This window comes from Ochlerotatus camptorhynchus, unplaced genomic scaffold, assembly GCF_037179485.1.
Source record: "Ochlerotatus camptorhynchus isolate MF236.1 unplaced genomic scaffold, CSIRO-AGI_Acam_v1.1 ptg000326l, whole genome shotgun sequence".
Classification (NCBI taxonomy): Eukaryota; Metazoa; Arthropoda; class Insecta; order Diptera; family Culicidae; genus Ochlerotatus; species Ochlerotatus camptorhynchus.
The window spans coordinates 216,888-288,976 of NW_027040814.1; the positions used below are offsets into that span (position 1 = coordinate 216,888).

At 37.7% G+C, this 72,089-nt stretch overlaps 1 protein-coding gene across 1 annotated transcript; it reads right to left on the reverse strand.

The window, feature by feature from the left end:
* Positions 1-26,261: 26,261 nt before the first annotated feature.
* LOC135708081 (TWiK family of potassium channels protein 7) lies at positions 26,262-35,825 on the reverse strand (the record flags this gene model as incomplete). Its single annotated transcript, XM_065230026.1, has 7 exons — positions 26,262-26,852; positions 26,910-27,025; positions 27,090-27,287; positions 27,392-27,559; positions 27,888-28,011; positions 28,070-28,231; positions 35,710-35,825. Coding segments are annotated over 7 exons (1,154 nt in total), but the record flags the coding sequence as incomplete, so codon positions are not given.
* Between the last annotated feature and the right edge of the window lie 36,264 nt (positions 35,826-72,089).

Below are 72,089 nucleotides of genomic sequence, written 5' to 3' on the forward strand. Positions count from 1 at the left end.
TGATCAATTATGTTGCTGTTCTGCACCTTACGACCATTTTGTCTGCGTCTAATGCTACCTTCGTAAAATTTTATGTTGTCTGGATGCATTGATGACGTTGAATAGAGTTTAGAGGCACCTTTCATGCTGGTAAGGTACAGTCAACTCTCTCAAATTCGATAATGAACTAGAATCAGGCAACCCTAGCATCACAGGAACATATTAAACATAAGCTGACGAATTAACAAAACTATAAAACTATTAAAACTATATCTATTTTATGAATGTCGGTTGCATGTTTCACTTAAAATATAAATTTAGACAGATTTTTTTTGTTTTCTAAAATTATGTGAATTTACTTGCGACTGTAATATTGGAATACAGAACTTTACAGATTTTTAACCATTTTTTGAAACATAATACAAGGATTGCTCTGAACATTAATAAACATTCCTCCATGTATTTTTGACACATGGCTATTCTACACACTAAGATTTTGGTTCCGTGTTCGGTAAATTTTACCGAAATCAGAACAGCTGAATGTTCGGTAAAACTTTGACCTTCATTTTAAAGGCTATTGAATTTGGAAATAATTTTTAAAACATGTTCAACCTTGTTTAAATGATCAAATCTAGTCATTTTAGTGGAGATTTAGTTTCAAAGTAGCTGAAAAGCATTTGAACTGAATTGCATAAATTTTACAGAACAGTTCAGCTGTTCAGATTTCGGTAAAAATAACCGAAGTCGGCGATAATTTCTAAGTGTGTATTTTAGAAATATAGTTACGGTAAATTTGCAACTTAATTTATTTTTCTTTTTTTCCCTTGGCTATTACATTTAAAATGAAGCTTTACCATCTCAACTTTGTTTTCTTTGACCACTTGCACACTTGTTGCTTTCTTTACCAGTGCCATTTTGACATTCATATATTGTACGACAGCGTAATATTCTATATTTTCGGTAAACAAAAAGTTTTACACTCTGAAAAACTAATTGACTAATTAGACATAAAATTTGAAACAGAATTCAACAAACAACAATCACATAGTTGGTTGCAACTAAAACTAGACTGCTCCAAAAATGGAAAAAAGTATGTGCACGTTTACGTCAAATTATTTTGTTATCTTCGGGGAGCTTATTTCTTGCTTCATAAGGAATAAGTGCACCCAAGACAACAAAACGATTTGACGTAAACGTGCGTTTTTATCATAAATTTTAATAAGTGAAAAGACGCTTATTTGTCTAGTTTGGTGAGAAATGCGCAATACCTACATTGTAGATCAGATCAGGTCCTTCCCCCTTTCTCTTTAAGTTCAGTTTCGATCATTTATGGGCAACTTTTTGTGTAAGTATATCAACATCATGAAAACAAACAAGTTTTTCAGTGAGGGACATCCCCAGCTATCAATTTTAGCTGTAGATTAGCTTATACAGCAAATTTTTGGCTGTATTAGCTAGTATGTGTGTGTCCCCCACTGGCCGGCAGTGTTATTATGGAAGAACTATCTCTACAATGTCGCATTTATGGTCATTGTAGACAGCTTTAGTCCGGGAGTTAGAAGGTGATAGCTCTATTGCAGATCCAGCAACCCATTTCAGAGTATCTGGTGAGTCACGCCCAGGCATGGAAAATCATTTGCATTAATTTCGTGCATTCAGTGACATTCATTTGCCTATAACTTTTTTCTTCAACAGCATTCCTCAAAATGATGTATAGAGCTTTTGTAGGTTTTGTTATTAGCTACAACTTTTGTTTGCAAGTCAAATTCGTTTCTCTTATTCATGACGAACCAGAGCAAACAGAAGGCACTACAGTTCTCCAGTGAATGTATTTTACATTCACTGAAAAACAGTAACAAGTTCTGCCCGCTCTAGAGATACAGTTCGGATGCATAAGAGATACAGATTTGAGTTATGAGCAAAAGTTGTAGCTAATAACAAATCCTACAAAAGTTCTGTACATCATTTAGCAGAATGCTGTTGATGAAAAAAGTTATAGGCAAATGAATGTAAATGAATGTATGAAATGAATGCAAATGATTTTCCATGCCTGGTCACGCCCATTCCAAGGTTACTTTCACTCACAATAACCCCGCATGTATGCATCACCGTTATCAAATGGATATTGGTTATATATACACTGGAGTCGCTTTTTACGCGGGTGATAAGTCCCGCGTAAAAAAAAACCGCGTAAATTCCGGAATCCGCGTAAAAAAAAACCGCGTAAATTCTGGAATCCGCGTAAAAAAAACCGCGTAAATTCCGGAATCCGCGTAAAAAAAACCGCGTAAATTCCGAAATCCGCGTAAAAAAAACCGCGTAAAAAAAACCGTGTAAAAAAAAACCGCGTAAAAAGCGACTCCAGTGTACACACTTCCAGGTTCGAACATATCATTTTCAAACCTGGCATGTATTTATTTTAATTTTGATATTTAATTTGGACAGCTCTTACCATATTCTGTTCTTCCACCGCCGTTAATTGCTTCTTTTGGAATCCCTTGGAGTTTTCTTCTAACGCTTCGTATTTCATTCCGTGCTTCACCGCCAATTTCCTTCCGTAGATCGTTCTTGGTTGGTTCTAACATGATTCCGCCTTTTCCGGGTTTTTCTTATTTTCCGAGGCAGATAAATCCGCACTGATTTCCGTTCCTGATTCGATGTTGACTCCTTTCTCGCTGGTTATGGCTGTATAAGCTAGTCTGTTGCTAAAATTGTTTGTTGGGATTCCATTTTCATGAATAAACAATCATGAAATGTAAAAACTTGCTATCCCATGAAATCATAACAAGATTTCGTGATGGAAATTCATGATTTCATAGTGCAGTGGAATCATGACCGCTACAAGCGTTACCTGGCAAACCGTGTTCACCGCACTACATAGGTATCTCTTATACGCCTTTTGCTTTCCATATTATACAACTACTGATATGTCTAGTGGTCAAAGTATGGTTGTAAGGTTGTTGGTCCAAATCCAGTCTGATGCTTTATTTTATTTATTTTTTTACATATGTTGGTTTAAAAGCTAAAAGTTTAATTCATGAATTTAGTTCATGATTTAAACTTGGATGATTCATGATTTCGGGAATCTTTGGTGCGTTACGCAAACATAGCTCATGATATCATGAATTTTTTCATGGTGTATTTTCATAACATGAAAATACGCTATGTTCATGAAATCATGATTCATTTTCCTCATTTCGGAGATAAAATATGTTCCCGTGCTCAATAAACTTGTACTACACTGAAGTCCAAACCCTCTAAAACTGCTGTTCTGTGCAAAGTTCTACTGAACTTTTTTTTTCTTTATTTAACGTCGGTCTCTGTTCCGCAATCTAGTGTCAATCACCGACGGACATCGATTGCCATCCATTTAAGGGAATCGAATGTGCAGGAAGGCAGCTTCCACACCTACGTAGGATATCGCACCCATTCAATTTAATACACATGGGCCGAGACCAACGGCTTTACTTCCCTTGCGAAGGAAGACGTGGCCAGAGATTTTATGCCTCAGAAAAATCCCACCGACCTTGGCTGGGATTGAACCCAGACCCATTGGGGTGAGAAAGCAGTCACGCGTACCACTCCACCGGCGCCGGCTACCGAACTTTTGTATGGATTTAATGATGAAGCTTCTATTGAAAGCTTGTTAAAGCTTATTTTAAAATGTTGCCCGTTGTAATTGGCATTGCACTGGACCTGAGTAACTTTGCACTGATTGAGTATTTCAACGAAAAAAATGTGCAATTGTTTAGCTGCCATCCATAAATTACGTAAACAGTTTTGTGGGATTTTATACCCCTTAAGAAAATCAGCTGTGTTAATAGTTTCCCATACCAGATTATATTTTTTATATTATATGGACTGTAGACAAGCACAAGGGGGACCTCATGGTTTACGAAAAGTTCATTTTAATAACTTACGACGTGTCCACTATATTGCTGTAAAATTTGACATTTTCGCTCCACAGTGCTTAAACGGTTCCAAATTAGGTCCTAATTAGCCTCTGATAATTTGAACTTTGTCTGAGAGAAATATAAATTTTAAATGGTTTGTGCACATGCTGTTTTTAACTAAACGAGTTCAACTTTCGGAAGGATGATCAGGACCCGGTTTGGAACCATTTCAAAAAGTCTAGTGTCCACCAATAAGGGGCTATACATGAAATACGTAGACAGTTTTTTAATTGATTTTAACATCCTCCCTGCGTAGTGGCGCCGGTGGTGTAGTGGTAAGCGTGATTGCCTCTCACCCTAAAAGGCCTGGGTTCAATCCCAGTCGGCGCCACCGGGATTTTTTGAGGCATAAAATCTCTATGAGTTTGTTAGGTCGATAGGTAGGATTCAGGTGTAGAAGCTAAGCTGCATCCCTGGCGTCGGTAGCATTGGTACTCACTCAGTACGGAAAATGAGATCGACGGAAAACAAATCAAGGAAAAAAAACCCTCCCTGCGTTGACAGTTGAGGCATTCCACGAAGGTTCGCAAATCGCTCCTGACCGATCATTTCCAATTACGCTGAAACATTCCACAGTTGTTCCTTTTTAGTAAAGGCGCCATTTTGTGCTCTCAGTTTTTCATATTGAATCACGACTACTTTTTGAAAAGGGCCTGTGTAAAAATAGTACTAATGAGTTTAAAAATATACATTGCCGAAACGCTTTGTTCGATTGATTTGGTGTCTTCAGCAAAGTTGTAGATATTATTTTGGCAATTATGTAAAAAATATACACTGTAAAAAATTTCGTTTGTATCAATGAAAAAAATTATATTTATTATTAAAAAAAGTTAATTTCTCAAAAAGTGCATTTTTTAAAATTTTCGTTTTGAACCTCATTGAAGCTCATAATATTTGCTACTAACTGGCAAAGTTTGGAGATGGTGAACTCAAAAACAAAAAAGTTATGTTTTTTGAAAATTTCACGATTTTTACATTTTAATTAAAAACACGTGCTTTTTAACCGTGTATATTTTTTCAAGAATCGCATTTTAATTTTGCATAACTTTCTCGAAGTCACCATAGCAATCAAGCAAGCCGTTTTTGCAATGTATTAAAATGTTTATTTTATAAGCGCTTTTCTACACAGGCCCTATTGGAAGTCGGGGTTCGCTATTACAATTTGTAATAGCGAATCCCGACTACTTTTTTATTTTCAAATTTCAACTTAAATCCACAAAATACATTTTTCTGCTCTTTTTTACTTATTTTTTATTCGGAAACCTTATGGACAGATGATACATAATTTATTTTCATTGTAATACACTTACTTTCTATTTTTATTTACATCACTTCTTAAATACATCGAATATGTTGGCATCATTATCATTACAGTTTGAGTAACGTTTGGCTTTAATTTTATTTTCTGGAACAGGAATGAAAGAATGAAACTTTTGAGTTCCTTGAATTATTTTTGCATTATTATATTGCTCGTTGAGGTGTGAAGCCATACTTTCGCATTCCTCTGTTGTGGCAAAACTAAATCAGTGCTAACATTTGAAAACGGCGCAAAAGCCATTTGTAAACAAATGGTTTGTGGGCCCTTTACTCGCTACCCGAAGAACGCCCACGCAAACCAACAGCATCGTCAGGAAGGCGAAAATTTTCCCTACCCGATGTTGCTGTTGTGTCGCGTGGGTGTACTTCAAGTAGTGAGTAAAGGGCTCACAAACCATTTGTTTACAAATGGCTTTTGTGCCGTTTTCAAATGTTAGCACTGAAATGATAATTTTGTTAATTCTTCTTCTTTTCGATTATTTGCCCAATTATAAAGCTCTCTTGCATTTTTTATTGGATGTTCACGTTCTTTGGTTTAGTAGCCATGCGTTTTATTGTACCTCCAATCAAGGTTACTGATTATCGCACTGAAGTGATGGTCGGACTATTTTCCTATCGCGGTAGAAGAACAGCAGCAATGCGTTCGGAGTTCATTTTTCGTGTGCGATCGCTTATGTTGCATAATTTTCTTCAGTTTCCCTGGACAATTCTGGACGGGACCTGTCCGCTTTGCTCGTTCCTATTGTGTAGCTACAGCACTAACGGTGACCCGAAAAGGCTGTCAAACACTTCTTATGGTTGATTTCTATTCCACCGTGGTCTTCGAAACTAGCTAGTCGTATATGGGGCCAAATAGAAAAATACACTTTTCCCATACGGTCTCTAACTCATAATAAGTTATATCACAGACAAACAGACATAACTCTCGCAAATAGTTCATCGAACAAGCATTTAACGGACAATATAAAAGTATCGTAGTTGGTAATACCGCCACCTGTGGCGCGCATAAGCAATTCCCTTGCGTTTGACGTTTAGACACTACCGCCATCTGTTCAGCGCAGTGCCCACCGCAGTGTACTCAACAGATGGCGGTAATGTTTTAGCGACGATGTTTTACAGTGAGAAATATTCAATGCGTTATGTCTGTTTGTCTGTGGTTATATCTTAACTCATGCGTATGATTGAAAATCTGTGTAGTTTGAACACTCACGAATAACATCTCAAAAGGGCAAAAATTGGCAATTTAAGCAGTATGAGCTTTTTTGTTGTAAGTGTAATGTGTTTTAATATTAACACTATTTCAAAGATATTCGATAACTGTAGGTTTTTTTTTTGATAATACTATTTTTTTAAATAATTCATAACTGTTTTGTTCATGAATTGCCCAGCAAATACACATTGTCACAAGGTAGCGCTTTATCTAAACTACAAAAGTATTATATAAAAATAATTTTAGAACAATATGCAGTTTGGGTAGTTTAATTTTGTTTGATAATTTTGATTTTTTTTTTGTAAAATATCAAATAATTTTTTATAGTGTTTATTTTTTCTTGAAAGGCTAAACTTCTCCGAACACACCATCTCGATCAAACAAATCGTTCACGAGATATATATTTTTCTATTGATGCGTATCATTTTTGCATAAGCTCTTTTCAAGTGTTAGCCGTGTACAAAACTAGGGAACCAAATACTTAAACGGCATGTTGGACAATAACAAACAACTGTGTAAAATAACATTTCAAAAAACATCGATCCGAAACGATTTGCGAATCTCTGTGGAACTGCTCAGTATAGAGTGTTGTCTGGACCCTTCCCTTTCAATGAAAAAATATAATTGAAGCAACCCGCATAAACGCGAACCATAACTTGACCTAATCGATAATAATTATAAATTGTTTATAATCCCTCCTAAACTTTAACTGAAATGATTATGGAACTTTACATGAACGTTTGTGTGATAAAGTTTTAACCTTATGTATTATTGTTTTTTGAAAGCGGACCTCACAAATAATGGGTTGTTAAGAACCATTACCATTCAAAATTCTTGTTTTCTCCATACATTTTCCAAAAGAGAACTATATTAGAACGTTTTTACTTATGGTTTGAGAACATTAATGGTTATGGTTATGATAGTCAGTAAGGTCCATTAATGGTTTTGTATTATCGCTCAACTTTACGTGGAATATATCGTGAATTGGTAATCAGTAATTTACAGGCAACCAATTTGCGATATATTCCACATAAAGTTGATCGATGTTACAAAACTATTCATGGACCTTACTGACTACCATAACCATAACCATTAATGTTCTCAAAGCATAAGTTAAAAGGTTCTAATATAGTCCTCCTCCCGAAAATATATGGAGAAAACAAGAATTTTGAATGGTAATGGTTCTTAACAACTCATTATTTGTAAGGTCCGCTTCCAAAAAACCATAATACATAAGGTTAAAACTTTATCATGAAACGTTCTTGTAAAGTTCCATAACCATTTCAGTTGAAGTTTAGCAGGGATTCCCTAATAAAATTGTTATGGTTATTTTGCTTAACGACGTGTTCGGGGTATCATCCAAACCATTTGTTGAATAGTTTTATTATTTGGGTTTTCGTTCATGTATGGTAGTTTTTTATTAGGGTTATAAACAATTTTTAACCATTTTTGGTAAGGTCAATTTATGGTTCGCGTTTATGCGGGTTGCTTCAATTATATTTTTTCATTGAAAGGGAAGGGTCGAAAATATAGTCAAATTATATTTTTTCAAAATTACAATAGCTTGAGAACAATTAGAATTATGGCAAAAGATAAAATTGAGTGCTAAGACAAAACTTCTGTACGTGATTTGGAGGTGCGCATTGTTTAATCAACATAAAAAATAAGCCGTAACTCAATTGAATTGCAATCAGCATGAATAAATAATTTTAAACACTTTTCATGAGGCATGCACTACATTTCTACGAAGATTGTCCTATACTTTTTCAATTCCTTCGTGTAGTCGGATTATCGAGGCGTTGGATTGACTAGGTGCGGATTAAAGGTGGGACAATGTTTTCTTTCCCAATAACCATTTGGAATCGATTTTATGTTTTCTTTTTCAGTTATATACATTAATAATGATTTACTTACCAAGATGGTAAATGTGAACGTCTCCTTCATCGTTGGGTACAGTCACGTTTATCGCGAAAACCGATTTGCCGTGACGCGTTGCAGAGTCCATTTTCAAGCAAATGAGCTTATTATGGAGTAACCCGATAAGTTGTCCCGATAGCTGCCCGACTAACGAGGTGCGGCAGAGTATTCCGTGTTATTTTTAAACTCACTGCATCCCATGTTGGTTCATTCAACAATTTAATTGCCTTCCATTCCGGATAACAAAAAGGCAAATTGTTCTCAGCAACCAACATTAGTGGTCCAAGAAGTACTCTCTTCCTTTCTCGGTTGCCCATCCCCCCTTGCACTAGCACTACGTTCACTTTGCGAAAGCCACAATCGACGAGCCACATCCGGGTGGATTGTGAGGAAATGTCGTTTGAAATTAGAGGGAATAAGCGTTGCTTTTTCATACAGACACCGTTTATCGCTATCGATTTCCACCAGCCACTTGTATTTTATATTTTTATACGCTCCCGCCATTTCTTCCACCTCGTCACTAATTTCTTTCGTGCAATCGATTTTAATTTCTGGATGGTAATATTCAAAATATTCCTCAGCTCTTTCGAGCACTTGACTTCCTCGAACGGCCGAATGCACCTGATAAAACATGCCCGTACACTCATGTTGCTTCCTGTATTAAAAAAATAAAAATAATAATCTTTAAAAATGATTTCATTGAAATACAACTGAAGGTTATGCTTACCTTTTTACCAAATGGTGTTACACTTATTTCCTATGATAACTTTTTAAGATGTATGCGGTAAAAAGCAATCTTTGTGATCAACTGCTTGTTTTCACCATTCAAACTCATTTAAGTATCAGATCCAGTGCTGAGATTTGTCATTGTCATTCAGAGACTTTCGCGCGATATAGACAAAATTGTTCGTCACATAGTCACTGACAGACTTGATCCTCAAAAAAACCTTCGTCAAAATCTCATTCATTGTTTCATCAATGACAAATATTCACCTGGTAACAAAAAGTGTAATTTCGTACATTCTGTGTCACATTATTGTTATCCAAGTAGTTCAGGACGTAGATGCTTGTTCACATTAACGGATCCATGTAATTGTGTTGCTGTATGTAATGATGTAAATGATTTGTAATTTCGTTACAAATTTAGTTAATATAAAAATCTACACATGTTCGTCACTGACAGCATTGTCATTGACAATTGACATGGTTTGCCTTGACTATGACTGTTAGCTCAAATGAGTGACCAAAGCAGAATTGTCAATATCACTGTGTATTGTCGAGATTTTGCAGCACTGATCAGATCGATAGGTACAATTTCTACATTAGGTACATACAGATGTTTTTGGTGTTCACTACTACAGTGTTGAGTATTTGACTAATTACCGTTAAGATCACTTATACAACTATGCAAAATTGAAGACAATGAATAAAAAAGAAAATTAAAAAATCGTCAATTTGAATGGAATTGCTCCTTCAGTAAGGGTCGCTAGTTTGAACATCATATCACTTTTATTTAGTTCTAGCTCAATATTCATCAAATGATTTTTTTAGTTTAGTTAGTAACAATACCTTTTCATGGTATCAGATGTTGGTCAATCTGTAGAGAATTGCTCAGTTGTATCTTGCTGTTGCAATAACTAATACTAAACTAAGTACAATACATTAAATATTTCCCGTTTGACAGAAAACCAATGCGAAATTTTGGCTGGCAACACTTTTCTCTTGCTTTGCAATTGTAACTTAGCATCGCAGCTCACTCGTGACTCCGCATTATTTAATGATGCGAGGGCAATAATTGAGCTATGAATCATTGCTACTTTTATTAAATACTATCCCTCCAATTTAGGTAGGCCACTGTAGCGGGTTAAAAATGATTTTTTTTTTGTTTAGAGTTTAAATTATTGGTTTATACCCGGGAACACTTTCTTTCGCATTATTTTGGTGTGTAGACTAGAAGACTACCTGTGCGCTTCCGGCATGAAATTTATCTTTAATCGCGTTTTTCAAGTCGGCGGAAATGAAAGTCATATTTCTAATTGTTTAATCGACTTGATTTTTTGTAGCTTGTTCTAAATTCTTTTTTATAGTGAAGTTACTGAGTTTTTATCTTTATCTTTAAATGTTTTTTTTGTTGTTGTAATTAACGAATATAGGGTATACGTCCCTAACCTCGGTCTAATATGCAGCCATAGATTACGTTTTTAATCATAACTCATCAATTAATTTACCTGCAAACGATATTCTACTGCTAAATGGTATGCTTAGATATGCTTATCATGTCGTTTGCTATCAGGAACCGCAAAAAGTTGAAAAACTTACTTTTTTTAAGACAAAAACTCACCAGGGAAATGTATGTAATATCGGTCTATTGTCCCCAAATTGGGTCTATTTATGGATGCAACTTCGTCCTATCCTGTTTGATTCTCAAAAAAAACGCTCTTGGTAACGTTTTCTTATGTATTTTTTTTATCACTATCACTGTTAACTTAATACTCTTCATTCCTCAAAACATTTCTTAGAGAAAATTTTACGAAAACTACATTAAATCACTCAAGTTAAAAATTAAAAATTAAAAATTTCGCTTATCGTCTTTCGACCGCAGAATATCTAAATCAAAACATTGTGATGTTCATTATACAGATTTGGCAGAAAAAATCTCCCTTCCTGTTCGTTCCTTATCATCCAAATGCAAACCACATTGTTGACGTTACTCTTATTGCTATATGCTGTCAAATGAATTTCATGGGCCAAAGTTAGGAACATAGAAAAGAAATGTGTCCCTAAAGTTGGGTCCATGATTTACTTGTGAAAACGTTGTTAAACAATTAAAATAAACATAAAATATTCAAACAGTAACTGTGAGTTTTACGTCTAGTGTGTATTATCAGGTAATTCCATTCAATAAATGCCATAATCAGGCCATTTGATGATCGTCAGTGCAACCTTCCCATCTTAACCTTAGAAGTCATGGCGGCTAAAAACTCCGAACAGAGTGATATTCTCAACCAGTTTTATTACTTACGAGAGCTGAAAATGTATTGAAATGTTGTGATATAAATTGATTTGTGTGTGGTACACATTTATCAATCATCAGTGATCAATATTTTCCTTATTTTTTGTGTAATATTCCTTAATTAATTATTTATTTGCGTGATAGGCCGAATGAAAGGACTAGACCCACATTACATACCGTAACCCTATTTGATATTTTTGCCTGAAAATCAGACCACTTTTTTCAAACGCGTGCCATTTTGTCAAAAATCAATATTTTTACAATTGACCAGGTACTTCACATTCTAGCTTATGAAACTTTTATCCGTTTTATTCTATGACTCGTTTCCGCCCGTAAATCGCTTCGCGCCGGGATGCTGGGGATCAGATAACCGCAGCGTCACCTCGCTGCACATTTCAAAAACCAAAATATGGGAAAATGTTATTTAAAATATTTTTCAATAAAATGCTGAAAACCGCATTTTTTTAAAGTGTTGCTGTTTGCCAAAAAAATTGTGAAATTGACCTTTATTTTTGGCTTCTACACTGGCCTAACCAAGGAAATTATCTGATAAAGGTTTTGTACCGTAAAATACGATGAAATTTGCTTGTTTACTACAGGCTGCTGTAAGAACTTCCACTAAATAGCTCGTAAGAAATATCCACAGAGGATGTAAGAAACTCATGCTAACATTTTTAGCATATGCCATTTGTTTCGCGTGTAGCTATATATTTCTTGTAAGACTAATGTTGATCCACATATCTATTATCACCATCGATTTTTTATCGAGAATAAGTACAAACAAATCATTCACGCTCTGCTCCGAAGAGTTAATACGCCGATAAGAGGTCATGCATTAATTATGTTACGCAAAAACGAGCATTTATTTATCATCCTCCACGCCCTTCGTCACGTTTTTCTTGTACCTAATATCTTGCTTGTTACAATCATACACCCCCTCTCTCCCCTTAGAGCGTGAAATAATTAATGTATCATCCCTAACAGGTGGTAAACAATAACCAGAAGACCAGAGCTCACATAAAGTATTTTCTTGTAACTTCTATTTGCCAGTGGGCACAAAAACCTGTACTATATTTCAAATGCGCTGAATCACCCTCAATTCACAATATGTTGTAAGTAGTTATTTTATTGACGACAAAGCTCCAAATAAAATCTGGATTAAGTAACAAGGAACAGTACCTACTGAATGCTGAATCATAGAACGGAAATTCACAGCGTTCAAACGAAAACTGGTCTTTAATTCTGTGATTATTTTCATTGTAAATTTTATGCATTGTCAATTCCGAATCCATCCGTACACGAAACAAGCGTAGCAGAAATTGTTCCCACTATTGGCGTTGACAGCACTGTCGAAAAATTGTCTCTTCTTGAAAAGATTGACAGTTTCTTATAGGATTTTTCGATGGAGTGAAAGGATAGTACGAAGTCCGCCATGTTTCACGCACAGTCTGACGTTTGCTAATGGATTTTACCATAGGAGTAAAGAGCTACAGAGTTGCCGTCAACGCCAATAATCGCTTTGTTAAGCAGCACCGCTGGTGTAGTGGTAATCGTGATTACCTCTCACCCCATGAGGCCTGGGTTCAATCCCAGTCAGCGCCGCCGGGATGTTCTGAGGCATAACATCTCTGATCACGCCTTCCTTAAGGGAAGTAAAGCCGTTGGTCCCCAGTTCATGAGTTGATGGGTCGGTAGGTAGGGTCCAGGTGTGGGAGCTGCCTCCCTGGCGTCGGTAGCATTGGTGCTTAGCACGGAAAACAAGATCGACGGAAAACAAATCAAAGGAAAAAAAAAATAATCGCTTTGGTGACGCTTGTTATGATTGTTATGTAGATGCCAGCATGGTTTGTTTTTAATTATATTCATATTCCGCGTTCTCTTATAGGGAAAGTATTTAAAAAAAACTCTTTTATTCATACAACCCAATATGTAGTGACAATGACGGCTTTGGAACTTATTTACCTATTATCGTTGTTTTGACAAGAATACTTACAATATTTACATTACTTCACCAGCAAGACGTCAGTCAGCAAGACGATTGATCGTAAAAAAGCTCTATAATCTCAATAAATAATGTGAGCGGCGCTGGTGGTGTAGTGGTAAGCGTGATTGCCTCTCACCCCAGCAGGCCTGGGTTCAATCCCAGTCGGCGCCGCTGGGATGTTCTGAGGCATAACATCTCTGATCACGCCTTCCTTCGGACGGGAAATAAAGCCGTTGGTCCCCGGGTTATGAGTTGATGGGTCGATAGGTAGGGTCCAGGTGTGGGAGCTGCCTCCCTGGCGTCGGTAGCATTGGTGCTCAATATTTGCGCACTGGTCATACATACCATACCAATCAGGCTAATACCTTGATGTCCTTTGCTGTATTCGCTCTATTCGATCCATGGCCACACGTTGTCAGCTTCTCAGGTCGTCTTCTTTGGGATGGAATTTTAACATTGTCTTCTCTAGAACCTCTTCCTGTCTTGTATTTTGTCTTTGATGCGTTGATGGCAAGTCCAATCCGCCTGGTTTCAGCCTTCAGTCTGATGTACGTTTCCGTCGTCGGCTCAAAGTTCTGTGCCATGATGTCGATGTCATTGGTGAAGCCAAGAAGCTGGATGGACTTCCTGAAGTTTTTCCGCACGTGCCTAGCCCAGGTCTTCTTATCATACCTTCTAACGCAATGTTAAATAGCAAACACAAAAGCCCATCACTTTGCCGTAACCCCTTTCGAAATTCAAACGGACTCAAGAATGTCCCGGATACTCGAAGAACGCCTTGACCAGTCGCCTCAGTGTATCCGGAAATCCGTACTCGTGCATAACCTGCCATAGCTGATCTCGATGAATTGTGACGTAATTGATTTGAAATCAAATAATCAAATGATGTGTGGAAAATTGGTTCCGTGGATGTCTCGAACTCTCTTGCAAATGGTGACAGACAGGCGGTGGCATAGAATTTGGGAGAGTACCTTATAGGCACCGCTCAGCAGTGTGATCGTGCGGTAGTTGCAGCAATCCAACTTGTCGCCGTTTATGTAGATAGGGCATACAACACCTTCCACCTACTCCTCCGGTAGTAAGTCTTCATCCCAAATAACCCAGTACACCACTCCCAACAGACATTGAAGAGCACTATGAGTTTATTGAGGCAAAAATATGCTTCTTCAGCGTATTCAGGTTTTAATCTGCTCTTTTTTTCTGTCTAGCCAGTCCTTCACCACCGTATTTTAATAGTTCATTTAGTAGTTAATAAACACCAGTTGCTTTGTTGTTTTTCATAGGTAAATTAATAGAACTGGAACAAAACTATTGACTGTCCGCGGATGCTACTCTGATATTGCCAGATCAGCTGTAATTACAAAGAGAACCAACAGATGATGCTTGCGACTAGCAATCATCCTCATTGTGTAAAAACTGGAATTAGGCAGTAGCAGCCCTGGCCGCATCTGAATGGTGGTAAAGAAAGGATATGGTAGGAATCTGATGACGTGATGCTCGCTTTGTTGGAAGCCAAAGAGTCCTCTGCACTTCCACGAGAAATTACTGGGATGAAGGATAAAAGGGTTGGGTACGCAGCAAAGTTCATTTTGGCAAACGATACGCTAAATTACAGTGATGGGTTTGAGCGCAGAAAAAAAAGGCGGCTAACTAATATTGAATGTGAAGGGGCATGAGATTAAACTCATAATGTTCTGCGCAGTAAGCGAAAACGGTCACTCTAAGGCCACAGAGCCCTTCATATCACATTACACCACTTATGATCGAGTTGTTGTAGCCATTGAATCCCGGCCCCGACGAAAACGGCGATAATTTTAACAAAACACGATCATCTTACAATTTTCTTCACAGTAAGCAAAAATGGCTGTCTGAGACAGCCGAGCGTTTCATATCAGAACACACCACTTACGATGGAGTTAATGCTATAACCGTTCAAACCGCGGCAACCGAAAGTGCAATGGTGTGGACTCAAACACAACGAATCAAAATGAAACAATGTCTACTTTTTTTTACCTTGAAATGAACTGTGTGGAACATGCTTTCCGGAATTCCGAATTATGTTTCAAATTGAACAAAAGCTAATCCCACCGAACAATAAATCAGGCGCGATCGAGGCCGTGCTGGGAACAAACGGAAATGATTAAAAGTTTACATAAATGTTTTTCAACTGGAACAAACTCACCATGATCGATGTCCAATGGTGCGGATCCACACATTTGAACCCACACTGCGCCACGACCCGGAACCCGTTCAAAATATCCAAAATTTATACATTCTGCATAAGACAAACCAATATCATTGATAACAGATCCAACACGTTGCATCCCCGAATTCTCCACTGCTCGCATGCAACGGGAATTTACCCTAATAAACAAATGCCATGAACGAACTGTATCCCGGATGGGTAAACTATCCCATAAATTGATGATACCCCGAAAACGTCGTTAAGCTCTCTTTTGTGGTTATTTTTATTAAGGTAACCGTCACAAAAAAGCAACGGGATAATGAAAGAGACGACAACTCGCACCGCTGGACCCATCCTCCACGAATATTATATAACATTAACCAAACTGACATGAATAATAATCAATCCACGCACGTTTTCTTCCATTCGATTCCAGCAGCACGATGATTAACTTTTCTTCCATTTCATTTCACTTTTGCTTGGTCGGCACTTTCATCACCAACGTTCACTCCGATCAGAAAAGGCCAAGCAAGGGCATCCTGAGATGGATTTCAAATTGATAAACAAAACAAATCTATGCGTGACTTTCTCATAGCGAATATATTTGTTGAGTTTGTGTGCACCGGTAAAACGGAACAGAATCATGGGAAATATTTGAAGTGATTTGTGAAAATCAACGCTTGGTCTTTTTACTCAAAATTCAATACCTTTAATTTATCTACGTCTTGCAACAGTAAAATAAATTTGTTCGATTTTAACAGCTCGAAAATCATTACTCTCCAGACCCAGGTTGGAAAGATACACTAGTGAGGTATCTTTTGCATGATTGTTACAACATCATTCAAAAACATAATGTTGAAAACATTATAGGTATGACATTTTAACTGATAGAGGTTTTTATTGTCAGAATTTGCTCTTGAGTTCTTGTTTCAGTTGGCTAAGTTTGATTGTAAATCCGCAATCGATTGCAACCGATCGTAATCAAATTGATAAAATTATAATAACTGGCTTTTACAAAAACTGTTCTAAAAATACTAAATTGATCTATATCTAGATAATTTTTACTATTTTTTTTACATCAGCGTAAATGCCTTTCGAAAGAAAGGAAGCAGAAATATTTTAAGGATCATTGATCAAAACCATAATTCGGGTGGTAGAGGGTTAATAACTGATAACAAATAACATAATTTATTTTCAAGTGCAATGAGATTGCAATCTCGTCAACAAATAAAAATTAGTGACAAGTCGAGCGGGTGCCATTCACGGTCTAGTCATGTAATTAGTCGGGTTGGGATATTTGTTTTTCATGTTGCAAATTTTATATTCAAAGCAGCTATGGAATAACTCAAAATTACAGGGTTAAGGAGTATTGAATTTTTTGAAATAGGAAACATGGTGTTCTATAGATATATCGAAATGAGTACAAACAATGTTTTTATGGGCATTTTAGAGCTCATGTGATTTAAAATATTGTAACCATTACGTGTTGCTTTGAATATATTCTTCATATATTTTGCTATGTTGTTGTAAAACAAAGCATACTTGCCGAAGAAAGCATCAAGTTAAGTAGATGAATAATGGAGTTGTGATTGAAAGTGTGTGTGTGTTTTATAACATGGACTGTTCATTTTATAAAACGGACACACACTATCAGTCACATAATTTATTATTACAAACTGCAGATTTTAAATCAAATCAAATAAAATAACATTACTTTAGAAAGCTTAAAGATAACATATTGAAAACTTAAAAGTTGTATTAAAACATTCGATTGATTTTACGACCTTAGATCACCTGTTCACGTTCATCATTTTCCGCAACGTGCGTCGTATTTATCGACTGTTCCAATGAATTCCTCACGTCAAACATTGTAATAATGTCGCACAAACACGAACCGCACGTTCGGACGTAAACGACGAAACTCTTCGAAAGGATATTATCCAATCTAATTATTCAAATAGCTGACTTTGCCATATCACGACCTCTTGGACGCATGACGTTCGTAAATCGAACTTGTAACTCAAAAAATTCCCTTACCACAGGGAGAGTTTTTTTTTGTGGTTGGAATGCCTCCAGTTCAACATATTTTGCAGGCATATGAACTTAAGCTCCTGGAAATGGTTTGTTTGGCGGTAGCCTTGGGTATTGTGCATAACCAGAAAACTAGACGGAGACAGTCAATGGCAACGACCGGACTGACAGTTGTAGCCGTTAAACATGGTCACAGCCTTACTTAATTCATTTGCCCCAGATGGAAAACTCGTTTCTGCCGTCAGAAAGGGTAAAATTATCTGGCTGATGAAATGCGGGTTCGATATGATTTACCTAACGGTGCATTTGAACTCTGCTTGTTAAAGCTGCATTTGCCGATTGGCTTTAAATGCTTTCAAATTTCTAGATTAATCCGATGTAACTCTGCAATAACACGTGGATGTGGATGCTATAGAGGAAATGTACCAGTTATGGCAGTAGCGCTCTCATAATTGGTAATACGGTTTTGAACCTAAATGTTTTCAAGAAATTCTTAATGTAATCAGTATGTATCAATGCTTATCTGTATCCTTGCGTAAAAAATGGAAACTTATCTTGAACATAATTTAAGCTATATTGCCAATGAGGGGAGCGCCAGTGCCATAATTTGTACACTTACCATAGTTTAAAATTAATGTTGTGGCGGTGTTAAACATTTTACAAATATGGCTACATCAGTTTTAAATGAAACTACGCTCCTGATAGCCAAAAACAAAGGATTCCCGAATCTAATGGTTACCAGTTTATAGAAAATTATAGCATCATGCGTCAGATTATTTGACAAGCACTACGCTTGTCTTCTGCGCTAAAAATAATCCCGATTATTTCGATTGTAAAGCGCTAGTGATTTATGTGTGCATTCGGTTGATTAAAAAGGATAGAAAACTTGTTGGAATTCGAGTGTAATCCGGACTGGGCGCTACCCGCTGATCTGTGGACGGTGGAGGGTGGATTAGTTTATATGATTGGTCGATTGGAAATGAGATATAAAGGAATCCATCGAATAGCGCGGTGGGTGTTGCAGTCCACCCACTGCTATTTCTCCACTGTCCTCTAACCAATTGAACTGATTTTCTGTATGTGATCACAGACCGCACCACCCACCATCCTATTCGGGGAATTCCTGTACATTGAAATGTGAAAGTTGGTGAAGAGGAAGAGACATGCAGATAGCCGTTGGGGTATGGAGAGTACCCGAGCAAAGTCGGTTAACAAAATGAAAGCAAATCGATATTAAAGTTTGCTGTTCCTATCATAATGAAAACTCATTTCAATCGTTGCGAAATAAGTCTGAGATCATATTAAGCTTTCATTATACCGTCAAGAGTTTTTTTTTAATGAAAACAAAAATTTTGAGTTTTGCTGTTCAACGTCTTGTTGAAAATTGTTGCCAAAATAACGATTATTGTTTGTTTATTTTGCGAAACACATTTAAGGACATTCGTTGATATTCCGGGTGAGATTTAAACTCAAATTATCAGCGTGAGAAGCTGGATGCTATCCATCCTTGCCAGACATGTATTCAGTTAAATATTATAAATGCAAAATCAGAAATCAAGATAGGTTTTCCGTTTGATATCGAGTAAAATTATGCTCTGATTTTGTGGTGTTAATCGTTAACCGATTAACATTTTTATTTCAATTTGTTGTCCAGCTTTGCTCGGGTAGGGTGACCCAAAATAACATTTGGTTATGAAATCTGGGGGTTCGCCCTGCTGACAAACTGTAGCCTAGCAAAGTTATGTAAGCACAAAGGCTAAAATGACCCAGCAGAAAACGCAGTATAATAGGCAGGAGAATTGAACGAGTACGGTCCAACAGGGTCCAACTAATGATCCTGAAAAACATCATCTAATATTGGCCGTACTGCTGGTAGACGCATAATTGTCCCATGTGCTATGGCCTTTCATATACACATGGGACAATTATTGCAGTGTAGCTGAGAATAGGAAACTTCAAAATTATTCTATGAAGACCTCTATTTATGAGCTGAAAATATGTTTTTTCCTTCATTTAACGTCGGTCTCTGTTCCGCAATCTAGTGCCAATCACCGACGGACATCGATTGTCATCCATTGATGGCAATCGAATGTATAGGAAGGCAGCTTCCAAACCTGCATAGGATATCGCACCCATTCAAACACACATGTTCCGGGACCAACGGCCTTACCTCCCTTTCGAAGGAAGACGTGACCAGAGATTTTTATGCCTCAGAAAAATCCCACCAAACTCGGCTGGGATTAACCGCGACCTATTGAGCTGAGAAAGCAGTCACTCTTACCACTACATCACCGGCCCCGGCTCAGCTGAAAATAATAATTAGGTTTATTATGTTGATAAACATAACGTTCCACATACATATATAAGGAATTATTTTTTTTGGCAGAAATATGTTTTCCTACCGATTTAGCAAATCTGAGTGAGATTTCAATATAGAATCACACTTCCTGCTTTTTATATAAGCTAAGAAAAGAGACTTTTTTTTTCAAAAAACTCAAATTTTCAACCTCTAAATCACGCCAATGTTCCCGTCATATAAAAGTCTTGTTGTAACACCCTATGATATCATTTGGAGGGTGAGCGCCCAGGTTTCATGACAAAATGTTTTTTAGAGGCACCCTAATGGAAAAGCTTATAGTCGATTGGAAGGGGAGAGCGAAGGAGTGTTTTCTTAAGGAGCAATCGGAATCATTATCAATTGGGAAGTGAGTGAATTTGAAAATCCTGAATTAATCTACCTATGGTGAGATCTCAAGACTGAATTTTCAAATAGCCGCGCGTATCGGCTATTGTAATCAAAGATTCAAACGTCAATAAGTCGAAACTCTTAGCTCGCCCACTCTTTAATTAGCTTTAGTTTGAAAATGGCCACTCCCTCGGGGGTGGATTTGGATGTAATAAATTTTGTCTGGGACACTTGATATGTCCCATTTCGACTAGGATCTTGTTTTCGAACTCTGGTGTAGTCAGGAGCTGGCCATTTCTTCGGGGTACCCGGATCATATACTCTCGATCATAAGTTTGGGGTCACACTTTAAAAACATGTAAAAGTTTTTTGCTCATATCACTACCATTTTAAGACCGATTTGCAATCTTCATAAGTCATTTGAAAGGTAATGAAATTTAGTTTGTAGAACACTGGTTTAATATATTTTACAATTTTTGTACACTGTAACTTCTCTTAAAATCACATCATTTTCCTAAAATTCTCACTGAATATTCATGACTGATTTTTTCAGGGCAAATATTTAAATGAACGTGGAAGTAGAACCCCTATTCTATACCCATCGAGATACGTTTGTGGAAGTTTGGTTTAAAAATTTCGAATATGCTTTAAATGAATCAAATATTTATTCAAATCATCGATCAAAAGTTTGGAGTCCCCAAAGTATGGTATTTCGCAGTTATAAGTTTAATTGGAATTTAAGTATAAATAAAGGATTTAGTAGGAAAATATGATCAGCCACATAGAAACGAAGTAAGAGCAATTCGGCATTGAGCATGCATAAGGGCGAAACCGCGATGATCGATTCTCTTCGTCGATTTTCTCTTTTGATAATAACTCGCTTGGATTAACATTTCTCTGTGTGTTTGTTGTTGCTTTTTATAACCAATACAACCTGTCACAGCACTGAATTGGACAAGTTTCAGAAAATCGATTCCCTTAGCTGTAGCTTTTGCGCAAGTAACCGACAGATAAAAGAAAAAGTTTCGATTTCGTAGCACTTTTATTGTGACAGGGTGTTATAAAATCCCTTGGGGAAATCAATACAAATTTCTATGTGTAGGTTTTATGCTCAGTATTAGGTTTTGACGTAGACTACGTCTTACGGTAAGGTACTGGGGGTAAATCGAAAATATAAAATTGCGACCGTCACGAAAAGGTGTAAGGTTTTGAACACTTATAACTTTGTAATTTATAGATGAAATTAAAATCCATATACACCAATCGATAGAAAATAACTCTCATAATTTGCCACAATAAACTCCTTTTTAATTTTCCATAAAAAAAAACTGTTGAAAATGTAAAATAAAAAGTGAAAATTGTATCACTGTTTGCATGAAATAAACGTTCTCCTCAAACCCAGTCGTCATAATCGAGTACCATTTGGTTGCACATCGTGCTGCTTGAATCTGAAAAGTTATAAAATAGCGCTGTTTTTTTGCCTCAACTCATTTTCGCTTCTGACGGCGGTAGAGCATGGAGCAGCAGCAGTAGCATCAGTAGTAGGAAGGCAGCGCCAGCGGTTCCTGTTAAGCGCGCAGCGTACGAGTTTTGCACCTCAAACATTGCGCGTCGTTGCCATAGAGATCATTGGCTGCTGGCAGTGCCGTCGCCTCGATGGCGCAAGCGCTCCAAAGTGGATCCACTCGATTAATTTTTCGAAAGGGCATATCAGCTTTTGTAAACAACGCATTTAATCGACAATTTGGCATAACTGATAGCTCGCCAACGCATACTTACACCATGATATCAGGTAGGGAAAATTTACCCTATCTGATGGTAGAGTTAGCATGCTAGGGTGAGCTACCAGTTACGCCAAATTGACGATCAAATGCGTTGTTTACAAAAGCTGATACGTCCCTTCGAAAAAGTAATCGAGAAATACATCTTGGGCTGTGTCCCAATTACCGAGTTAAATTTAAATCGTAGTTTAACGTGACATTATGAAAGTTATTTTCAATGCTCGAAAATCCAGGAAAGAGATCGGTTTTCAAACAGAACTCAGCCACAGTTGCCAAAATTTAACTTCTAGTCGGTCAGAAATAACCACGCTCGATAGCAGGGTTATTCGATAACTCATCTGTCACTTTTTTTTCCTTGATTTGTTTTCCGTTGATCTTTCGTGCTGAGCACCAATGCTACCGACGCCAGGGAGGCAGCTCCTACACCTGGACCCTACGTATCGACCCATCAAACTCATGAACCGGGGACCAACGGCTTTATTTCCTTTCCGATGGAAGGCGTGATCAGAGATGTTATGCCTCAGAACATCCCGGCGGTGCCGACTGAGATTGAACCCGCTGGAGTGAGAGGTAATCACACTTACTACTACACCACCGGCGCCGCTCAATGTAGTGCTGTAACAGGTTGTATTGGTTATCAAAGCAACAGCAAACACACCGAGAAATGTTAATCCAAGCGAGTTATTAACAAAAGAGAAAATAGATCATCGCGGTTACGTCCTTGTCTATGCTCACTGTCGAATTTGTAATACGTGATAGATATGGAAGTCACTTGCTTTTCCCACCACAGAAACGCCCAGTGTTATTATGTCAAATGATGGGTGTGCGTCTACAAAACGCGAACGAAATCTTAAAAAAAACAGCAATATTTAGTTTGTTTTTGTTCAATCGGTAGATAAAAGATGTACCAATAACTTATTCGAGGGATTTATGACTAATCCGATCAACTACGAAATGTTGCATAACATTGGTGCAAAATTGTGCACTCCGTTTTTCTGTGTGAATTTTTTTGCGTTTTGAAGCTGAATCGCTGTGGAAACCTTTTTTCTGAACAATCTCATTACCACAAAATTTCAAGAGTACAAATATCAGCTCTCACAAAACTTATAACAAACAACGGCGCCGGTGGAGTAGTGGTAAGCGTGATTACCTCTCACCCAGCAGGCCTGGGTTCAATCCCAGTCGGCGCCGCCGGGATGTTCTAAGGCATAACATCTCTGATCACGCCTTCCTTCGGATGGGAAGTAAAGCCGTTGGTCCCCGGTTCATGAGTTGATGGGTCGATAGGTAGGGTCCAGGTAAGGGAGCTGCCTTCCTGGCACGTCGGTAGCATTGGTGGTCAGCACGGAAAACAAGATCGACGGAAAAAACAAACCGAAGAAAAAAAAAACTTATAACAAAGAAACTGGAACTTGACGTTTGCTGCAGTGCAGTGCGCAAGGAGTTTCAAGTTCATAAGTGATGTAACAACCGTTCAAGATTTGTGCCCTAGAAATCTTGAAGCGATAAGAAATATCAGCCATTATGACGGTCATTGTTGGAAGTAAGCCTTACTCATATCTGATAGTAATTTACAACCAAATGTAATAGAATATGTATTCGCATTTTTATGAGGTCCTGAATTTAACCAAGTTTTACTAAGTAGGAAATCCAAAACATGTACATAGGACCGAAATCATAGGTTACTTCTACTGTATTTTACATCAATATCTAGACAAATGCCCGAGAATTTCACTACACAGCTTAACGTAGTCTACGTCAACTATGCGGTCGTGTATTATACACAACCCCACCAACTCATGTTCCAACCAAGAGGCAAGGCAACTAGGAATATTTGAAAATATCATCAAATATTTCTAAATTTCATCGAACATATTTAAGTATTTTCCAAAACTAATACATGTTAATAATAAAATAACAAAGTGTTTTGTGATGAACAATGTTTGTTCTACAGATACTTTTGTTTTCAAAGCAAAGTCAAGAAATGAAAATATCAAACAATATTTTGATATATGTACTCAGCAAAGGTATCCTGCGGTTCCAACCATTAGAGGGAAATGGAGCATCACTTAAAATTTCTAGTCTAGAGGCTTGCAACGACCAAACAATCATAACATTACGAAAATGGAACGTTCGATACGAGATGTCCACGTTTCATATATTTATTGTATTCTGAAGCATATTCGATTTAAACAGGCCCGATGTTTTCTAAATCATCTTGCCCCTTTGAATACCTCATAGTAGGCCTGGTTTTTTTTTGGTATGTGTGATGCATCTTCGATGTTAAAGATGGAGGTATACTAGACGTTCGCTAAGTGGAATATTTTTAATTGAAACGTCTTTTAACTGAAAGAAGTTTTAGTTATCGGACACTTGTCTGTAAAATTTGTAAAAATTTCAAAATTGAACAAGATGTACACGGGGCTGACACATGAAATGCATTTCATTTAGTGAACGCTGTTATATGCAACTCATTACACGAAAAACCTACAACATTGTAATGCGCACATCACACAGCAGCACATTCCGTTTCCCTATCCACGACATGCAGACAATATACAATTACGTGCGACTGCTCTCGATCGCACAAAACAGAGAATAGGGTAAAGCGCTACTTCGTCGAAATCGTCCATTTTCGTTCTATCGATCAGAAAAGATCAATAATATCAATGATTTCACCGTGTACAAATCAATAATAGGTTTGTTCCGATGCGTTAGTTCATTAGCTACAATATAAATCCTATTAGAGCGCATGGTATGAATATTTACGCTCATTGTTCTCAAAACAAAAGAAGCGCTTCTAGCGAATCCCATTTTTCTACGTTTATCCGTAGGACGAAGAAAATCTAATGGCGTTTCAATACGTTAGGACGGAATTGAAACTCGTAGAGCGAATTAAGAATCGAGAATCAGCATTAGATTTTAAACAATATCTCAACAATTTGGGACTCTTTATCAAATCCAACGGTACGTATGCAAAGGCGAATAAATTTAGCAGTCATCTTTGACAGAAATATTCCATTTTTTGTTCAAACCCGTCCAAAAAAAAAGAGGTAAAGCGTACTATGTTACACTGCAGAATACAGTGTTGCTCACAAAACAGTTGTTTGAACATGCCATAATATTATCAATCTCTTAAACAATTAATAACTATTTAAATTGATGTTTGGCTGAAAATCAATATTGCGCAAAGTTGTAGCTAAGAAAATTTTCCATAAGAAGTGCCATTTTGAAAAAGTTACAAGGTCCAAAATGAACATTTTTTTGTAAAAATGTAAATGATTACCTCTAACACACAATTTACTTCACTTTGAGAACCGCTGTTCTAGAATTTTCTTCAGAAATAACATAAGCGATAACAAAATCAATATCAAAGGAAGTTTTCGGATATTTCCCCTAATAGTAAAACACTATTCTGATTCAAATTCAATTTACTTCACGAAAATTGTCCGCTGTAATCGGATCATGATGGTGTGGCATCAATATTTGTTTGATGCACACACTTTAACACACAATGGAATCGTTGTAATTTGATCATTATTAACCCAAATGCTTCCGTTACGCTGCAGTGATGATTTATCCGTGGATGTATCATGCATATATTTTTTAATACCTAACTTATTCATTAAAACAGCGATTTGTTTTATGCCTAAATGCCTAATGATATTTAATAAAGGCCCCCTTTTGCGTGTTAAGTAATTTGCTACCGACAAGCTTACTATCAACTTCCAATAAATTTGTGCTTTCCAAACTCCACTAATGTGTTGGTTTTAGATGTGTAGACTAAACATGCTAGACTATACAGATTATCAGAATATGAGAGTAATACACGATTCGCTTCCCGAGCAGGAAAAAATAACTAATTAATACCAAATTCAGGTATGAAAATAGCATAACTGGCAACCTAAATATGGTATTAGTGAGACTGACATAAGAGGTAAAATACCAAAAATAATACCTAAAAAATATTCTACGAATAACGAACTAATAAATAATTTAGGTATTACAATAACAAACGGATAACAGACGCTTTTTTAGATGCCAGAATACCATAGTTAGTTATTTTGAAGGTCTTCTAATACCAATTCAATAACTCTTTTAGGTGTTATTGACAAAAAAGACTGACTGACTGAAAGATCACATTTTGTTATTTTGGTATTCATTTGATATTTTATAAAATATTTCGATAACTGAATAATATCAAAACAAGGTTTTATACCACAAGAATACCAAAATCTGTTATCATACCACATTAAGATATTCATTTGTTATCTATAAGCTATCGATTCCTGCTCGGGTTACGCTATCAGAATGGTCATCAATTACTGTCCTTCGTTTTTTTTTAATTTATGCGTGAGTTTAGATTATTATTCTTACTTTTTATTGATGATCTGGGAACATTCTACAGTGTCGCGCCTAAACTGGTTTCGTTAATGGACGGCATCTCTCTCATCTCATCCGTGTTACAAGGTGTCGTCGGCGTGTATAATAATTTTCAACCACGTGCTTGCCACTCAAATATCTATCTAAACTGACGATTCATAGATGACGATCTGGACAACTTTCGGTGGTTCTTTACTTTCCTGTTTCTCTTTGATATCTTGCAGTATCGCATTGGTAATTGCTTCCAGTGCAGCCATTTCACTAGGATCGGTCTTTTTACTTCCGTGCCGTCGAGGCATTGAAACGATTGTTAGAACACGTCTCAAATCATTGTGCAGTGCTGTGACATCAATTCCAGTGCCTGCCGACTCTCCCAGACGTCGCAGTGTTTCAGCAAGGGGACCAGATAAAGCCTAGGATTTAATGATTTTTTTAACAACAATTACGGAATAGAATGAACATATACTTACTTGCAATTTTTGCCAACTTTGTGCATACTGTCGACGAACAAGCTCAATGATTGAGGAAGTCAGTGCCAACCCAACCAAAATGTATAAGGTACATAATAGCATGTAGTTTGGCTTGCCTGTTATCAAATCAAACGTTTCCATGAGTTTGATAATAATTCATACAAAAATTGCGATACATACTTGGAACAAGATCACCAAATCCAATCGTCGTCATGGTGATAAAGCAGAAATAATACCCATCGAAAAAGTTCCAATCTTCTTCCCACAAAAGAAGTAAGCCAGTTCCAGCGGCAAGATAAACGCCTAGGAAACAAACAGCACCAACTGCGTACAGCCATTTTTTGTCGGACATCTTAATTCCAGCGTCAGGACAAAACCCTACAGTGAAAATTATAAATTATTAGAGACACAAGTGGTTTTAATTTGTTAACGCTGGTTTCGTTCCATCGAAACATTTGAAAAGTTTGATTGCAGGCACTTACTTGCAATAGGTAAAATGGATGTCCAGTGTTTTCCCAGGGTGGAAACTGCCGATGCGAATAGCCGTCCCCAGTCGGCGATCACGGAAAGCGTCAGTGGGATGCCGATTAGTGCGAATAGTATACAGAAGATGCGTCCCCATGGCGTCACTGGTACGATGTTTCCATAACCTGGTAGACATGCGACAGCATGTTGAAGTTAAATTAAACGAGTAATTAAACCAGTGAAAAATTAGGAAAAACAACACCAACAAGACAGCATTTGGCGTGCATCAGGACAGGTCGTCCAATTTCGTTTAGTTTGATTCCACTTGAAGTAAGATGCCAACGGCAATGAATTACGTTTACGATACAGTGTGGTAATTAATTAGGTTTACCATAGACGATATATGAGGCGATAAATTGGATGTATGTATTTCAAAGCGTGCATAATTTATTAGGATTTTGCAAGACATATTTATATGAGACTCCTATCAAATTTGTCATTCATCATACTTACCGATCGTTGTAAGTACAGTTGAGGCAAAGAAGACGGCCTGTAGAATGCTCCATTTTTCCGATTCTACGGGAAAGTTATTACCCACATCTATAGAAATACCTCCCTGGGCGGCATCTTGTACAACCTACGCTGATTAGTTATTAAGTATTCGACATATTTTATTTTAAATTGATTTAATTTACCTTTTCGTATTTCTCTAATTCTAATGAGAACAATGTCTCTAGATTTCTCACGTCAGTATTGTTAACGATGGAATAGATAAATTGTTCACGTTGCTCTACCAATGACTCTCGTAGACTTTTGATTCGGGCCACTTCCGCCGGTAGTTCTAGCTCCCTGAATATCTGTAAATGCATTGCAACGTATTAATGAAGTTTACTCATACAGTTAATGTAAATCAAATCAAAGTAAAACTGCTGTCTCGGTTTCAATGGTACACACGTTGGCCCAATTAATATTCAGCAGGACAAAAGTCAAATGCATAAACTGAAACGTCGCAATTGAATGTCTGCTTGCAAATCAGGAAATTGATAATTAGTTTTGAAAATGCGAGAAACGTCAGCACCATTGCTGACCTGCAACCTGCAACAGCATTATAACCCAAGTAACAATCCAGTAACCATTTAGCATCCACTCTGATTTATGATGGTTTTATAACGACAATGAACAATCCAATTAGTTTAAGTATAGCATTTCAGAGTGTAAAACATTCCTGCTTAGTAATTCACCTTTTTGTTGTTGTAAAAACCTTTTTTAGTCTTGCAAGAAAGTCAAAAACTGTCTTGTTTTAAAAATAAATTTAAAACAGTTATCAATCCCTCCTTAAAACTGTTCTGTAATTCAAGCATAAACGTCATTAGCAATTGTTTATTAATGTTTTGATAAAATACTTTATAAACGTGTTCTATCATTATAAAAGCAACCATAAAATCATTTGGGTTTGCATTAGAGCAAAAAGCATTTATTGTTGCTTTTTAGGCTTTTTAAAGTGCATCATTAACTCCCCAATTACTCTGTTTACAAATTGAGCTTAAAAGATGGTTCCTCATAATTAATAAATGCCAATTTTATGACAAGGAAATCTCATAGAATAGACGAAGTAGGATGAAAAATTCAAGTCGATTTCAGAAAAAATTACTTCCTTAGAAGAATCAGCACACCATCAAAGACTGACCATCTGGCGGAGAAGAGTAAACTGAGCGGTGCCATAAAACATTGTCGAAAGTTAAAACACATACCAGCCTTCTCCAGATCTTGCGAAGTATCAACCGACAGCAAACCACTGAAACTGTTCGTGAGCGGAGATTAGCTGGTTTCCGATCCATAGCAGCGATTTTAGAATCAAATCTTTGAAAATTTCATTCAAACGTACATCCCTGCATCGTTGGATGGTGCAGTTCTGTAACCATCCGGAAGAAGGGGATCTTTTTCGGGAACGATTGCACTTCCAGCTGTTCGACATGCGAAATGTTGTAAAACAGTATCGCAAACTATCTGAGTAACTGCTTCCAATCCATCGGGAGAAAACCGCCTGGAAGAATCCTGGATCTCACAGCGCAACTATCGAAAGATAAACAAACTTTGACGTTTAACTTTTTGCAAGCAACTTTGACTCCATAAATGCTGCCATAAATCGGAACGGGTTAGGATCAAGCAAAATGGCTTTAGATAAATACAATTCAGCCTGCAAGTTTTCTTCATAAAAGGCATTTTAAACCCTTATTAATTTGTCAAGGAATTCTTGAAAGCAAAACAACTTTTTCACAAATGACCCATGAAAATCAACTTTTATGCCACCGCCATGTTACAATTAGATTGCTTGTTTTTTACAATCTTCGATTTTCAATCAATATTTTCTTAGATATAACTATATTTTGGTAAATTTAGCAATGAGCAAACATTTAAATGCGAAAATAATAAAAAGAAAGTCTCGGCCAAGCTCGATCTGAAGAATATATTTTTTTTTCTATGTTAAATATTTAATTAGTCAAATCGACGTTTTACGAGGGTGGACTTAATTTTTTCGATGTTTTCACGTACATTTCACATAAAATTTAATGCGGCACTTAAAACTAGGCCACTTAATGAGAACTATTGTAATAAATTTGGATATTCAACAAGATTTTTATACCATCAGTTTCTATTTTCATTATTTTGATAAGATCGGATTCATAAATCCTTTTCTATCTTGATTTATGCTTTCCTAGTGGATTCAGCATGCGGCTAGGGGAAATGGCTCGGAAAGGGTTTTTATTGTTGCTAAATAGCTTTTATTGTAGCTTTCAAATGGTTATCAATGCGTTCGTCATACAACCTTTTGCAGTAGATCAATCTTGAAGAGCTTCGAGAATACACCCTTCAGAACCTTCTCCAGGGTGGGCCAACTAGACATATTCTAGTCTTAATGAGGTTTTGGTGGATGCATTAATGACAAAATAGCCTTGACCAGAGTTTTATGAATGTTGTTTTATAGTTGCTTTGTAGTATTTCATAAAACTTTAAATGTTACTTGGGAAGCAGCATGTTCCTTCCAGTTTGTCTTTAAATATCGTATTAATTGAAGAAACAAAATCTCTCTCTCTCTCCCAGCTTGGGTCTTTTGATTTACGGTGGAAAATTTAAAACAATAATTTAGTTTGTATTACAACTGAGGTTTACCCGGCTGGTGTCAAGAGTATAATAATTGTGAAAAAATAGAAGAGTTAGAAGGCATTTTTTTCCAGTTACCTTTGCCGGTACAAATGAATAAAATAAAAAAAACTAAAACTAGAAATAAGAATCTAAACCAAAACGTTGTAGTATATTTTATTCCTTTTACATTATTTTTTAGTACGTGGGATCTACAGAGGATAGACGAAATGATCGGGATAGGCAAGGTTTTGTTAAAATTTAAATAGCATTAACTTTTCGAAAAATTTACCAATATCGATGTAACCAGATTCATTTGAAGATAAATTTATAGAAGTTTTAATAAATTAGAAAATTTGTGGACTGGGGATGTTCCAGATTTTTGGAGAGTATGTCAAAAACTTATTTTTATCATCGCTTGATTTTTTTCTGGTATGAAAATATAATTGAATTCATTTGTTTTTCCATATACTAGAAGCAATTATTAATTCAATGCTGGTCAAATCCAAGATCTGTTCAGAAACTAGCGAGACCTGGCCTTTTCCCTGAAATCGATTCCGGTATAGTGACCAACAATGTTAATCTTTTGAATCACGATCAAGTTCAAGAAATATGAAACTTTGAATATATAATCAGAAACATCATATGCAATAAGAAGACAATATTGAACTTTTGATGGTTATATCGGAAATAAATTTAATAAGCACACTTAGAAAATTATACCTAACTCGGTTAAATTTTCTACCGAACCACTTCTGTTACAATCGAGAAACCGAATAATTCGTTTAAACATATTTTGTCAGGTGTAAAAACCCGAATTTTGGTTACAATAGGATAAATATGACGGATAGGAAAGATGGCGGAACCAAAAATTCCGTTAAAGTAGCGATATTTTCGAGATCGGTACGTGAAAATCGGGAAAACTCGGTAAACTGAACCGATTATTCGCTAAACATTCTTAAACGTCAAGTTTTAACCGAAGAAACTCAGTTTTCTTAGATGTGTTTAAAAAACCGGAGAAAATTACAATTTTTATAGATTTAACATAGCCTTTTAAGAATAATTTCTGAATAGGGTTGGCTATACATAACTTTTATGGTGTGTTCCATTCAGTATTCTGGAAATCATTCTCACCTAATTAATTGAACACTTCTGAGCAAACAAACTCTCATGCTTGAGATTTTCTTGCATTTTCACGTGCTCACACTTACAATTCCAACAAATTATTCCAGCTCAAAATTCATAAAAACCGGTAAATCGTCGATTGATGGCATGCTCATGAATATTTTGTTAGTTTGTAAATGTGAATAATGCAAAAAATAACTTAAAAACAATTAATAACATCATTTTCGATCCGAAAAACTCATCGGTGATTATTACGCAGTTGAATTTTGCAAGGAAAAACTCACCACATTAGTCATGACTGGTTCATCTGCCCTACATCCAGAAATAAATCTTGAAATGTCAAGGTGATTTTAAAACATTTGTAAAACACATTGGCTTGATTTAAACCCACTTTACGTTTCACCATTCATTGAGAAATTCCACGTATGTTGGGTATTTATCGTTGAGGACAGAGCAGCGTACAAGCTGTACGTATGCAGTAATTCGCCAGGCGTACCGTTTTACGACTATTTTAATTTGCATGTCGTTATCAGATTGACGATTTGAACGACTAATTGATGAAATTTAGTATATCTCTGTATAGAGTGCAATCGTTTATATACGTACATGCATTCAAAGTGGGTCGCTTGACTCACGGGTGCACGATCAATCGATTTGAGTGGATGTTCCACATTAAACACGAAGTTATACGAAATATAATCTCGACCTATGTACCCATTTTAGGACTATAGCAAAAGTACAGCAACTTGTCTGAAAATTTTAATCATTCTAAAAAGACAGAATAAGCATTTTGTTTTGGACTCATATTAACCATTTTTAATACGTCTTAGTTCTAGTTTCTTTTTTTTTTCCTTGATTTGTTTTCCGTCGGTCTTGTTTTCCGTGCTGAGCACCAATGTTACCAACGCCAGGGAGGCAGCTACCACATCTGGACCCTACCTATCGACCCATCAACTTATGAACCGGGGGCCAACGGCTTTACTTCCCTTCCGAAAGTCAGATCAGAAATGTTATGCCTCGAAAAATCCCGGCGGCGCCGACTGAGATTGAACTCAGGCCTGCTGGGTGAGAGGTAGTTCTAGTTTCAATTACTAACAAAAAACAGATAGTCATATCTATAGGCTCAAATTAGAAACATAGCCCAAGGTAAGATACCGTTACCTTATTATTTTTGGGTGTCGTAATCAAAACAAAAATTCTAGACAAAAATGTGAAAAGCGCCTATACACTACACAGAAAAAAATCGTTTAATTTTGAGCTATACTTGGAATAAACAGCGAAATCGTTTACAAGCTTGCATACAACATTGCTCATTTATGCGATATTGCGCTTAAATTTACACGAAATATCGCGTAAATTTATGCCAAATCTAGCGTTAATTTTATGTACGCTATACCTATCTCACAGAAATTTACATGAATTTTTCGAACGGTGTATGCTGCTGATAGTTTACCTGATTTATTCTTATTCCACAAGAAATTGACGTTCAAAATCTTTCAAAATCATTGAATCATTGAATCACATATGTCACATAGCCGATCATCGAAAATTAACATGTTGGTCAACTAGAATCTTCTAGATGTAATGATAATTCCAGATCCATTAACAATTTTATGTGATTGTGAACAAAAAAAAATTACAAATATGAGAGTAATGAGCTAAGTTTCAAATTTGTCGCCGAGTTTGTCGCATCGTATCATAACAATTTTGATTCGGTCCGGACCTTAACTCAATGGATTTCACGTTTAACTTTAAAATTACCATCGTGTTAGTTTTGCTCAACAGACTACAGCTAGTGCAAGTATAAACATTATTTACGTTCCTCATTTTCTCTAGGGAATCTGTACGATCCGTACCCACCTACTTTATTTTCTTATTATTGTTTTGCTTCGTGAATAACCCATCATATTCTTCATCCGTTTTGTAGTTGCTTGACTCTTACGTGGTGAGCGACCGCACGATTGTTGATGCCATTGCGGCGAGTGGGTGGTTGTTTATTTTTAGAAAACTAAATAATGAATGCTAAATATTCCCAGACAATAACAGGATGAAAGGGGCGATTATTTTTTTAGAAAATACTCTCCGATTGTGAAGTGGGTTTCCAAAATTAAGCATCCAAGTGTTTGAAAATATTTATTTGGATGATGAACAATTAGGTACACAGTCGTATATAAGTCCTATCTATGCTTGATTTCCTATCCATATGGGACACTCATGCAATTCCTATGTGATGTTCCGTTGATTGCGAACTTCCAATTTTGTTAATATATCATAATTTATTTTATCAGTCCTCCTTCTCCATCGCTGCACATCTCGAACATAAAGTGTAAAAATACATTGGTGTTGATTGAAATGTTACCTACTCTTTGCATATCTATAGTAAGCTATGATCATAATCTATCAATTACAAATGAGCAGTTGGTGAGTACAACTGTGCATGCCAAGCATGACTGGGGGTCACATTACTCCACTGAAGAAACTTAATCAAATTAGGGTATTATTCCAAATGTTGCACAGTTAAGCACACGCTTTTTGTTATTTAACGAGTTTAAGAGGTTGCCTTTGCTTAAGAAATCTTCGTTTGCGTTTGGAACCAGTTTCATACAAGAATGATCAGTAGGCTGATTTGACAGCACGTCCCCCCCCAGGTCTAAATACGATCTAATTATTGGACATCTATGTTTTTATTTTAAATTTTACATGGTTGTTGGATGTACTGCAATAGATAGTTGGATAAAAGAATAATGAACATTGTCATGTAAAGATTACTTAAGTTAATTGAATTTAGCTTATTTTTCAACTGAAGATTATTTGCTGAAATTTTTTGAATTCACCTGAAATCATATGTAGGGTAGAGAACTACTTCGGCCTAATCGCCCAGTTCAGGCCTATCAAGCAGAAAACTAAAAATAAATCCATGATTTCAGAGTTAACAAGTCAATTATGCGTTTGGTACGATGCTTTAGATAATAATCTACCGAACAAAGTCAATGAGAACGCGTGGTATGAAAGTTTGCACCCATTATTCCCAAAAACAAAAGAAGCGCTCCGACCGAATCATGTTTTATCTTCATCCGATAGGCCGAAGTGAATTCATTGGCGTTTCAATGCGTTAGGCCGAGTTTCAAATCCGTAGGCCGAGTTTGGCGTCAAGAAGCAGTGTTAGACTTTTGACAATATCTCAACGATTGGTTTCTCTTTATCAAATCTTACGGTACATACGGAAAGGTAAATATATTTGGAAGCCATCAGTAATAATAACATTCCGTTTGGTGCTAAACTGCGCTAGATTAAGAAAGATTAAGTGCGGGTTGTGCTTAATAGGCCGGAAATGGGGTAGTTAACCCTACAATACCAACAATATTTAAAACAAGTTTATTATCAATATTTATAATACTGAATTTCAAAAGAACAATTTTTATCATTCAGCAGTTGATAAACGATCAACATGTCACCATGCACGGTAAACGTCATGGCCATAATGCTGCACAGTAAACAATTTGAAGTGTACAACAATTGGGTGGTGAGTAACAATTGGCAATTTGTGATGCATATGTTATGTCACATGGCAATTGGTGATGCATATATTATGTCACACTCAAGTTTTTCAATTCGAAGTAAACCACTCCAGTGACACCAGCAGCCTTTATTTTTTTGTGTGGATTTAATGGGTGCTGTCACCTCATAAATCGATATTATTCCTTAATAAGGGACAACTTCGGTAGCTGGATAATTTTGGACAATTTGTTGCAATTGCCTACGGGATGCTTCGAATCTGTTTACCGAATCTGGAACCCACTTCGACCACCCTCAAATAGTGGTCCGTGCTGAGTTCTTGGTAAACCACAGGTTGCAAGATGTTGTTGGCTAAGTTTCTGATGTAGACGTCGATGGTGGCGTGTGCACCAGACCTACTTAACCGGGTAAGAGTGTCCAGACTCAAGATGTTGTACTGCGATTTCTGCAGGTCATTGTACAGGATGGTGCCATTTTTATTGCATTATCCCTTACCAGGTCTGCTACCGACTCGTCCTTAATGTTGACTTTTTTGGGGCAGTAAGGCAGAAACTTTCACTCCTATGGCTTCGATGGTCTTCAACCGGAAGCTCGGCAGCAGCCGACAGTAGATGTTCTTCCGAGCGATGGCCACTCCTCCCCGGAGCTGGTTCGATCCAGCCTCACAAGCTGGAAATCGGTAAGGAAGACGTTAATCTCGGACTTCAGATGCGTTTCGGCGATGATGGCGATATCAATGTTTCGTTCGTTGAGGAATTCAACGAACTCGATGCTCTTGCTGGTGTTGAGTGCAAGTGGCGAAAGCACTGGAATTTGGCGCCCTTGGGGTTAGCAGGAAAGTTCTACCCGTATATTCCAGCACCCTTCTGAGGCCAGGTTGATTCTGGGTAAAGGTTTTTTTTTTGTGGATGGCAAACAATTGTTCGTCAGCTGCTTTTTCGATGCCATGGGGGTCGTTTCCCCGTCGACAACGAAGCAGCCGCATCAACACGGTAGGGTGGTAGGGCCAGACGATATTTCACAAAACACCGCGGTTAGTGTTCACCCTTTACGAAAAATTCGAGGGAGTGAGAGTGAAAACCGAACTAAACTGCTTGACGGTCAAGCAGAGAATGACCTCTTCTACTTTTTTTTAGACTCGACAGTATTAATTATAGTTGAAAAAATCGTAACATAGTTTAAAACCAATAATATAGTATTGATAGCCGTGAGTTAATAACATTTATGTAGAAAATCATTGAGTTATTCATCTTCCTGAGAGGCGCTATCAACAATTGATATTTTTAGGAAATTTTGGATAAGAGAGACATTCAATCTATATAGTTCGAAATTTATTTTCAATTTATTGCTGCTTTCAATAACTGAGTTTTTTTTTATCAGAATCGTTTATATTAGCTCAAGGAAGGCAAGATGTAATCAAAACATGTTAAAAAATAATTGTAAAACATCGCCAAACACATGCTCTGTAAAAGCATACATCTTGTTTGGATGATCCGATCGTTAAGCAAACATTATCTTCCGACCATCTAAATTAGCGTTTCATAAACATGTTAATGACGAGAGGAGAAAAAAAAACCCAAAACCATCTGCTTGAAATAAATGGAACGGGCAGTAGAAAATCCGATACACTGCATTCAAGTCACACATCTATTAATCATCATCAACACCATCATCAGTACCATCATTAGTCGTTTCGAACTGTGAAGGCAGAAAAGTAAATGTGAATTAAGTAGGGGAGAAGATTTTTTCCCGACGACCAGACACAATCGAAAAGAAACAAGACATTTCATCTTCCTGCAAGACAAGGTATTTTGGTGTCATGAAAGTATGTTACATCTAGGTGTGTAAGTTACTGGTTTCTTACAAGAATGATGGATCAAATAAAAAAAAAAATATTGAGGTGCAACGTGAAATATTTGTGACATGATGTTAGTTATCTCTGCGATCAAGCGAATTGATGTGAAACAAGTTTGAATGTAGAACATTAGTATCTCGACGTGATTCACCACAGACACAATTTCTTCATTATGGTAATATAGGAATGAAAGTAATGTACCAAATGTTGAGGAAGTGAATTGGAGACAGTATGTCTATGCTACTTCCTCTTCTTGAGTTGAGTATTGCGACCCAACTGGGACTTTGCGTCTACCTACAACATAGTGATCTTTGAGCACTTCCACAGGTTGTTAACTTAAAATTTCCAAAACCTCTAAACCAAGTCGAGAAAAATTCTAAGAATCGAATTCGATGCCTCTGAAATGATATTGTTTTTCCTTAGATGCTCAGTGTAGAACAAACGGAAAATCTTTTACTAAATAAATGTTTCAATACATTCCAGTCCAATCGACTTAAGATGAACGTTTGTTGGAGAATAATATTTAATTACATTCTTGCCAAGATAGAAAGACATTCATACACATTTCGAGGCTCCTCGCAAAGGGTTTAAACTTTAAGGTTCATTCACCACCATTGGTAAAAGTTGTTATGCAAATTTTAGAAATCGAATGCTGTACACCTGTTTGCACCCTTTGGACGTGTGATTATGTTATAAAATATTTATGTTAATTTTTATGAATATTTATATTTATTTAGGAGACAGCATTAATGGCTCCTGCAGTCTAAACAATCGCCAAGCCGGTTTTTGTATCTACATCCGACGATTTTTAATATACATTTTACTCTTTTCATGATTTTGCGTCACGTTTGCTTGTTGCTATCTTGGTATCGATTTTTGTGTGCTCTTGATTTGGAACTTTTACCGGTAGGATACAAGCTCTGTTCTGTTGATGTTTGATCGACACATGTTAAGACTAAAAAGGAACAATTCAGCCACTTTAGTTCAGAATATCACTGCTGGTGACATCGTTTTAATAAAATGCTAATAACTTTTCAGGGAGGAACTCGGACCGTCTCGGTCTTCGACAATTAAGCATGTAATTGGGTTTGGTGAAGTTTGGGGCGTTTGCAACGCCACCTAGCGCCAAAGCTTTGAAAATGATGTTTCTTTATACATTTTAAACTTCAGCTCGTTTTTGTCTTCTTTATTAGTTTTTGTTTGCCGTCTCGATGAGTCTCATCTTTGTCCAGTGGTCACCATAGCCGATTTAACGTCAGACGAATCTAGATACGCACTACCGTTCATACTGGCGACAACGCTCTGATGAGACAATGAAACCCCACTCTTAAGCTCCTACTCTGATCCTATTTATCGGTAATGTACCCTCCTCGGGTAAGCCGCGAGTATTCGGCTCATCTCCTACTAGACATAAAAATTAGTTAATTTTGTTACAATCAATGAACAATGAATTATCGGCTCCGTAAAGCTAAAGGAATTAAGCTTTCCGAATAATCAAACTAGATAATCTTCGACTCGAAAAAATAGCACCAAATAGGTAAATGTGGACTGATTTAGCAAAAATTTTGAACAAAGCCTCAGTATTGCATGTAGAACAAGTGGTATTAGGGCGAGGGGGAAGAATCATGTTTTAGTCCCCTTAACGGCGTCTACATAATAAAAAAATGCGTTTTTAATAAAGATCATATTTAATTAAAATATCTCAACATAAATGTGCATATATTTCGAAAGGTCTGACTTTTTGCTTTGAAAAACCGGTGAAAAGTCAAAAATTGGTCGAGAAATTATTGAGTTACCCTTGATCCCAAGAAACATTTTCAGCTATATAAGCTTAATTTTTGTAGTTTCGTGCTGTAAAGCAGTTGCATAAAAACTGTGAATTCAGCTACAGGCAAAAGCTGTCAAAATACTCTACTCAGCATTTATACAACTATTATTCAGCTTGTCAGGCAATTTGAATAGCAGCAACTAAAAAACGTTTAGACTACTGCTATACACATTTTTCTCCACATTTTTCTCCACATACAACTTATAGCTACAATTCTAAGTTGATAATAGGTGTGTGTGTATATGACTCATCTCATGGCATCTTCACAACCAATAACTCGTACTGAGTTGGGGTTTGGAGAAATTGGCTTGTCTATTGATAATGTCCTTTATATTGGATGCTGCAATAAGGGTTGAAATAAGATTTTCTTGATCACAAACTCAAACTTATGTCGCTGTAAAGCAATGAAATAAAGAGTGATGGTTTTCATGTCGGTTTGTCCATGATTATAATAGAGAACGAAGGGATATGAAAGTAAAATGTGACAACAATCTCTATTGGTTTCTGTAACAGTTGTAAAGTTTCGGGGACAGTAGGTAGTTAGCCTAAGGTCTCCTATCCGCCGTGATGGGGCTGCCATCTTGGGTATAGCTTTCGGGGATAAGCATTTCTTGTTTCAGCCGCTGGATACCAGGCAGACGCTGTTTGAGCCGCACCTCCATGGTGGACAGACGCTCAGTTATTGTGTAGATGGGGCTGCCATCTTAGATTTAGCTGACACAATACAGCATTTCTTATTCAGCCGCTGGATGCCAGTCAGACGCTGTTTGAGCCGCACCTCCATGGTGAACAGACGCTCAGGCCGTGTAGGCCGAACCCGCTAGGGGCCCCCTTCCCTGTCAGCATATGACCAAAGATCCCACCGGGGTTGGTTACCCGATCTTCGCTAAGGTTGCTCATATCCCAGGAGACACCACGAGGAGGTAGGGATAGGAGTTACTGGGTAAGAGGCTAATGGACCACTAATGGGGTCTATTTTATCCTTCAAGTACTCGCGGTACTGGTGGTACGCATTACCCAGTCGTTTGCCCCGCTGGCCAATGGCCAGCGGTGATGAAAAGAATATGATACTTTTACATCATCCCTGACAACAATCGGAGTGAAGTAAATATTTTTCGGTGCTGTGGTGCATGATGGTTTGGATAAATTAATTTGAATTTTGCGCATACGTTTTGTTCTCGAGTGGTGGAGTTTATTTTTCTGTTGTGCTGTTGATTATCTCTTGCGCCATTATTTGGTTTGATAGAATAAGTTTTGGTATTTTTGTTTGTTTGTTTCACCTTTGTCAGCCTTCCTTTTTTGCCGGTGCCGGTGGTGTAGTGATAAGCGTGACACCCCAATGGGTCTGGGTTCAATCCCAACCCAGGTCGCTGGGATTTTTTCGAGGCATAAAAGTCTCTGGTAATGTCTTAATTCGGAAGGGAAGTAAAGCCGTTGGTCCCGGCCCATGTGTGTTGAATGGGTACGATATCCTAAGCAGGTGTTGAAGTTGCCTTCCTGCACATTCGATTGCCGCCAATAGATGGCAATCGATGTCCGTCGGTGATTGTCACAAGATTGCGGAACAGAGACCGACGTTAAATAAAGGAAAGGAGCCTTCCTTTTAGCTGGATTTATTTATTTTAATTTTTTTAGTTTATTTTCAGTTCTTTGATCAAGCAACATCAGTGTTCACTCGGCTGTCGACAGAAGCTGACCACGTTTTGCTTCCATTGCTCCCGTTGGCGAATCTTCCATACAATGAAACCACTGGAAGCGGCTCCCGTTCTCGTGGAGGAGGCTTATTGGATAGCGGAAGATAAAATGTTTATTGCGTTGAACTTTTTGACTAGGTGTATTGTATAGTGAACAAGAATCCTTGGCTCTGTAAAGTTAATTAGGTTGAGCCTTATCAAACAAATCGATAAACAAAAAAAATGAAGCAACATCTTCAGATTTATTTTTGATTGATTAATATTTTCTTCGTTCAGGGTGAATCTGTCGTTTTTAGTAATTTAAGTTTAAGCTTCAGCGAATAGCTGAACTTCAGTGATGGACCGTCATTAGATTTATTTTTTGATGATTCACTGTTTTCAGCTTTCATTCAGGCAAATCCAAGAATATTTTATTGCATGATCACGCTGATTTTTTAATTTTTTTTTTTATTGTTCAAACTGCTGTGCTGTGTACAAACCTAACCCTTTAACATAATATCCCTCCTGTGATCATTGTGGGGATGCAGAGGTACACTCGGTCTGTAATTCAGTGAAGATCACGGACGTGGCCGCCGCCGTTATTAATCCTTAAAAACGTGGAGTCACTGAAAGTTGTACAGTGAGAAAAACGACCACTCCCAGTCAGTTATTCAGTTGATTCATTGTGCAATTTTCTTGGTTCGGATCAATAACGAAGCAGCAACCATTGATATGTGCGCAGTCAGTTTGCAAGATCCGGCCATAATGTCACCGGACCATCATGCGACTGGATGAAGGGCAGAATTTGGTTCTGGAGACATTCGGTTTTGAAAAACTCAGGATTCAGCATTTTCTCAGTCATGAAAGCCTTTGCCTTCTGGCCGCAGCTGCAAATTCCCTGCCAGATTATATATTTTCGTGAAAATTTATCCGCAAATTTGAATCTGCCAGGGACATCTCCTCGAGCCTTCACCTTGTAAAATATTAGTCCTGGAAGCAGTCCGATGTCGGCCTTTACATAGGTTTCATCATCCATAAGTATGCAGCCGCTGGACTTGGTCAGCAGGTTGTCGTACAGATTTCGAGCACGGGTTCTAGCTACGGTGTTCTGCTTGAGTGATCGATTTGATTTCCTACTGGCACGGTATGCCTGTAAGCCTGCGCGGTAGCGAATTCGCTGCACTGTACTACGTGCGGCATCATACTTTTAACTCAAACCACGATCGGACGTACCTGGTTTGCTTCTGATGGACCTGACGAACTTTCCATGGAGCTGATGGTGGGCAGTTTCGATTCGTCGTCAAGGTTTCCCTGTACGTTTAGAGCACGCGTCATACGGTGTCTAGGAAATTCAACACTTTAGCCAGCTTGGACGTGGATCACGATGGATTTTCCAGGTGACAGTGCACAATTTATTTCTACGCTCCCCATGCATGATGACTGTCTCCAAAACAAGAGCGTTTTATGAACTGAAAAATATACTGTTATTGTTATTGTTGTTTTCAACAAATATACGTCAAAAGCTTTCAAAAACGTCCCCTAGGAGCGCTGTAATAAGCAAAACAGTTTGTTCTATTACTAAGTGGGCCATGGTTTAAGCTAAGGTTATGTCGCTGTAAAGCAATGAATTAATTTTGTGAGAATTTATATCTGTAAATAAGTTCAGTTTTTGTTGTTGCAGAACTGGTTTAAATGTGATTTTAATTAAATATCTTCTAGTTCCATTGTTTCTTCCTAACCTTTTTAGGGGTAAGTGTCAGGACCCTCATCATCATCAACTATATTGTATAGGTTAAAGGGCAGCTTACCGCCTCTACATAAAAATACGATTTAATTTTTCTATAAATATTGGAAAAAAGATAACAAAAATCTATTTTTTTTTCTCCTTTCTTCACTGATAAGAGGCTTTCCTACCAAAAAAATGTAGGAACGTTGAGAAACGGAAGCAGTCGTTTGTTCAGGCTCTCATTCATGTAGACTTGGCCATTTACGGTTGTAGTTGTTTCGAAAGGCTTGCTCCGTTTTTCGCACGAACAAATCATGAATTTCTTGGGGAATTTTGATGCTTGCTGTTTCTTGAGGGACTCTGAAACATCGATCATGTCTTTCGTAGTCACATACTGGTTTCCCGGAATTTGTTCCGGGAGACCAGTATGTCCGCTTTTACGTATGGTAGCAGTATGGTTTTGTCAACATTTGTATGTACTGCTTACGTGCCCGCATTCTAGCTGTCCTATTTTGTCGTTAATTACAGTGTGGTGCTGTCTGAACCTTGAATGAACGTAGTCCTGCTTTTTTCTTGGCTTTGTGCACGAAACTTTTTGTCAGGTGTAGTTTTTTCGCGACATCCCGAGCGAAATAGTTTATTTTGCGTTTGAAGGCAGCAACCACTCGAGTGTGATCTTCGACACTCACTTGCTTCCGATCGACAGTTAAACGTTCTCCGAAACGTTTTATGGCACGAGAAACAGTAGATTGTTGAGTACATCTCACCCAAAATTTCATTAAAATTAACCCAAAGGGCAAAATGTTACAGCTTTTTGAAAGTGATGCAATTTAAATGTGCTAACTTAACATTTATGTTGAATGTCAGAATCAAAGGCAGGAACAATTATAATCAACTGTCCATGGTTCATTCTATAAAATCCAAGCCTAACTTTTAAAGGGCGGAGCAAAAATTGAAGTTGGTAGCGCAGACAAAACAAATTTCTATGAAAAGATATACTTTTGTCAATTTAAACCAGGTCTTCTCAAAAGCTGTATGTGTTATAAACAATCTGAGTACATATTTCGATTCAACGGGGAAAAGCTTAAAAAATCATTTGTATTCATTTCATTCAACAAAAGTTTCAAATTTGCCGTCAAGTGGAATTTATGTTCTTCTCTGTAGTTAACTGGTTCTATAAAATCAATAAATTAATTGATATTGAAAATATCAAAACGATCAGCTTAAACATTTAAAAGAGTGACTGAATGATTCTTTTTACTGTAAAATTGGAAGTAAAATAAATATTATCCGCTATAATTTTTGAATGTGCATAAAAAACATGCAACAACAAATAATCAAAGCAAATTATGTGTGTGAAGCGATGCGTACGTGAAAAGGAATGTTTTTACGAACATAAATTACCAAGGAATCGCGGAAATGCATCATAAATGTTTCTTGTTTCTTGAGTAGTTTAAACGTAAATAACTTAAAACTATAATTATAGTCAGTTAATATTTGTGTTGAGTAATTAAAAATAAATATATATTTGGAAACCCTTTCGACATGTACAGAATTTGTTGGATTATTTGCTGAAATTCTTATTTCCTTCGAATTTAATAAACCCTTAAGGAGATTTTTAAAATCGGATAGAATAGAGAAATATCTTATCTAGATATGGTTATTGGCGATAGAGCCAACACCTAGATCTTTCATGTACGATTCTATCACAAGACCGTATATGCTCGTTTAAAATGAGCAATCTCGTCAATGAACACGAAACGTGGTTATGATGATCTGCATATAGACCTCCGGTGGCCGGTAGCGTCGAAGGAAGTGAGTCATTTAGAAGGCGACCAAATTGGCCTGTTTAAAGTGGTGTGTGGAAAACTAAAAATAATTGTAAACGACGACGCTCTTTCACCACTCAGCCGCCGGTCACCGGCGGTACATGTATGCAAGCGATATCAGATGTGATAATCAAAGGTAATAAGACAAGGCATTTCAGCATACCGTCACACGCAAACATATGGGCGTGATATGTGTGATTCGTTGGATAATTCAATGTAGAGACAAACAAATAGAATGTGGTGATATTTTTAGAAGTTTTTGAATTGATGCTGTTGATGGTTACTGAGAGTAGCTTGTGGATCATATTTCGATCAAAGTTTCCTTTGAATAGTACTAAAATTACAAATTTGTTTCTTCATACCTGTATGCCCATACCCGAGCAAAGTCTGCGATCAAATTGAAAACTAAATTTGATGTTGTGATGTAGCTGATAATGATTACTCAGGTTGGTGTTATTTTGGTCGTTTTAACGGTTAAAATATCAAAACTGAGGGCAAACAAATCTTCCTGTGACATCACATTGAAAACTAATCCTGCTATCAGTGAGAGCAAACTGAAAACTAAATTTGATGTACATTTTTCCTGTTGATAACAAAACTTGTATTCAATTTGATATTATGCTAAGGCATTGAAATCAAATTCGCAACAACATATTTTTGAAGAGCACATGTACAGCAAAATGAAAACAAAATTTGATACCATTTTTTTTCAATTGCGTAAACTGAAATCAAATTATGATTTCAGTTTGATGTTGATATCAAAATTTGATTTCGATTTGCTGTCATTTTTATGCTAGACTTTGCTCGGGTAGATATTGCGTCCGTTTGTAGAATGCATTCAAGTGTTTTCCAAAAGTTTGCTTTTCTTTTACCAAATATTGTTACTTCCGTTTAAACATAATATTGATTTCAAAGAGTGCTGTTTTAAATCGATATCTTGTTTACGCTGCTATGCGTTTGCGCTAAAGAATCTGAACCGAACCTACACTACAAATATCGATCAGTTTTGTAAACTAAGTCGCCCTCATCGCTAGTAAAATAAATAATCTACTCACTGGCATAGCTATGGACATCAACCGAGTGGCGTATAAGCAGTGAGGTCACGGTAAAGGCAGCTCAAGAAATCGATAAATTAAATTGAAAGTGAACTAGAAGTCCAGTATACCAGGGGCAGACATGGTTGTAATACCGTTGTACTCCTTTAATCCTGTACTGCAATTAACGTACTAGATTAAAGTAGTAAAACGTCATGTCTGTCAAAAGTATTGCAGCAATAATCGAAGTGGCATTGGTATAGATTGGTATAAACGATACAATAATCTCGTATATTTAAAATCGCCTATTTTCGACTCATTCCAGCGTAACAACAAACCAAGCATTCTTTAAATAGGCCTGATAGAACTAGGAACGTTAGATAATAATTAAAAATTAAAAAGAGCTAAAGTTGAAAAAACACATCTGTGTCACTTGATAATTCATACATGTACACTAATATAAGAAAAAAAAAACATTTAAAATCATTCCAGCGTAACGCAACACCAGAACTTGTATTAACACTTTAGGCCCACCATCGGACTTCATGACCAAGTGATTAAATCTTGGTCTTATGCCTTCTAAACGTACCTTCTGATGTGATATTTATTTTAAACTTTACACATTTAAAAATTTAAATATAACGCGTTACATTTCGTAACGCGACACCATCGCTGAAATCCACTTGTGTGGTATAAGTTCATATATCAGCTCTGGTAAACGCTGTAGATCCCTGATTTATTCTAGGCATTCAACAATAGACATCAAACAAAAGCAGACTGTATAGTGGAATTACGGAAAAACTTAAAGTTTTACGGAATATTCATAAAAAAAACGTATCGTGACACCATCAGCTTACCCCAACAGGCTAAATATCTTAAACAGAAAATGTTTCAAAAATGCAAAAAAAAACCTGAAAATGTCAACTAAACTTCACAACTTCTTCGCCAATCGGTCAATAATACTCTACTAACTCAAAAATACTATCTTTGGATGTGTTCCCCTTCCAAGCAATCCGAATACCCTGGGAAGTAGCTTGAATTTGTTTTGATCCAAAACGCATCCTGCGACACAGTAAATCACATGAGCATTCAAAATCAAAATCATTGGTGATAATATTGAGTGCCACGACTTGGGTCCAGGATCACATTGACCACATCCGGACACATTCCTGGGGGCATGATTCTGACTCGATCAAAACCTATCATGTGACTCATCAAATACAATGAGAATTCAAAATCAAAATCGTTATCGGCCTCCTTGAGTAGCCAGGACCACACTGGGCACTCGGACATGTTTCAGCCCAAGTAACATTTCTGGTTTTATGAGGGTTCTAAAGACAGTGATTTACACTTGTAGAATGCGATAAAACTAGCAATGTTGCTTGGGAGGTACCTCCGGTTGAGCAATTGAATTTTGTTATGCAACACATCAATAATATTCAACAATGAATGGGTCTCATTAAATTGACATCATTCAGAATTTTTTTTTTTTTTTTTTTGTTAATTACTTTATTTGTACAGGCTCATTCGAATAAACTTTACAGAGCCAAGTTATCATTTTCTTTATACATTATAAATGTCTTAAATCTAAAATTAAAGGATTGGAACCGATTACTCGCGGTCTTCTCGAGGTTAGTGGATGACAATTTTTTGGATCGGGAGAGGGAAAAGGAGATTTTTAATATGATTTATGATTAAAAAATTTCACTATTTCTAAAACAAATACTTAATCCTATCGACGTTATATCAACTCTGTAATTATACAATTATTACAGAAACAAATCTACAAAAAAAAATGCACACACACATACAAAACACAAACTAAACACAAGGTTAATCAAACTTACAATCTATGGTTAATATTCTTCAAGAAAACATATATGAGTTGCATAAACTCCAGATCGCGTCTAGCCAAAATATCCCGAACTGGAACATTAGGTTGTCTACCTCGAGCCCGAAGGGAATCGTACAACTCGGATCTGACTCCACGGTGCTCAGCACATGACCAAATAATGTGATCTGCGTCCTGGTAACCTTGTCCACATTCACAGAGATTACTGTCCCCCAGCTCAACACGGAACAAGTGAGCGTTTAACGAGTAGTGATTGGACATGAGGCGAGACATCATACGAATGAAGTCTCGACCCACATCCAACCCCTTGAACCAAGGACACTTCGACACCTTAGGGATGATTGAATATAACCATCGTCCCAAACTCCCTTCACTCCATTTATTTTGCCAGCTGGCGAGGGACTGTTGACGATAAATGAAGAAAAATTCGTCGTAGGCGATTTGTCGATCGTAAATATCGCCTTCCATAGCGCCCACCTTTGCAAGCGAGTCCGCCTTCTCATTGCCCGGAATCGAGCAATGAGATGGGACCCATGCAAAGGTGATGACAAAAGATCTTAAAGATAAAGCACTTAGAAGCTCTCGTATTTTCATGAGAAAATACGAGGAGTGCTTTACCTCATGGAGCGAATCGCCTCGACAGAACTGAGACTATCCGTAAAAATAAAATAATGATCTGGTGCAAGTGAGGCGATCGTTTCTAGCGTATAATGTATTGCCGCCAGTTCAGCAACATATACGGAACAAGGAGCATGAAGCATTCGAGAGGCGCTATGAAATTCGTTATAAATACCAAAACCAGCGGACGCCTCTATTAGTGATCCATCTGTGAAGACAGATCTTGCGGAATCAACTTGGCCAAACTTTGCAGCGTAAATTGACGGAGCAATCATGGAACGATGATGCTCTGGGATTCCGCGAATCTCTTGCGTCATTGATAAATCAAAATGAACAGAACTGTCGAAGTCGGAGAAGCAAACACGATAGGGATTATGCTGCGAAGGGCTGACATCCTGTGTTATGTACACGTAGTACAATGACATAAAACGAGTTTGAGGGTTTAGCTCAAGAAGCTTCTCAAAGTTTGCAATCACCAGTGGGTTCATAATTTCACAACGGGTGAGGAGCCTGAGGGATAATTCCGAAAACCGATCAGAGAGTGGCAACATGCCCGCTAACACTTCGAGACTCATCGTATGAGTCGAGTGCATGCATCCTAACGCGATACGAAGACAGCGATACTGGATCCGTTCCAGTTTGATGATGTGCGTTTTAGCCGCCGACTGGAAGCAAAAACTACCGTACTCTAAAACCGATAAAATCGTTGTCCGGTACAACGTTAGAAGATCTTGCGGATGGGCTCCCCACCACGTTCCGGTAATTGTTCGGAGAAAATTGATCCTTTGTTGGCATTTCCGCTTCAGATACTCAATGTGGGATCTCCAGGTGCATTTTGAATCGAACCAGACCCCAAGATATTTGAAGGACATAGAATGAGTGATCGGTTTACCCAAAAGTTGAAGCTTTGGTTGTGCTGGGCTATGCTTCCTAGAAAAAACGACCAACTCAGTTTTCTCCGTGGAGAATTCGATACCTAGCTGGATAGCCCAAGTAGACAAATTGTCTAAGGTATCCTGTAAGGGTCCTTGCAGGTCGGCCTCTCTGGGTCCTGTCATAGACACTACTCCATCATCTGCAAGTTGTCTCAACGTGCAGTTGTCCCTTAGACAATTGTCAATTTCTCTGACGTAGAAATTATACAGAAGGGGGCTTAAACATGAGCCCTGGGGGAGACCCATGTAGCTAAATCGTGAAGCTGTAGAGTTTCCATGAGAAAAGCTCATATGTTTCTCTGACAGCAAATTGTACAAAAAGTTATTAATTAATGGAGAAAGGCCACAAGCGTGGAGTTTGTCTGAAAGGACTTCAACCGATACTGAATCAAAAGCCCCCTTAATATCCAAGAAGACAGAAGCCATTTGCTCTTTATTAGCAAAAGCCAACTGAATTTCAGTGGAAAGCAACGCGAGACAGTCGTTCGTTCCCTTGCCCCTACGGAAACCAAATTGAGTATCTGAGAGTAGGTGGTTCAACTCAACCCATTTGTCCAGGCGAAAAAGGATCATTTTCTCCAACAATTTTCGAATACACGATAACATCGCAATGGGACGATACGAATTGTGATCTGACGCGGGTTTTCCAGGCTTTTTAATGGCTATAACTCTCACCCGCCTCCAATCATCCGGAACAATATTAAGCTCCAGGAACTGACCAAACAAGTTCAACATGCGCCTCTTAGCGACGTCTGGGAGGTTCTTCAACAAGTTGAACTTGATTCTATCAGCCCCCGGAGCCGAATTGCCACACGAAAGGAGCGCGAGTGAGAGTTCCAGCATTGAAAAAGGCTGGCTGATCTCGTCTACCGAATTCGTCGTTTCGCGAGGAATCATCTGTGCCGGCACAGAATCAGGACATACTTTTCGCGCGAACTTGAGAATCCAACTATCGGAGTACTCCTCGCTCTCGTTGTTTGAAGACCGGTTACGCATTCTTCGCGCCGCATTCCAAAGCGTATTCATCGACGTTTCGCGCGATAATCCGTCCACGAATTGCCGCCAGTATCCGCGTTTCTTGGCTTTGATGAGGCTCTTGAGTTCGCGTTCAAGAGCCGAGTACGCTTCGAAATGTACGGGTGTTCCACGTTTCCGGAAAAGCTTAAACGCGTCGGACTTTTTACGATAAACCTCAGTGCATTGCTGGTCCCACCAAGGGGAAGGAGGTTTCCTACGGAAAGACGTTCCTGGAACCTGCCGAGTTTGAGCTTGAAGCGCGCTGTCCAAGATCAGATTGGAGAGGAAGTTATATTCCTCCAACGGTGGAAGCCCTTCTACCGACGTTAGGGCATCTTCTATCACATTCTGGAACTTTGTCCAATCGATATTACGGGTAAGATCGTACGCGACGTTAACGGGTTCCGACGGATTGAACCCACTGGCAACTGAAACTTTGATCGGCAAGTGATCACTACCGTGGGGATCTTGGATCACATTCCACGTGCAATCCAACGATAATGAGTTAGAGCAAAGTGTGAGGTCTAATCTACTTCCATTCGAGGATGGGCCAGCCAAACGTATTACTTCTCCATTGTTAAGAATTGTCATATTAAAGCTGTCGCAGAGGTCATATATCAAAGTAGAACGGTTGTCATCATACAGTTCCCCCCAGCCTGTACCGTGGGAATTCAAATCTCCCATAATCAACCGTGGAGCAGGAAGTACCGAACAGATATCTGAAAGTTGTTTTCGATTAACAACGGCTCTAGGAGGAATATAAACAGAAGCAATACAAAGGCTCTTACCTTTAATGGTAGCCTGACATGCGATAACTTCAATACCTGTAAATTGTGGAAGATTCACTCTATAGAAGGAATGGCACTTTTTGATCCCCAAAAGTACCCCTCCTCCACGCGAATCCTCACGATCCAGTCGAATAATGTTAAAATCATAAAAAGGAAGATCGATATCTGAAGAGAGCCAAGTTTCACAAACAGCAAATGCATCACAATCATTATTGTGAATTAAAAACTTAAAAGAATCTAATTTAGGAATGAGACTTCGACAATTCCACTGTAGAACAGTGATCAAATCCCCGACCTCGTTTGGAAAATTATCCATCGAAGGAAATGATTGCTGCAATGAGGGGCCACTTCAATGTCAATTGCTTCAAGAGGGTCTTCACAGAAGGAAGCATTGCCAGAACAATGCTTTTGAGAGGATCAGAAATATTGAGGTACTTGAGAATATCGTCCACAATTTTATCAAATGAGAACAACCCGGATGAAGAAGGGGCTTCTGTTCTTAAAAATGGGCCATCAGGGGTTTTTGATGTCCCCGGGAGAGATGGAAAGTTCTGGTTATAGTCAGTTCTGCGGAAACCAGGAGGAGTTGAAACTTCCTTTTTTCCATCACTCCTTGATTTGGGCAAGCTGATTTGGGGTTCCTTATCTGCAACTTTCCGCGAACGGATGCTTTTCGTTTCCGTGCAGAACCTTCCGGAAAACTAAAAGAAACTCCCTCCTCAGCCAAGTCAGAGTCAGACTCGTCATCAGACAAAACAGCAAAGGGATTTTTGTCGTTGGTTGATGGTGTGGCTGTTTTTAGCATTGCTGCAAAAGACTGCCTGGAACGCTCCTTAAGAGAGCGTTCTAGTTTCTCCCCGCGTTGTTTGTACGCCGGACACGATGAGAGACCATGAGGAGTTCCCTTACAGTACACGCATTTTGGTGCAGTGACTGTGCAGGCGTCATCCTCGTGCTTCTCCCCGAATTTGGAACAGCGTGCCTTGCTGCCACAGTGAGAGGCCGTATGTCCCAACTGTTTGCAGTTTTGGCAGTTCATGACCCGAGGAACAAACAAACGCACAGGTAGCCGAAGTTTTCCCAACTCGATGTAGTGAGGAAGGGCTGAACCAGAAAAGGTCACCCGAAACGAGTCTGTGGGGGTAAAGCTCTTTTTACCCTCGCTGAAAGATACTGAGTTCAGCTTCTGGACTTCCAGTATCTTAACCGTGGGAAGCAAGGGGTTCTTGAAACGGCCAACCGCTTGCTTCGCCAAGATCTCGGGGGTCAGACTCGATTCGGTGACCACACCTTCGATCTCCACATTACGAGCTGGGATGTACACTCTATACTCGAGTGTAAAGAGCTGGGAGGCAGCAATCTCGTTAGCTTGTTTCAGGTTAGAGACGACAACGCGAAGTTTATTGTACCTCACCTTCGAGATTTCGGTCACGGCCGAGAACCGCTTCGTCAGATCATTAGTAATTTGCATTACATTCAAAGGTTTCTTTTTGGGCTGAAAGTAAACAACCCATGGGCCAGTCGAGTCTTCTGGGTAGGCTCGCGATCGGGGGCTTATCTGTCCCTGTCCATTACCAGACTGAGATGACGAAGCAGGGATGGCATCATCTGATTTCTGGGATGACAGACGTTTTCGACCCTTCTTGCTATCGCGTGGCAAAGTGGTGTCATCTTCCGACAAAACGTCCATTTCGTCTTCCGACAAAATGTCCATTTTGCCGTACTAGTGGGAGCGAAAAACGCTCTACCACTGCAACGATAATCAAAATTACTCGGACACAATACACGAGAAAAAAAATACAAACACAGAAACACAAACTTAAAATTTAACTGATGGGAGAAAGAAAGAAACAAGAACAAAAACTTATCTGATAATCCTATACTACTACCACCGAGCGTTTACACAGCAGCAGCGGAGCGACGCGCAGCTTTGATGATCTTCGTTCCGCGTGTGCGGGCGGTCTTCGTTGGTGTGTGCTTGTATGAAGCTCGGCACTCAGCTGAACACACGAGATGGATGAGCGGTTTGAATGTGGAGTCAGATGCTGACACTCGATGACGATGATCCGTGTGCACAGGTATGCGTGACCACGCACCGATGGTGCGCAAAATGGTTGGCGAATTGGCAATCGCAAAAACAATTTTCCTTCCGATGATGCCGAAAACACACTTTCTTCTCAGAAAAAAACTCACTTTTTGATAAATTTATCGGGAATTATGCCAGGAATCACTAAGCGAGAAAAAACTGATTATTTACGTCAGATAATAGCGAGAAAACTTCCAAATTAACGGAGCGCGAAACAAGTCGACCGTTCTTCTTGCTAGGACGCAGTGATTCAGAAATTGTCGAAGGTCTATTTTAAATGTTTTAAATAATTTGGTTATGTAATTTGTTTATCCATTTGATAATGAGTCATAAAAACCGTCAAAACCTCCAGAAAAAGCACAAATATGATTAATTTCATCCTTTTTTTAAAACTTGAGCTTTCACTCAGCTTTATGCGGGAATTCAGAGCAGTGATATAAGATATCGTTATATCTACCATCACCGTTCACCATCTACCATTTTTCACCGAGCTGTTTACCGAACATTCAGCTGTTGAGATTTCGGTAAAGTTTCACAGATTTCGGTAAAATAATCTTAGTGTGTATACTTTCACCTCCTCATCTATCATATAAAATGTCCACTGATATTTTACGTTAAGCATTTCCAACTATGTAAATCGTTAACTTCACCCATGAAGTAATAAAACATGATTAGTTAAAGTTGATGATCTTAATGTTATGAAACCGTTCTTGCACAACGTACTGAAACTTGACCTGAGAATCAAAGCTTTCAAGAAACGGAAAGTTCAGTAAGTTTCAGAATATTCGAAGAAAATAAGGCTCGAAATAGCAATTACTGTCACGGCACGCTGGGGAAGAGAAAGTTGTCAAACCAAGTATATTTATTTATTTTATCAACTTTTTGGCCAAAGATAAATGGTCTCCCAGTTCACCAGATCCGATTATTTCAGGTGTTCATAAATATTGTCGAAGGAAAACGAGCACTTTTTCACTCTTTATTTATTACAAATTCAAATCAAATTACATTTCATTTAATCCTAGGTGCACCAGCTACTACAGTAACTTACCAACCTTAATTGTTATAATATATATCTAAGTGTGTTTACATTGTTCCTGCTTTGATAATTCAGTATTTTACACAGGTTTTCTATACCCACATAGCACAGGGTATCTAATTTGATCCAATTCAAAACCATACTAAAACGAATGTGGGACGAAGCATCTATGAAAGTCGTGCGTGCCATCTGTGACGCATTTGACAAGCATCTGAATCTTATCAAACAGGTTAAAGGCATTGAAATTCCTGAACTGATGCTTTTATTGATCAATATTATACTGCCTTTCTTTTAATCAATTTTAATGTATTCCGGCACGACCGAAATCTACACGTGCAAGAAAAGGTCTCGAGGTGGTGTTCTCATAGCCATAAATTCAGACTTTTCTTCCGAAGAAATACAAACTAATAATCACACAAAATTCAAACATGTATGGGTCAAAGCACATATTGCTGGTGAAACACACATTTTCACCTCTGTTTATTTCTCACCTGAACATGCGAACAAACATTCATTTGAATTATTTTCCAAATTGTCGAAACTTTTATGTCAAATATGGAACCAGAAGTAAAACTGCATATTTATGGCGACTTCAATCAACGCAATGCACACTTTATCACAGACATTGAAAACGAATCATTTTCAAGGTCATTTTGAAGATAATTTCATACCTGAATATGGTATTCATGAGTTATTTTTCCTGCTCGGGAAGAGTATAGTACCCCGAGGAGGAAAAAATAACTAATTAATCCCAAAATCAGGTATGAAAATAGCATAACTGGCATCCTGAATATGGTATTAGTGAGGCTTACATAAGAGGTAAAATACCAAAAATAATACCTCAAAAATATTCTACGAAAAACGAACCAATAAATATTTTAGTTATTACAATAACAAACGGATAACAGACGCTTTTTTAGATGCCAGAATACCATAGTTAGTTATTCTGAATGTCTTCTAATACCAATGCAATAACTCTTTTAGGTGTTTAGACAAAACTAAAAGATCACATTTTTTTATTTTGGTATTCATTTAATACTTTACAAAATATTTCGATAACTGAATAATATCAAAACAATTTTTTATACCACAAGCATGCCGAAATCTGGTATCATACCACATTAAGATATTCATTTTTGGCGGCGCCGGTGGTGTAGTGGTAAGCGTGATTACCTCTCACCCCAGCAGGCCTGGGTTCAATCCCAGTCGGCGCCGCCGGGATGTTCTGAGGCATAACATCTGTAATCACGCCTTCCTTCGGAAGGGAAGTAAAGCCGTTGGTCCCCGGTTCATGAGTTGATGGGTCGATAGGTAGGGTCCAGGTGTGGGAGCTGCCTTCCTGGCGTCGGTAGCATTGGTGCTCAGCACGGAAAACAAGATCGACGGAAAACAAATACAAGGAAAAAAAAAAAAAAAAAAAGATATTCATTTGTTATCGATTAGCTATCGGTTCCTGCTCGGGATGAAAATAAAAATGAATAAAATGAACCCTCCTTCTCCCATTTTGTCATTTTTCTAGGAGCAACTAATAATAAGTTAGGGCATGAACTTGAAATATACCATACGACCTGGTAGCATAGCTGATATGGGATAGTGTCATATTATTCCCTATTTAACGGACGTTTTTCTAGGAGAGAACCGTCAACAAATTCTTAAATACCTTTAATTTTTTGTTTGCATATGTGCACAATATTTATATTTTTGTTGTTGTTTGAATTCTTCTGGTAACATGAAATTTTTGGCATTTAATTCACCGGTGCCTAAAAAAGTATTATGTATTTCACATATGCTTTCCTTCCAGCACAATAATTTATTACCTCTCACGGCTATATAAGATTCTCTGAATTACGAAGACAAGCGTTCGCTGCAATCATTTCAGTAGCACCTAAATTCCATTTCTTTTGAACTGTGTCAGATGTCAAGCAGGGAACCGCGGCTCGGTCTCGGCCAGTCAATGGGGCAAAACAGCAAGCATCATAAGCAAAGCTACGAGCGACGGATGTTTCAGACGACCCAGTGTAAATATGTCCCCGGAGATTTCTCCCTCAAGTGTGCGGCCGAACGAAGTCAGTGCCGAACCACGGGCAGTCGCACATTTCAATTCGCATTATGTGATATAAGTTATAGCAAACTACCTTATATATTTTGCCACTTTGCTTCCTTTCTTCAAGAGCTGTTGTTTTTCAGCTGCCCCCGATAAGTGGTGCTAGTGATGTTCAGTAACATAAAAATTCTTCACAAAACATTATCGTATGACGGCAGCTATGTATATTACAGTAAGCTGGGGCAAAAGTTCGACCTTATATGAAAAAATTAAAATATCTCAAAGTCCAAATATTTGGAATCTGACTTATTTCATACAGACGATCTCTTTTTCAAGATTGTTAACAACTTTCTTTTACAGATAATTGGTGAGCACAACAAACTTTTGCCTCACCGGTTCAATTCAGCAATGCTTGGGGAAAATGTTCGCAAACTTGGCAGTTTTCAAGGAAAACGCAATCATGCCCTGGAATAAAATTATCCATTCACTTTTGAGTTTTTCTTTTTCTTATTCCTTTATATCATAGAATTGATAGTAAGAAATGCTTACGAGATGGGTTGCTTACAATGTTTGGAATATTTCTTCCATTCTCGAGTATTTTATCGCTTATTTAGAATTACTTGCTACAATATGTAATCAAGATCGCCTACACACTAAGTTATTTTCGCCGGATCTCGGCAAAACAATTGCCGAGATGGGCACCTCTGAGTGCTCGGTAACCATCTCGGCAAACAGCAAATTTACTGTGGATCTCGGTAATCATAAAATTCACGGTTGTCAATTTTTGCCGAAAATCTCAGTAAAAAAACAGCTGATTGCTCGGCAATAGCATCCCTACGGTAAAAAACATACTGAATCTCGGCATTTTTTTCCAATTTTGTTTACTTACGTTAAAGAATAAGAAAAAAATAAATAAAAAGATTGTCATGTGGAAAATAGTTGCAAATAAGAAACAATGCAATGGGATTATAATTTTGTATATCTCATTTGGTTAATTTTAAAGCACATGCAACAAGCCAAAAAATAGCTTATCAGACGGCAAACATGCTACTCTGTAAATCGTAAACGCTTTACAGAGCAGCACGATCGCCTGCAATACATCCGGTCCTGTTCCGACGACCACGTTATCCTAAATAACGTAGCACTCCCCTACCTCGAACTCCTCCCAACAACTTTTATTTGGGGAATTGCTGACGTCGGCATACTCTTGTCGGACTGAAAGTTTAAACCAAACAAGAATTATTTTCACTCAAACAAAACAGAACAATCTTGATCTTACATTAATCCATTGGATTATACCATGGAGTAGGTTCATCTTTCGTAGGTTCGGATCCTGCTTGCTCGAGCGTTTTAGTCCACGTTTTGGGTTTTTTAAAGTTGTTTTCGATGCAAAAGACACAGACAATAATTAACTTCTGATCTTCTGAAAAATGGCGGGTGGAAAAAAGTGACAGCTGTATTACCGAAATTCGGCAATGGATGAGGCCAATACCGAAATCTCAGTAAATGCGATTGCTGACCTCGTGAATCTGTTTTAAGTGTGTAGGTCGTTTTGACTAGTAAAGTTGTACTTCGAACATGTTATATTGGACGATATTTCTCAATGACATAATTAATGAGTGTTACATTGGACGTTTTGTTCTACATCATCTAGCTTCCCTTTCACAGACTTCAGAAAATAGAGTACCTAACACGGGAAAAATTACTGGTTCGACGATAATCATGTTGTATACAGACATGATCGTTCCCCGACTAACAGTGACAAGCGCTCTGGTGGTGGTGTTTTGTTAGTCATCCGTTCTATCATCAATTCGCGTCAGGTATTTCCTCCAGGTAACTCCGCTGTCGGGCAACTCTGGGTTGTAGCATCTCAGTCCGGCGTGCGCACTTTCACCACTTGGCATCACTTGGCAGTTTAACCCCAATGGGTTCTTCTATCCTGACGTCACTCGTTCCGGGAATAGTTTCACATCCGGATGTGTGCTGGACACTTTCAGCACAGCTTACCTTATGTCGTTTTCGTTTTTGCGGTGTAGCTACACCGGTGCTACACTACCGTACACCGAAATAATTTAGGGTGTAGATATATATATATAAGCTTCTTTTATCGATCAGTGTGCTGAAAATGAATGTCTTTACATGGTCGTGGGGATACAAAGAGAAAGTCGACGAAGAGAATCTGTCAATGTTACATAGGACCTAATGCAATGTTCAGCTTGATTTGAGGTTAACAAAAGTGAGAACAAAGAGGTGAACGCTTAAGCTTTTTCACATTTATATCGCTGTGAATCAACTCAAAAATGTTGAGGGAATTTTTTATCTGTAACTGTAACCAGTTCGTTTTTGTTTGCTAATCTGTGTTAAATGTTATACTTAATTATCTTACAGATATATCGTTCAGCTCAAACCTTTGTAGGGGTATAGGGCTCGTCCATTAATTATGTCATACTATTAGGGGGAGGGGGGGTTTTGGAAACTGTGACGAGCCATACAAAAAAATAAAGATCCATACAAAAAATGTGACAAAGGGGGGAGGGGGGTTGAAAATGGGCCAAATTTGCGTGACATAATTAATGGAACATCCCTAAGCAGTGGGACCATCATCATCATCATCTCTCTATCTAATTTGGTAGTCATTCCATATAAATACTACCAAATTAAAAAGAGAGATCCGTTCTACAGCCATCAGCTAAATGCGTCGAGTGAAAGTTTTCTTTCCATACTTTCTGATCATCCAGGTTGACATATTTTGAAACAGCTTATATAAAGCATTAGGTCCTAATTAACATTGACAGATTCTCTTCGTCGACTTTCTCTTTGCATCTTCACGGCCATGTTTAGACATTTCCAGCTATTTTCAGCACACAGATCGATGAAAGAAGCTATTATCTAGCTATTAATTTGACAGACACGACAAGAAACGGTTCTTTAACCAAGTTATTAACAAAAAAGAAAGTCGATGAAGAGAATCGATCAATGTTCCTTAGGACCTAATGGTTGTTCAGCTTGATATGGGTCCGAGGGGGGCGACACATCTAAATATCAATACTAGATGCTCAAAAAATTTCACACAAGCGAATCAATCTTCGAAAATTCTTCTTTCAGTTCTCGCATCTACTTGCATCTTTTTGCAGGAAATCTGCAGAATCGTCATTAATCTTCTTTCTATCTATTCAGCGTGCACGCAGCTAGCCACAGCAAAACACAATCTTTCCTGCAACGTAAATAGAGTCGTCCCCCTCGTATGGGTCCATCCTCCATTCTCCCTAAGAGAAGAGGTGACAATACGGGGGCGAAAATGAACCACTTTTCTGTCAAACGTGAACCAGCTCCTGATTGGCCGATTTCATGTGCGTAAGATAGAGATAGAGACAGATAAAGATAGAGATAGAGATAGAAATAAAAGAGGAAGAAGCCAATTGTCATCTCTTCCTCTTAGCATTCTCCGCCATCTCCCATTCATGCTGCCATCTGATTATCGAGTCAGCTCTTACAACACTGAAAATGTTTTTTCGTTAATTCTCTTACGCTCATTTCGTTAATATGGGTCTCGTAGATTTAACCCTTTTTCGTGTTACATGTATTCAGATAACAAGCCACCATTACACATAATTCGCACAATAAATCAAGCTGAACATTGCATTAGGTTCTAAGTAACATTGACAGATTCTCTTCGTCGACTTTCTTTTTGTACACACTTAGAAAAAATTACCGACTTCGGTAATTCATTTACCGAATTCTCAACAGCTGACCGGTCGGTAATGTGTTCGGTAATCGAGAACATTACCGAAAAATCTGTAAACTGAATCAGCAAAATTAGCTGTCAAATTTACCGAACGATCGGTAACGTTTACCGAAAAAACAAACTTGATTTGTAATTGATTTTACCGGAGAACTGTAAATTGGAAAATGAAAATTACCGAAAGATCTGTAATTTATTAAAAAGTCTACCGACTTAAATTTAATGCGCTTTAATATTGTTTCAAGGTGTTTTTCGGATTTTATCAATCATAAAAATTAAATACAAATACTCAGATGAATTTTTTTTTTGTGTTCATTCAATGATGTTCTGATTCACGGGTAGAACTTGCTTCATCGCATTGAGTAGGCATTTCAATACCGATGAAAAGGGTTTCCCCGAGTGGATCGTTTCCCTTCGTGGTACTTCAGGCTGGAACAAAGCTCTCAAGTGGATGCTTTTCAATGATATGGCGTTTAGAAGAATAGAAGTTTCTATATCTTGCATCACATTTCTGATATGTACAATCAAAAATTGTGTTTGCCGGTATAAAATCTTTCTTTTTTATGTGGTGATTGATGAAAAAACAAGCAACAGCATCGGCCATCTGTAACAATGGGTATTTATTTAGATAACGAAATATCATTACTTACGGAAAATATCTACGATTTGCTCATCTTGGTGTTGCAGCTGGTCCATAACAGGATCCATAATTGAACTTCTTATTTTTCACAAGTTTCCACTTACAATTTTTTTTAAGAAGGTCGAAAATGACAATATGGTGAATTTGACGTTTCTCGCTGTGAAAACTACCGAACTCGGTAATGGAACGGTTTGTTTACCGAAACTTCAGTAAAATATTTCACCGAAGTCAGTGATGAAGCTGATTTACAGATTTGCCGGTAATTTGTTTTACCGTTTTCGTTGGATTGAAATGAAATCACCGAAATTCGGTAATTTTATTTACAGTTTTCAGCAGTGGAGCGAGAAAATACCGAAACATCTGTAATTTTTAGGATTACCGATCTAAGACGGTAATTTTTTTTACCGAACTCAGGGTCTCTGTTTAAGTGTGTATCCCCACGGCCATGTATACAGACATTCCCTGGTATTTTCAGAACTCTCCAGCAAGTTGAAAATATTTATTATTTTATTTTAGAAAGGATGTCGTGTGTGTTGTGCGTTTTCGATTGGGGATATAACTTACGTAAATCTGGTTAATTATAGCAAAATTAATGCAATGATGGCCGTCTTAGCTTCCGGTTCATATTAAAGTAAAAAATTGGCAGAAAGTGCTAGTTTTCACGGCTAAATCCAGTTAAACCTTTTTTTTCAATTTACACGAATAATTCGTATTTATTTTATGAAACATTCATTATCATTAATCATTTATCAATTACTACGCAGTATTACAATTTCTACGAAACAAAAAAGTACGAATTTATTTAGTTGCAGAAAACAACGAATGTATTCGTGGAACAAACGAATGATTACGTTGTATAAACTAAATTTTATTTTCAGTATAGTCAACGTGGCTATTTAAATATTTCAGCGCGCGTTGAATGAATAATTTTTTTATCCATTAATGCAGATGCTCATACCCATAATTGAGAAACCTTTACCCCATTAATGAGTAAAAGTTACTTATTAATGGGTAACAGATACTCATTAATGGGTAAAAAATTCACTCATCAATGAGTTAAGCCACTTTTATTCAAAATTGGTATTTTTACCCATTAATGGGTACTTTCAAGTTAGCGTGTATGAAGGAATTTCAGACGAATTCCTTCAGAAAACAAAAAAATCATGCACTAGCCTTTTCGATTTGGATGAAAATTTTAACATTTCATCTGTATGGAAGATCATGTGTCGTCGTGTCCACAAGTCAGGAGACTATTCGACTTAAGAATAATTTTTCAATAGGATGAATTAAAAAAAAACTCGAAAACTGTTGATCGTGATGGCATTGTGTACCGAAGAAAATTGTAGCTAATCAATTGCGCTTTGAAGGAAAAAACCACGGAAAAATTGACGATTATTAAAAAAAAATCAAAAACAAAATATAAAATGCGAATTGCCAATCTTGCTGGCATGCACTTATAACCTATGATTAAAAAATAAATAAAAGTTTTTTTTTACAAGGAGAAATAGGCGAAATATATTGAAAAATCTTACACGATAAGTACATGCCCCCCCCCCAAAAACCATAGTACCTATTGACTAAATCACTAGCTGCATAAGTAGGCCCTATAAACTCTCAACGATAATTCCTCACATTTGTGAGTTACTGGTGTTTCCGCTAAGCACTAATCGCCAACTGTGTATCATGTTATCAATTTTTTTTCCTTGATTTTTTTCCCTCGATCTTGTTTTCCGTGCTGAGCACCAATACTACCGACGCCAGGGAGGTAGCTCTCACACCTGTACCCTACCTATCGACCGAGCTATCGACCCATCAACTCATGAACCGGGGACCAACGGCTTTACTTCCCTTCCGAAGGAAGGCGTGATCAGAGATTGGGATTGAACCCAGGCCTGCTGGGTTGAGAGGCAATCACGCTTACCACTACACTACCGGCGTCGTTATGTTATCAATTGAAAACCTTGTATAATGTCATATAAACCTGTTTATTAGTTTGATGATTAATGATGATAATCCAACAGATATTAGAAAGTTTTTATATTTAAAATTTTTACAGATATTCAACCAACAACATATTCTCACCTTTTTTCGCCCCTCATCCCTCAGCTTCAGCGATGAAACCCTATCCACCGCCGTACTGTCTTGCTCGTCCAACTGCCACGGTCGTGCTGAGGCAAACTTCCGACTAGATCCTATAGTCGATGTTTTATTTCTCCCACAACCTGGATCCAAGCGGACCTCTACTCGATGGCTCATCCGAGCTAATTACCGGAAAGCGATAGAACAACTTATTACAAATCATCGCAACAGGTTGTTATTTACTCAAACAATATTTAATTTGTGTTAACCAAAAAGTCATATTCAAAGAGTTGCCAAAAATACAGGCTAATACCAAATACGGAGTCAGATAGGACCCAAATAATAAACCCAGTAGCGGAGTTCCCAGCCCTAAGACCACCTTTCATAATCCCCTCAGGACCCATTAAATTTGGACTAAAAAGCTATTGAACCCGTTTAGCAAGCGTCGATCGGCAAGCTACGGACGACCGCTTTAAACCAGCAACAGGTTAACAGCAAGTCCACCGTCGATCAACCGAATAAGCCCCGGCTCGAGCTCGAGCTAGTTAACAAAACAGGCGGGTGTAGCCCACCCCAGACGATCTCCGTGGCTAGACCAGAGATCAGGGGAATCCCTTTAAACTAGCCCATCTGGCTAGCCATTAACATAACATGTTGAACGTAGCATTACAATAAAAAAAATCGGTTTGATTTCCTACCATAGTTTTGGTTGTTTCAAACTAGACTCATTTTTCTCCGTGTGGGATTGACACAAGTTACGTCTACACGTTGTAGAAAAAATATGCAAAAATTATAGATTCAAATTTGATCAAGCGGAGTTTTTTTTAGCGGTGGTGATTTTTTAGCTATGTTGATGCATCTCTTGGACCACTGCCATAATAAAAAATAACAATAGGATAACGGGACTTACTACGGATGTCACTTCACGGTGAAAAGTTGTCACTTGTCGTCACGGTAAAGTGATTACCATTTGATTTGTACAGCAATCACGGCTCTTATTCTGAATATCACTTCCTTATCACCGTGTAGTGACACCCGTAATAAGGGGTATCATCCAAACCATTTGTGGGATTGTTCAAGCATCGGGGCTACCGTTCGTTTATGGTATTTGTTTATTAGATGACTCTTATCGTTAACGAAAGTCCCTTCTCGGCAAGAGCTTTGCCAATTTTGACAATAGACTTCTCTGCCACCGTTAGTATTAGTGAGCAGTTTCACTAATACATGCGTTCTACTGGTTGAAAAAAAAAACAAACTGCTGTCAAGGCGCACACTTTGATCGATTTTACACGGCTACAATAGCTAGGTTGTATTAGTAAGATGTTGAATCGAGAAGTCAATGAAACCAATCAAGAGAGCAACGTCCGCTAATTTTCCATATTTGCAAAACAAACATTGCGGGTCTGCCAAAATTTCTCTCATACCATCAGTAAACTAAACTAGCCTGAGTCTAGCCATTCGGTAGAGTAAGATAATCTGAGAATTAATGGAAATTTATTCATTTATTTAAAATTCGTATGCTTTGCAATAAACTATCTGAAAACTGACATAGGTAATTAAATATTCATCCTGATAACTTACAGTATAGTATGGCATTGACCAAGTTGTACAGTTCATGAATATTGTTAAGAGAAAGGCCTACCTCCATCCGGCATTGAATAGATGATATTTTGGGATTAATTACTATCTCTTAGAAAATGATAAATCTTCCTCCAACAGTCAAGAATTGTACTGGTCACGTCCTTGCAACTGGCGGGGGTAGGAAAGGAATGTTAGTCCGACGTTTACTTAAGAGAGATACAGAGAACTCTATACACTAATAAAATTCCACACATTTTTATTGACGAATTTCCATGTGAAATTCCATATGATTTTCATGGGATCACACATAAACAGAATCCACCCAGAAGCACACATGAAATTTCAAATGAATAGTATGTGTGGCTACACATGGCTAGAAATTGAAAGAGAGAAGAGAAAATTATTGATCACATTGCAAAAATTCATGTGTGGGACACATAAAACAATCTTTGAAATTTTATCAGTGTCGCCTTTCATAAATGCCACAGGAGTGTGGGGTAAATGTTAGTAACACTTGCGTGCGCAGCGTGCACACATGGGGGGAAAGGGGTGCAAACTCGCTATAGGGTAATTTTAGACTACACTCTACGAAAAAGGACATGTAAATGTAGACATTTTAAAATCTGTAAAGATTCAAGATTATTGTTGGATTACACATGTTTTTGCTGTCTGTTTACAGTAAAGTTATAATCATCAATCTCATGAAGAGTGTACATTCCTTACAGTGCCTTCCCGTCTTCTTTACTTGCTAAAAAATCCATCCAACACTTAATTCTATGATTTCACTAGACCCTTGTAGGACGATCCTATCTATTTGGTATTTCATGAAAAATTGTCCAGAAACCCAGCACAAATTTGAGAAAAAAATTAGTTGGCGAGGTATTGTTGCCACGAAATTTTATTGAACTTTGCTTAAATGGACCGATCTTGATCGGCCGAAATTGAGGAAGTCCCCTGATACCACATTCCTGGTAAGACGAGTACCCGCTGAAGCCGCCACCGATGGTGGTGGTGTTAGTGTTGACAACATGTTCGCGCATCGCAAAAATCCGAACTACTCGCGCGCCGAGTACGTCAAGGCCACGGGACTACTATCAAATGTTTCCACTATGAAATTTCACAATTCTAGATAGAGCTGGAATTAGGGCCTAACAGCTTTTGTAAACAATAACTTCTCTTGATGATTTCTAGAAATTCAAGGCTCACCGACGCAAACCAACATGCTCATCGGGTAGGGGAAGTTTTTCCAGAAATCATCAAGAGAAGTCATTTTTTACAAAAGCTGTTAGGCCCTAATTCCAGCTCTATCTAGAAATTTGACAGTACCATCTTAGGCTGTGAACCATTTGCCGAGTTAAATTTAACTCATGGTTAAAAGTGACATTTCGAAAGTTATTTCTTATGTTCGAAAATCCCCGTGCTGTCGATCGACCGGTTTTCGAGCCATGGTCGTCAAAATTTAACTTCTTGTCTGTCAGAAATAACCATGCTCGGATAGCAGGGTTAATCGATAATTTCCATCTGTCAAATTTTAACCAAAAGTTAAAAAAAAATCGCCAAATGGTTCAGAGCCTTAACTGGTCTATAAATTTATGGCCCATAACAAACAACACATACGAACTTTGCGGCTGTATTGCATATTTTACAGCTGTCGCTTACACCGCATGTGTTTGTTTTGCGTTGGTTGTAAGTGTGTGAGTGAAAAATAACAGACAAAAGAAAAATGCTGGTTTGGCAGCCCCTTGGTCAAGGCAGACTTCAAACAGCTTCCTGGGCAGGAGTTTCGATGGATATAAAATAAAGTGTCTGAAATATGCATCCCAATTTTTTACTGTGAAAAAATGTGATTCATATTCCGGACATGACAGTTCCATTTATGTATTTAATAATCTCATAAGATTAAACGACATTAAACATGAATTCAAATAATACGTAGGCATAATAAACGAATAAAATGAGATGTGATTGCTATAGCTTAAAAACCATGCACCGAACTGAGTGGCCGAAATTTGAACCTTTTTTGTCCGAAACTTGAAACTCTTCAATGACAAGTGTCCGAAGTTTGAATCTTGGTAGCCCTACTTACCATAAAGTATATGTCCGTTTTCTGCAGCACATGCCTTAAGTGTCCGAAATATGAATCAGAACACTATATCCAAAATCCAAATAGGAGATCAAGTGTGTCAGTTCTCCGCTTTGTAATAAATGTATAAGCATGCGCATAAATGACCACGCAACACCGTAACAGAGAAAATTGCAGAGATATCACGGCGATAACAATCGAGAATTTCGTCGTAGCTCACATCAATGTGATGAGCCCCTAGGATGACTGCAACAGACTACTCTAACTCTTTCACAGATTTCGGTAAAATAATCTTAGTGTGTAGGGTATTAAAACATTATATACACACAAGATTAAGAACTTTTATAAACGTGACGCAAAGATAGTGGACAATTACCTAGCAGGATCCACTAAAACATAACCTTCACTGACGAACAAGCTACCATCTGGTAGCGTGGATTCAGAATTCTACGGTTCGACGAGCCACGAGAGGGAACGACTCAATACCCGGTCTACCCAACAAACATTTCAGAGTCATAATAAGCATATATATATTGAATAAATGCTGTATTACAGTGTACAATCATAGAGGTAACTCTAAGACCACTGGGCCCCGAAGAAAATCATTATTATTTTTGGCTCACTCAGTACCAGAACAACGGTCCCAAGCAGTCCCAAGCTATTTCACTCACCCCTGCATGTTCTGCATGAATCCACACACCCCTGATGTTATCTGTCAAACTTTCATAGCGAATCAAAACAAACATAGTGTAGTAATAGAATTTCAACTAGAATAGGGTACGTTAATCGTTTGCTTGGGACCAATAGGCTACTAAAGTGGTGAGCCAATTTAAAATCGTTAGTTTCGTATTGATTGTTGGTACAATGCTGAATAAAATTAGTATTCGAATTATGTGCTGAAAAACCTCTTTGAGATCGATAGGTGCACATTTATTCCACTGTTTGCTCTGATCTAATTAATTTCATTATTAAAAGTTGAATAAACGTTGACTGTCTTCCCAATTCAACACCAGAAGTTTGATCTAATAACAAACTGAATAAGTGTAGTTTGCACATACATCAACGCTTTAATTCGACTGTTTTCAATTGATTTAATAACATACTTTGTTAGACGTCTAATAAATGATTTCTAGGTCCATTATTAGAGTTCATTGCATTGTTTTACAATATTGCTGAATAAAGGTGGATACAGTCAGCATAATTGCTCTTATACCACTATGCGTCCATGCTGTTATCGCATGCTTTGTAAATGCTTTATAAACGACGTATTAGATTCATTATTCCATAACACTGGTTCAGTCGTACAAAAAGACGAAATCAGTAGAGTAATGGTTACCACTTCCAATTTCCAAGTAGAAGGTCGTGAGTTCAATTCCAAGCCCAGTTTTTTTTTTAATTTTTGTTCTACGGCTAATTAATCTAAATAGTAATAATCGATCACATGACTCACGACAATGAATGCATTGATCTAGTTTAAAAAATTACCGAGTATCCTTTCACCCCTCGAAACATATGAATATCCACGAACCCCTCTTTTTATCTGTCAAACTATCATGGCGAATCAAAACAAACATAGTGTAGTACTAGAATGGAATAAATTAATCGATTTGCTTAGGACCAATAGGCTAGTCAAGTAGTGAGCCAATTCAAAATCTTTAGTTGCCACCGGTTATTATAATCCCATTTTGAGAAATTATCCTGCCACACACAATACCCCATCCAGGTTGGAACTGAATAAAAACAAATTCGATATTAAACTCAAAGAACCATTCAATTTCACAATCAGGGAGTAGCAATCAGCGATTGTATGATTATTGAGCGCTCATTCTGAATGAATGCTGACGAATCGTAGAATCGCTGTTTGTGGCTCTCTGAAAGCAAGTGTCAGGGCAGGGTTCCGTCCGGGTTGTGTTTGCAATTGATTGTGTGTGTGTTATTACCAATGTATTCTCACCAAACTACCGGCACGGCACTATGGTGCCTCCGTGCCATGTGCGTGATCTGGTGAGAATACATTGGTAATAATACACACAATTTATTGCAAACATAACCCGTGCGAGACCCTGCCCTGAATATTCATATTCGTCCTGAAAACTTATAGTTTATAATTATACAGGCAGGGCGTTAGCAAAGCAACTCTGTATATGCATTTCACAACACTCGACAAAGAGTGTATCGTTCTCCCATTTACTTCGCACACTCTTTTCCAACTAATCTGTGAGAAAGCGATCCACACAATGAGCGGTACACTCCGTGCGGCGCAGGGAGCAAATATAATACAACAAGCGCTAATATCTTCTTTGAATTCTTTGCAGACTTTATTTACCACGACTGCATGCATACGAGATGAAGAAGGGCATAACGAAGAAGAAATTTGTATTTTTGTTGGGTTTCCCATTTGCAACCATACACTGAGTGGCGCTCTTTGCGTCGGAGCCGTCGGAGCGATGGCTACACATTGAGGTTTCGTTATTTCTGGGTGTGTGTTTGTCTTCTCTTCTCCGCTACCTTACACTTGCGCTGGGTAAAAGACAAGCAAACTTTGTGTTTGCTTGATTATCACTTTGTTTATTTCAGAAAATCAGTATATTGCGCGCATTGAGTGATCAGATAACGATTAACGAGCCAAATGATAACGCATTGTCAGTAGCGGCAATTAACCACTTCATTCGAGCAGTTAAAATGACGTTTACTACCACTCAAACTTTGAAATAAAACATTATTTTGAGATTTTTTTTTCTAGAACCTCGAGAAAAGTAGCCAACATTTGTGCGTTTCATAAAAAAATAGAAATTAGTTGGTCCAGTTTTGTGAAATTGCTGGTAGAAAGTCACACCAAAACTGCTTGACAAAGTGGTCAATTAATAACCCAAATATCGAAAGTTTAATATGAGCTTATTCAAGCAAAAATATACTTCTTCAGCTAAAAAATGTCATGTGCAGCACTTAATCAGTTTAAATTGTTTTTGGGAATGACAATATCCTCTTGCATTTTTTTTTTTCATGGAAAACTCCGCATGTGGAAGGGAAAATAAAATTGTTTGAAAGCGTTTTCATGAAATACGGAGAAGACGATACACGTATGTAAATGATGGCTGTCATTTCCTTTTTATCAAGCTATGTCATCAATCGCAATTGTTGTAACAAAGATTGCAAGCAATTTTATTATTTTCCTACCACAGTTACGATTAAGCTATATTACAGAGAGACTTTATCGTGGTAGTCGTCGCAAACCATTTCTAGATAAACATTTAAACAAGTCCAATCTGCATTTAACGATTCTTTTCATTGGCTTTTTCTTTCGTCAATAATTCAGCTGTAAAACCTTCCCCTGCTGTATTTGACATTTTGGACGCTAGATAAGAACTTCCTTTATCAAACTATGTGGTGCAAAGAGCGCGGAATGTGTTTGCATAGCAATGGTTATCCAACAAGATTTGTCTTTATTGTTGGTTGCCTTTCTGTTTTGATTACCTGATTATATGGTACTGTTGATTCTGAGTATTATTGAATTTGCTGCCATATGACATGGCAGATAGTTAAAATTTTCTTATGAAACATTAAACTCTGCTCCAAATCTTCTACTCTGTCAGTCAAAATTCTTCGTTTTATTAAATCCACTTCCGAAATAGATTGAATTTCCCGACAGACGCAACAGTCTGGTTTATGTTGCATGTAAAAGTTGTTACATTCCTCCAATGCATGGAACTATAACGACGCGTGGTGTGTGCTTTCCATATGACGCATCATGTCAATTAGAGAGCGTTCCGTTTACTCACGCGCATCGTTTGATGGTGACCTTCAGCGTTTTATTATTTTCCAATATTTTTTTCCGTTTGCCTAGAGCTCTACGTTCCAGCATCTGCAGTGAAATACACTCAATTCTGTTTTTACGCGGTTTTTTTTTCGATTTTGCCCTCATGATGAGTACAGCAAATTTAATACCATGTGATTTTTTTAAACAAACTGCATTGAATTTGGTTAAAAATTAAGATCACACGATCAAAAATAGAGGCGAAAAAAAATTGAGTGTATAGCCTTATTTTCAGCATCCCCATTGTGAAAAAAAAACACACTGTCAAAGGCATATAATTTATTGGCATCCATGGTCATTATACTGCTCTGAATTTCTAGTTACTACAACATTCAACAAAAAAGAACTTTAAACATGTGGCATTTATTGGTCACAAATGGTCTAACATTTCTAGTACTCTACCCGAGCAGGAAAAAATAACTTACGAATACCAAACTCAGGTATGATATAACATGCAAACTAAATGTGGTATTGACGAGCCTGACAGCCTGAAATTCAGCAAGTAAAAAATCAAATTACAAACAAACAGCACGGTTTTTTTAACAGCTCGCTCAGCTACCTCTAATCTTGCAATGGACAATGGCAAGCACGTGGAAGCTCTTTATACTGACTTCAGTAAAGAATTTGACCGAATCGACATACCATTTATTACTCTTTAAATTGCAAAAAATAGGAATGGAATCTAGACTGCTGAATTGGCTCCAATCATAGTTAACGCAACGAAGCAAATAGTTCATTTTCAAAATAAACTTTTAGAGCCTATTTCGGTCACCCCTGGGGTGCCCAGGGTTCTCATTTAGGCCCAATTCTTATTATTTTGTACGTAAACGACATTTCCTACATACCTAAAGAAATAATAGTACTAATATTTGCAGACGACATGAAGCTCTTCATGGAAATAAGTAATTCTAGCGACACAGAAGAATTCCAGACTGAAATCAACTTATTCAACACTTGGTGTAGTAGAAGTCTACTCCAACTCAATGTAAAAAATGCAATGAAATTGTAATTAACAGAAAAATAGAAACATTTTTTTTGAAATATTTTAAGGCAACCAAAAAGTAGAAAAATGTAAAATTGTAAGCGACCTAGGTGTAATCTTAAACTCCAAACTCACTTCTGTAGCACATTATAATACAATCATAACGAAAGCAAATAGTATGTTAGGCTTCATTAAGAGGTTCAGTTATAATTTTCAAGACCCATTCACTATTAAATTATTATATATTACATACGTACGACCTATTCTGGAATACTGTAACCTAGTATGGAATCCGTACATTGCCGTACACGAGGAACGCATAGAATCCGTTCAAAAACAATTCCTTTTATATACCCTTCGCAATTTGAATTGGACCGCATTTCCTCTTCCATCATGAAGTACGCTGCATCAACTTACAAACACTCAAAGAACGCCGCGAATTTGCAATGCTTTTCTTCGTCAATGACATTATTTCACATCGCATGGAATCATCGGAAATACTTCACAATTAAACTTCTACACACCCTGTCGGCATCTAAGAACACGAAAAATTACACAGAACAGTTTCGTTGAATTTGATAAAGAGCCACACATTGTTGAGATATTGATAAAAATCTAACACTGCTTCTTCATTCCAAATTAGTCCTCCGAGTTTCAATTCCGCCCAAACGCATTGATACGCCATTGGATTTTCTTCGTCCTACGGATGAAGGCAGAAAAAGCGAATTCGCTAGGAGCGCTTCTTTTGTTTTGAGAACAATGAGTGTAAATATTCACACAATCGCTTCCCTTGGCTAGTTTTTGCACCTTGTTGCTGGTGGGCGGGCTTAATTTCATGCTTTATAGTGAAGTGTTGGAGACGGTAGGTTTATGGCCGGCGTTGCTGGCTCATGCCGCGATAGAATGGCGCCATGGGCAGGCAATGGGGATTACTAAGTTCCCCTCTCTGATGAACCACTGCATGAGAAAACCAAAGATCTAATCCAGCAGTGGTAGTATCACACTTGTTACTCCTTTGTTTGAGAGCCGCGTTGTAGTACGCTTACGTATAGGCACTGACGTTGGGTGCGATACTGGCGGGTTTTGCCGCAAATCACACTTATTTTATTCATTTATACGCATATAGATTTACTATAGGAATATTTCAGAAAGTGAGGTATTACTCAGGGAACAATGTTAAACACCATTTTTGTACATGATATTGTAACTAATCTTATATGTGCTTCAATTTGATTAGGGATAAGTGTTTGAACTATCGCTCGGGATTTCCACTGTGGCGTGCTTCTATTGTGACAATCCCATACGTATTTTTGTGGTGAGACATAGTGGAAGTGTGTGAGTATTGTTGGAGCATATACCCTATATAATTTAAAAATCAGCTAGGAAACTAACTTCAAAGTGAAGCATTTTAGTCACTTGAAGATGTCACCTGGGTCAAAATAATAAATATAGGTCAAATTCAAAAGTACTTGTAACACGATTAATTTTATATTACAAGCACAAGTACAGGTACTTAATAAAGCATTAGGTGAATTAGAGAATTCAATTATTTATTAAATTAGACTAATGAGATATTAAGTAGATTAACAAAAGAATTAGAATGTGGGGGGTCCGCTTAGAGAGGCAACTAACCTGTAAAGTTGTAGAATAAATCTTCCTATGTAGTCTTGAACTTCAATAAGAAAACGCCA